The sequence below is a fragment of the Chanos chanos genome, chromosome 14 (assembly GCF_902362185.1).
Source record: "Chanos chanos chromosome 14, fChaCha1.1, whole genome shotgun sequence".
Taxonomy (NCBI): Eukaryota; Metazoa; Chordata; class Actinopteri; order Gonorynchiformes; family Chanidae; genus Chanos; species Chanos chanos.
Genome location: NC_044508.1, coordinates 11,843,624 through 11,914,297, shown reverse-complemented (window position 1 = coordinate 11,914,297; position 70,674 = coordinate 11,843,624). Strand labels below are relative to the sequence as shown.

Sequence of the window (70,674 nt, the reverse complement as noted above, 5' to 3'; positions counted from 1 at the left end):
CGAGGCCTGAGAAGAGAGAAGAGGAAGAAGAAAGGAACTCCTCTTTGTGAGGCCCATTCAGAGTGATTTGTCCCCCTTTGTAGTCCTAATTATGTGCCAAAGTAGGATAACAGAAGTTCTCAACTCGACCATTATGCCAGCACAAAAAAAGCGACGCATACAAGAAGCTGATCACTTTGGAATTAGCAAACATGATACTATACGAGGAGAGAGAGAGAGAAAAAATCATTAATACCGTCAGGGATTAGAGCGTATGATTAAAGGGTAGCTTTTTCCATATGCAAATTAGTGATAGGCATTTATCAGAGTCTGGCCAAGCTGTCTTAGCTCCAAAGCCACATATGTTTTTTAGCTGATTAAAAAACTGCTTGAAGTTGCAGGCTTTTTAATGGGTGAGAGAAAGACAGGAAAAGGGAGAGAGAGAGTTGTATGCATGGTAACCGTGTGTTAGAGCAAGAGGGGGAGAGCAAAACATAGAGAGAGAGAGAGAGAGAGAGAGAGAGAACTGGTGTTAAGGCAGCAAGCAACTCATTTCCTCTTGGCCAAATTCCCACAATTGCTCAGAGTGTTTGCCTTAATTCCCTCTTTTATTAAGCATTTTCTTTTGTACATAATTAAAACATTTCTCAAGTGAGCTTGTGTGTGCATGTGTTGTTTCTACACACACTACTTTTTTTCCCTCCTTCTCTCTCTCTTTATCCATTAACATATACACGTATCTATTTCTCCTCCAACAGCCTCCATGCCTGGGCCTATTATTTTGCTCCTTTGGTGAATAGAAAAACAACTTTAAAATAATGAATAGAAGAAGCAGAGGCAAGGATGGAGTTTATCGCCTGTCCGCCATTGTCTGAGGGTTTGGGTCTTATTATGCTCACCTTCTTATGGAGGTGACCCATTTTGTGTGAACAAAGAAAGTCGCGGATGAGACTCGCCTTCCTGTGTCTCACTCGGGAGCTGATAATGCTCTCCCCCTGCACCCCCCCCCCCCCCACCCCCACACCCCCAAACACTCCATGTTAACCAGCACCTCCCTCTTCCCCTTAAGGGATGGCTTTAATTTATGCCTCTCCAATTCCCATAGGCACAAGACTGTGTGCTAACCCAATCGCCTCCACAGCTGATTCAAGGGAACAGAAGGCCTCTTACAGAGACAAAACTGCTGTGTCAAAACTACACACCCTAACACACACGCGCACACACACGCGCGCACACACACATGCACACACACACACACGCACACACACACACACACACACACTCACACACACACATATACACACACACACACAAACACGCATACATGCATTTACATAGATGCATATATGTATATGCCAGCACACACACAAAGACACAGGCGCGCGTGTGCACACCCACACACCCACACACTCTCACACACGCACAATGGCTCTGTACCAACAGGACAGAGAAACCAATAAAGCTATCTTTCAGAACACAGCACACAAATTCAATTAATATATAATTACAAACAGAAGCTGTTGACTCACACCATAAATCAACTTGAGACTCAGTTAGCCACTTTTCATCACCAATATCAGCGATATCCAAGCTGTGAACTGTATATTAATGTTAATTAAGTCACTATTTCTGTTTCAAAACCAGATGCAGTGCCTCCTCAAAGCGCCCACCTGTCCCCAATGCCTCCAACTTCAATATGATGAATGTATTTAAGATTCATAATAAACACACAATGACCCTTTGCCATTCAATAAAGTCAGTATAACTATCGATGTAAAATTCATTGTGGATTGTCTTTGTATACTCTGTGTCTAGTATGCTTTAAAAACTGGGAATTGTACAATTAAGGTTTTATCATTTTTATATATTCATTTATTTACACAAAACTTTACAGCGCAAAGATATCTGATCCTAAAGGCAGAGGTATTTTCTTTTCACATTCACCTGAACCTGATCAAAGTAACATCTAAACAAAGCACAAGCCCACATAAACTGATTTCCCTCCTTCAGGAGGAAAATAAACAGCCCTGGAAAGGCATACACACATTTAGCATCCTGAAATTGAAATAGTGCTTTTTTTTTCTTTGGTTTTTTTTTTTTTTTACACTTGGCCTGTTCAGTTCTTTGACTTCAGAGCAGGTGTGAGGCTAGATTAAGAAACAGAAGATATTTAGTACAGATGAAATGACAAGTGGAAAATACAGCTTGCATCTGACACAAACCAAGTAAGTGGTTATTTAAAATACCCAGAGCAGTGTCAAAAAAAGTACGATAAGATTTTAAGCAAACAGAGAAATAAAGAAATTATTTGCTTGTGCGAGATAAACATTTGGCTTTTTTTTTTTTTCCTCTCATCACTACTGCATAGAAATTCATAAAGGAGAGGAGGCAAGGAGAAAATATATTGCATTCAAGACTTTTGAAATTCCAGTGTACGCTTATGCTGCAGTTTCTGTGGATAAATGAGTTTGTCCAAACTGCAGAGACGTGTCCTCAACACGAGGAATCATGGGATGTCATGGTGTCGAGACAGCTGTCCTTTTAAGGACGCCCTGTTAAGACCGACAATTACAGGACAACTGTGCCCTGGTATGGTGTCATTTGGAAAATTACAATATTGATAAACTGGCCCACTAATAGGCCCACTGATGGGCCTAATTCACTAAATACTCCACTGTGTGTGAAATGGAGCTTGAAACCAGTGTTCTGGTCAACGATTGGTCAAATTATTCATTATTTTTATATAAATTATTCGTTGCTCTGTTTAAATGAAACGATTCTCAGTTTTAAATAGCAAAGGAATTTTTTTAGAAAGAAAAGAAAACCAAATAAAACCTTTTTTTTTTTTCTTATAACATGGCGTGTTTTATCCCCTTGTGAGTCAGTTTTCTGCATATTTCAAAAGAGTCACATGGGGGCATTATCAGAGTGCTCACCAAAAACATATTCCGTGTCAGACAGGGTTCCTGTGACCAACTTTCAAAACTTCAGATCTCACATTCAGAAGTGAAAATCTTAATTAACCGTAGCCAAATAACACGAACCTTCCTACAGTTAGCGCTTCAATTTACGGACATGCAGATTCCACTAGTTTAAAAAAGACTTTACCTATTTGAGGATGAATCTTTTGTGAGCAAATCCTTCGTATGATTAAAATATTAAGACACTCTCTGATAATTAAACACACACTGACAGGTGGGGGGTTAAGCTTTAAAACCAGGGCCCTTCGCCACAGAGAACGCAGGATTAATGGGGTGAAGGCCAAGATGACAGAAAGAGAAATGGAAGATGAGGACAAAAGGAAGAAAAAGGCAGTTAGATGACTCTGATCCCCCTATTTCTAAGACCTGATTACAGAGGCAAGTGGAGCTTCGCTGATTGAGTAAAGGAAGGGAAAAAGCTCTCATATCCCCTACGCGAAACCAAGAAGGGCTAGTATTCCATGAGATTTGAACAATGACTCAGAGTGTCATAACCTAATGGGTAACAGTCATCTTCAGCAATAGATGATGTGGATGTATATTTGCTGTATTGTTAGTGTCAAAACAGCTTGGAAAGTGTCATACCGTGTAACTTTTTGGTCCGTGTATTCAGTGCTCTGCATTGTACGCGAACGCACTGGTGAATGCCATAGAATGCAAGCACCTTTTTCAAGGTTCTCTGAAGACACAATGAAGGTATAGGCACTATATAATATCCAGTTAGCTGAATAAATACTTCACGTCAAAAAACTTTCGACATGAAGTATTTATCGATAACATCTTTGACTCATACACTATGAAATATTTTCCTGTGTGGACAGTGCTCTATTAGCTGAAAGAAGAAAAAGTAGAAGAAGTACTTATTGGTCACACACACACACCAAGCAGTAAGCAGTGAAATGCAGCCTCTGCATTTAACCCATCTTAACACTGGTGAGCATACACACACCCTATGAGCTAGGAGCAGTGGGCAGCCGCAGGCACCTGGGGACCAACTCCAGGGTGCATTCGAATAGTCTATTTTGCTCAGGAAGGTTCCTAACTGAGTGAAATGACCCGGAAGTATCTAAGTGGCAGCCATGATAAGAGCTGTTCAAATTCTCTAAATGCTAAGGAAAGGTGCTTCAGTGCTTCTTTTTCCTCTCTCCTTTAGCACAGGGTACACCAACCATCCTCTACAAAAGGAAAGGAGATACTGCCGTCCCACAACTCCTTGTGGCAGCAACATTCAGCCGTTCACGAAAACAAACGATCAACATGACCGACAGGAGATATGAGACGGATGATGTTTTTAATTCAACGTGTTTGAAATTTAAGAATGATGACATGTACAGTAGTAGATTTATAGTCCTCCCATGCTATGCGTATCCTCTATGAATTTAACAATTATTTCCATACAATCATACTAATTGGAATTCATTTCGATAAATATGAGTGGACGGGAGGGTGAGCGAGAGCAACCGATGTGACAACCATTTCGTTTCACTTTTGTGCCTGGCCTATATTCCTTTTTTATTTCAATTTCAACCTTGGTAATGAAGTAACATTTTTCACCGGGCTGTCCATGTTTATATAGCCATGAAACAACACGGTAAGAACACACGGGGCGAAGTATCTAAGACGCGCTTTTACTTGTCCATCTTCAGAACATTGTGCTTTCACCACGGCAGACCCACATCAATAACATCTGCCGTCACATAATTCTGTAGCCTAGTGTAAGTGCAGTTGGATTCTCTTAGGACCGTGGTTGTCTTTTCCTAAGTCCTGATTGATTCTCCTTCCCAGCTTTCATTGGTCTCATTACGTTTTCCGTCGAGGTCAAGGAAAAGTGGTTAGGAAAGGACACGGGACAGAATTTTTTTTTTACTGTTTGGATGCACCTCAGGTCTTTTTGCCGGTGCCTTGGTCCAGGTCACTGACAGGAGTACTAATGCTAGCATACACGTCTTGGTGGTGGGAAAAAACCGGACCCCTGTAGCAAATCCATGCAAACGTGGGGAGAACATGAAAACTCCACACAGAAAGGACTCGATCCCAGGGCCTTCTTGCTGACTTTGGGGGTCATTTTGCTATTCGTAGCTATATTTTCATATAAAGGAGTACTGTGGCCATGTCTGCTCGTTCACTGGCTGCTGCATGATATTCAGATTTGGGCAACTCTCAAAAGCTAGATTGTATAGATTTCTCATAAACTACAATGAGTATCACATAACACATTTCACAAACAGTTGCATGTGACAAATCACAAATGGCATGGGCAACACACCACTACATCCAAATGTGTAATATCCACACGAATTACGTGAGTACAACTTTGTACTTGCAAATAAGCTTCTGGGTCTGCTCAAACACAGAATTACAAAGAGTAATAATCTATTGCTTGGACACTGCACCACAGCTCATCCATCATACCACTTATTTTGTGTTTAAATGGACCTTATGGAAAGTAACTATCAACTAAGCAGGCAAAGTGCTATCTGTTTCTCCCATACAACACATAACACAAGCCCATACAACGCACAGCACACAGCCCCCTGTGTCCATCAAAGTAAAAAAAAAAACACAAGTAGCACCGGGGGAGAGAAAATTATCAGTTTTGAAAAAGATCAGGTAAGATGTCCTTAACACTGCCACCCACACACAAATCACACAAAATCAACATCCCTAAGTCAACATGTAATCAGCTCCCTGGAGTACAAACCCATTAACGTTCTTTGTATACATGGGCTTTCAAATGGAAACAGAGCATGGCATTGACCGTTAGCCACAAAGCACATAGCGCTGACTTGTATGAAGCTATAATAAAGGTAAATGTGTGTAAAGCTTACTGTCTGACTGTTGGCAAACCGCACAAGGGCATTGTGGAACACTTCCTTTAGGACCGTCCTCCCTTAATTAACGTTTAGGGGGCCTACGTGTACAAGGATTAGTTGGCGCTATTGATTACGTAGCGTTGACTGCGGCTCTTGCTCTCAATAATCAAAACATCAATAGTAGTGAAATTGCTTTGGCCTGCTGGGAATAAGCTTCTCATTAACCTCTTCTCTACCCCAAAATTCGCATAACTGAAATATATATATATATATATATATATATATATATATATATATATATATATATATATATATTCAAGAAAGAGAAAAACCAATAAAATCATAAATTGTATCTATTCCTCTTTTTTTCAGTTGAACTATCTGCAAAATGTGAAAGAACTTCAAGACAAGTTTTCAAAAGAAATTAATTTGGTTCTCTTTGAAATGGTTAAGCAAAAGGACAAAAGCTAGTCCTTTACTAGACTTCTATCTCAACCAATGATGATTTAAAAGCTTAGTGATAAGTGTGGGGGGAAAAAATACTTTCAAGGTAGTTGTTTAAGAAATGAGAGATTTGTGCTCTGCCTTCACAAGACAAGTTCATGGCAATGACAGAAAGCGCCTTCTCACGTTGACTAACATTTGGTCAGAGTTAGGGTCAGTTTGATTTCACTCCTGGATGATTCACTTCTGTTTTAATTCACTCAGTTCAATCTTCTTTCATTTCTTTGTTAGAAAGAACTAAAAGTTAGAAAGAACCAAAAAAAAAAAAAAACTCAAATCAAACATATTTCTAATTCACCAGACCTAACTCCTATCTTAGACATGGCCATCATGATACGTCCATGGGTCTGTTGCCTGGAAAATGAAAATAAGTATTGATTGAGCAGCATTTTTTCTTTTGAGATCATCATGTTTTTGTTTAGGACACATGCTCTAGGCAGGCATACAGATATATGGTGGAAGATGATTAAATCGATTAGAAAAAAAAAAAAAAGAATGCATATGCGTATACACACACTTTCCAACATCATTTCAACAGACATAGAACACATACAGACGTATATTAGTACTGCCACAATTTGTAACAATGAGCTAAAAATTAATTAATTAATTAATTAAACAAAGGAAATATTCCTTCCCCGTGTCCCATAATCATTTCTTCTTCCAAACAAATTTAGATACAGAGCTGTGTTTTTTTCCCCCCTATACCCAGTAGATGGAGTAAGACGGAGCACACCACCAGTGAAATTAATAGGAAGCAGTATATTAATTCTGGCAAGTGAAATCCTACCCAGTAAAGAATGAGAGATGTTCATCATCCTCTGAGATCTTCAGCAATTAATCTACACATTGATTTGAAATTCTGATATGCGGTTTTCTTGACAGCTGTAAAAATATGTACCCCAAGATACTTGTGAAACAATGCAATATGGAATTTAATAGCGTTAGTGCAGTTTTTGCAACTGAAAACTTCTAAACTCACTTAGCGTATTTCTTAAATGATTAATACATGCTTTTTTTTTTGAGAAGGACAACATCTACAAGCATTGTGGTGTCTTTTTCTACTGCAGTCAAGGATATATAAAAAAAAAATTAATATTGATGAAAACTATACTAACGTGAAAGACAGAACTCAACAAAACACCAGACGGCCTATGAGATTCATAATGTCAAAGAAACTATGCATTCCAATGGCACAAAAAAAAAAAAAAAAAAAAAAAAAACATTTTATGTAATATCACAAAGAGTTACCATCAGAGTGACTCAGGCAAAATGAGATGGCATCCTATAGTCTAAAAAGAGAGCATTGGTGGCCTTGAACAGTCTGGGGAAAAAGGAAGCGGGCACAGGGGGCTAGAGGCCTAAATAGCAAGGCCGCAGAAGTACATTGAAAGAGGCCATTGTTGCAAATGAAAAAACATACCCTCTTTCTCCCAAGGACATCTAATTAGCAGACAACAGCTGAGTCCATTTCAAATAGTAATATATTTTTTTTCTCTCGCTCTCTCTCACTTTAATGCTTCATAGTCATGTTCTATACCTCCTCAAATAATTGTGGCTTTCTTTGAGACGCTTTTGTTCACTGAGTTTCTTTTTATTCGCATGCATGTGGGCATTTGCGTGAGTCAAAGCACTAGATGGAAATCTCCTCATCTCACAATAATTAAGTGGAGCAAAAAAACATTCAATAGTAACCTACTGGCTGCCTGAGAGCATAACAGCTTTACTTTCAATGGCTCAATTTAGCAAATTAATGTTTAAAAACACACTTATTACTTCTCTAACTCTCTTTTTTTTTTAATCTTTGAATATTTTAGATCAACCACCATGTCGAATTCTTAGCTATACTGTTCAGACATGCCCTCTCTTTTGAATCTCCTATTCAGGGGAACTCAATTAAGAATATTTCATCTGAAACCAAGCAATCAATAGCGCAGACCCTCTGTAAATTATAGCTAAAACTCAGTTACAAAAATTAAAAGTGCAAACCAGAGACAAAACTCATTGGTTACAGATGCAATCTTTCAGATTCACTTATAAAAAAAATAAAACCTATTTTATCCCGCCATTCAAAACCCTGCAAAACATCAGTGAGAACAGGAGTCAAAAGAAAGGTGACCCCACCGTAACTTTTTGGTCAGTGTAAAATGGTCACAGAATGCCAGAATGTGAGGTGGATAGATTTGAAAGAGCCAAGTGCTCCAGTATTCTTCTAAGTACAGCTTTAAAGCTTGTGCTTAAGCTTCTGTTTGATTCCTCAGGGCTTCACAGTGCCAAGAAGCACCTCAATCACCGCTGGTCAAATGGCACACAATGTGACTACACAGACAATGAACAGTATATCTCAAAGGAACAGTATATTGACCAAAAAAAAAAAACCAACTCCCCAGTGGTACTCTTGGTAGAATAGAGTTGTCAGACATGTTAGATTTTGTGTGCATTTCAAGCTAAAACATCCAAGTAATAATCTGCAACTGGAGCAAGTAATTTGATTTTTTTTTTTTTTTTTGTCAATATAAAGGCAAGGTTTTTCCACATTGTGTCTTTCTTTTCTCTTTCATCTTGAAGACTTAGAAGCCATTGTTCCAAACTCCAATGGTCAACCTTGGGTTTTAACATTTTCTCTGTGCTACAATCACTAAGCCTTTCATGTCAATTCAGATCTCACAGAATGTGTAGATAATCAGGGTTTGTCAAATTTCTTTCAAATGTCTATATGATTCATTATTCATCTAATGAATAAAAAAAAGAAACGAGACCATAAATAATCCACCCCCAGATATCAGCTTTTGATGTACTGATTGAAAAACATTTAATGAGTGAGCTCTGACTGAAACAGAAATCTGAAATGAAAGGAAGTGTACATGTCGTGTGAACTTACTAAAGACACAAAAAAATGTTGAAAAAGAAAAAAAAGAAAGCTGAACACACAAATATGAACATGAATCCAAATTTTGATTGCATATACACAGGTCACCATTTTGTATCTTTTGTCTGGACTGCAAAATGAATGAAAAGTGTCGTTCTGGGACCCAAAAAAGACAGGCATTTCAGAAATATCAATGAAAACCAATGAAAGCCACATTGATGGCTTGACAGTAAAAATTTGAGGGTGGGTCAGATCCTGTCCCTGTGGGTCCATTAACACAGGTGCAAGGTTGCTATTTTCTCTCAGATGTAATTAAGGCCAGAATGACCCTGTCAGGCATGTTTTCTCACAGACTTCCTGAAATATGTCCTTCATGTGTAGACAGACAGACACACACACACACGCGCGCGCGCCCGTGCACACACACACACACACACACACACACACACACAGAGTTGTCTGTTTCCCATTGGGGAATGACAAAAAAAAAATCAATAATAGTATCATTTAAGACGAACAAAGTCATATGACCTGTCCTCCCCTTATAGTCATTGCTACGATAATGGCTTAAGACTTACCAGTGTGCTTTACTCACATGGTTAACACATGTTTACGCCCTTTTGAAATGACGCAAATTACTATGGACGTGGTCCTGCTCACACGCCACCAGACTCCTACACACGAGGTGACAGAGGTCAGGTTGAAGTTAAAACAACCGAGACATTACGAGACCTCATAATCTGCCGTCACCGGGAGAAAAGACAAGTGTGTAAATTGGTGTCTAAAAGGACCTTGATTTTTGGAGGGGTAGTGTGTATAATCAGAAGGGGTTGAGAAGGAAACCCCTTAGCCAGAAAATGGCATTACAGTTAATGACCTCCAGTGTCCCAGAGGGGCTGTTCATATTAAGGCCATTAGGATGCTGACAGCTCCAGTTGCAGAGCCTTAATGATTAATAAAAGACATCTTTAGACATGACGGGGAAAAAAAATGCTGCTTACAAGTGGAAGAATCCATCCAAAACAATGTCATCTGTAGTATGAAAATATGTTTGTAATTAAAGCAAGGGAGGGAAGGAAAACATGTATGCATTTAACTTCCTCTAACGTCTTACCCGATGCGAGATTCATGTCGCAACTTTCCAATCCCTGTCAGTAAACAGAAAGTCTGTCCCTCAGTCAGCGGTGCATTCTGTTAAGTAAACAAAAGAACTGGCCCTTAATGCAGAGTCAATGATTCAGTCAATCCTCTTTTTAGTGTCTAAAGCCCATTAAAGAGTCATTTGTATGCTACGGCTGTGAAGGAGAATCCTCTAGGCTGGAGGAGTCTGAGACGCTGCCTGATATTTACCGCTGGGACTCTCCCGGAGGTGACCAGAGGGCAAGGCCATGTTCCCCGCGTCCATTCGCAGAACAGATTAAACTGGGCAGAAAACGTACAGACCGGTACACCGGGGGGGGGGGGGGGGGGGGGGGGTAGAGGAACGAAACATAGACGTGGCCTTCTTTTTATGACAGCAAAAAAAAAAAGAAGAGAAAAGCATTCCCTGTAGGCACATGTTTTTATCATTAGAGAGAGAATGACAAGCAAACAAACAAAAAAAAGCACTTCCAAAGAACGGAATTCAGCACATCTACACATGTATACATGTCCTTGACAAAAGTGTGTTGTGATCAAGGGAGTTATGGGATCACTGTCAAGTACAACAGCATTGTGAAAATGCATGGTGGGTAGGGGGTGGGGCAGGGTGGGTGGGGGTCATTTGCTTATGTTTCAGTGTCCCCCAACACAATAAGAGAGGGGGGTTGGGGTCATCCTGCAAGATCCTCTGTCATATAAAATAGTGTATAAAATGGAGACTCTCCTTCACACGACATTATGTGTTGTTACCATTCAACTTAGAAGGTCGTGGGCTTCCATCCTGGTGATATTCTGAGATTTTCTATTGACGTGCTCCTGGGAATAAACAAATATAAATTATTTCTTCACATAAAGATCAATTTTCCATTGATGAGACTTCATCCTTTAAATAGGAAAAAGTCATTTTGATGTGTGTGCGCATCCTATTGAATCTTTAAAAATATCAATAGTTTCAAAACAGTCAAAATATTAAGGAAATAGTCTCTTTTTTTATCTTGGGAACCTCTTAAACAACATTTCAGTGCATTGATTTACTATGAATCAGATACCAGTCTGTAGAAGGACTATTCACAAACCCATAGATTTAAGAGCCTCTAATCAAACTATGAGTGGAAGGAATTTGGAGGTTTGTGGCAGATATCAAAATAGAGATTTGCTGTTCAGTGTTTCTCTTTTGTCAGTGGTACAGCACTGAAAGAATGCTTCTCACCAGCATCAATAACACAAAAACCCTGCCAGACAGAGCAAGTGAAGTGCCTGAGCCAGAGAAAAGAATGAATATTCATTGGTTTATTGTTGTTGCTACATGTCAAGGACAATATCTTCTCTGATATAAACCTCTCTGATTTCTTTTGAACAAATGTGAGCATTTGTTGGCTTGGTCTTTTGTTTTGGCATTCATTTTTGTTTCAATCTGAGCAAAGGAGCAGATGAAAAAAAAACATGGATCTCAGCTCGAAATGCAAAGAAAGCAACTCACATGCTTAAAGATTACACCGGACACCGTAATGAAGCAGAGGATGTTAATTGTGAGAAGGATTCGCCCCCCCTCCCTTTCCCTCTCTCTCTCTCTCTCTCTCTCTCTCTCTCTCTTTTCTGACAAATATCTGACAGTAGCTTTGCATGACAAACCTGTTTAATGAAGGACTAATCCTGCAAAGACGTATTATGGCAAAACTGTCACACGCCGTATTGTGGCAAACATTAAGTTGATTTTACATTATCATCCTCTGGTAATGCTGGAATATGTGGATTTCCTTTAATGCAAAGGGGGCTTGAATGGTGAAAGGCAAACAGTGGCAAACTAAATCGGGTTTCTCAACTCCTCTTTTGAATCGGCGTTGGCGTAGAGGCCAAGCAGAGGAGCTCGCTTTATTGGGTTGTCAGCTTCCAGTCTTTCCCTCAAGTCTTCCTCCATCAAGGCCTCAGACAAAAGGCTTCTTGCTTAAGAGTGTTTGCAGCATTTTCGTGATACATCCAGAACCTGTGTAAACCCACAGTGTAATATCATGGTTTTGCTGTATATCACACGGAACAATGAAGGGAAAGTGACACCGTCAACACGGAGCAGCACGATCATCCATATCAAACCAGAGCCGCAAAGAACAATGCCTCACATTTTCTCTATGAAAGAGAGAGACAGAGACACAGAGAGACAGAGAGAGAGAGACAGAGAGAGAGAGAGACAGAGAGAGAGAGAGAGAGAGAGAGAGCGAGAGAGACAGACAGAAAGAATGGTTGTGATTTTGTCTCATTTATTGTGTTTATCAGCAATGTTTGATTTACAGTTTATATTTTCATGGTTATCTGCTCGTTTTTCACACAGTCTTATCTGAACAGGTTGAATTTATGACTGTGAAGGGCAATTTAAGCAGAAGTACCAATACAGACTACGTCTAGCGCTCGAACAGACGGCCTCTTCTTTTGCAGAGTCAGAGTGTATACATGTATTTTTTGCTGAAAGATTGATCCAACACAACTGATCCTACTACTGAGATTGACATCAGGGCCTTGACTAGCTCATTCAGGTGTGTCGGAGTAGGATTAAGGTAAAAGCAAAAGAAGAAGAGAACTGTCTCCTTCACAAGTGCTACTTCACTAAAACTGGATAGATGGACGTATATAGGGATGTATGGAGGCTGGAGAGGAGAAGGGAGGTGTGGAGAGGTTTTTTATTATTGTTGTTACGTAATGGCCACACTACAAACTGGTGACCACAAGATCCATAACTCATATAACACGCAACACACGCCCTTGTCAAAAGAATAAGAGTTCTCGGTCTTGCGGATGTATCCTATCACTGTGAATCTTTGTCTTGTGAGAACAGATTTGTATCTTACTGAGTTTGTATACAATAAGAATGAGATGTTTAAATTGCGACCCTATTTTTATGATGGGAGTGTAATCTTTAATTTGATTTGTGGCAAAGATTTAATATTTTGGAGGAATCCTTTTTTATAACTCAAATTGTTACATGGGTTTTTTTTTGGGGGGGGGGGGGTTGTTTTGTTTTTGTTTTTTTGTTTTTGTTTTTGTCAATGCATTATAATGCATTGGGAGTTATGGGATACCTTCCACCCTCCACCTTTCCACTTCAAATCAGGACTGCCAACTTTCTAACTGATTTCTGTAAAGATCAAAAGACTCACCTGTTCTGCAAGCACCTGCACTAATGTGGAAGCTCGAGTGTTTTTAGCAATTTATTAGTTTCCAAGGGTGAATAGTGTTGGTAAACTGGGATTAAATTAGGCCTGCTTTCTTCCTTCGTATGGTCAGCCATGTTTTAACAGTTTGTAATAAGACATAATTATGTCATAATTAGATGACTGGTATAGTACGATGCTGTCATCCGCCTTTTAAAAATGGTCTGCCGTGACGATAACCTGAATGTCTTTTTCTGTGAAATATGTAGCTCAGTGTAAGAGATTAAATTAAGGCAGGGAGATTGACTGCCATTATATTCAGACCCAAATAATTTCACAAAATCAAGAACAAAGTTGGCTAGACCCTGTACTCTAAAACCTGAATTTCAGTAACAACCTTCCCCTCCTCTCTCTCTATCTCTCTCTATCTCTCTCTCTCTCTCTCTCTCTCTCTCTCTCTCTCTCTCCCTCTGTTAGCTTCACCACAGATTTGTCCATTCCTGATCGTACACAACTGGGATTGTGGCAAAAAACACTTTTGCCAAAAAGGACCCACAGTTAGTACTGGCCTGTACATTAGTCTAGGCGAGAACCTGGATGGTGGACTGATTACGTAACATAGTGTCGTAGCCCCACCCCCCCGCATTCCCTCATCCAAACTCACATTATAAAACACCTCTGTGATAGCATTTTGGCTAACTCTATCAGACCATAATAAGCCTTTAGATTTAAATAAATCAATAAATAAATATAGTCAGTTAGTTAGTTAGTTAATTAGTTAGTTAGACTTTAGTTAGATGTTAGTTAGAAACAGAAATAATGGTTGTGCTGCGTATCTAGATTTTTCCCTCTCAGACACAAACTGTGTCTAGACACTACAGCTCCATTTGGTAAATAATACAAGCATTAGAAAGTTTTAAAGAAGCTTTTATCCAAAGCTTAGTGGGAGAGCTGGAGAAAAGAAGACCACTGTAAGCCAACCATGGAGGAGAGAGGAGAGGAGAGCAGAGGAGAGCAGAGGAGAGGAGAGGAGAGGAGAGGAGAGGAGAGGAGAGGAGAGGAGAGAGGAAAGGAAGACAGCGATTTTTAAATATTACTGACCCAGCATTTGGAAATGAAAAAGCACAACAAGGCTGAAAAAAATAAATGCATTTTCAGCCTAGAAATCCTTTCACCCTCTCACATTCAGCCAATCAGATTAAGAGAGAGGTTTAAGAAGATTTGACCAAAAAAAAGAAAAAAAACTTTATAAGGGGAGAGTTGGAGAGGATGGTGGGGGTTCAGGGGGACAGTTTGTGATTCAGTAGCTTCAGGCAATTCATCACAGAAATTGAGTTTCTAATGCAGCATCTTGTGAATTCCTTTTGCCCTGTCAACGTTTTAATACATTACATTCAGAATGTAAATCATATAAAAAAAAAAACTGCCACTTACTGCACGGGCCCCCAACCAACCTTCTTTTCTTTCCTTCTTTTCCTGTACCCCCACCCCCCACCCCCCCAACTCTTTTTTTCTCTTTCACTCACTCACACCCATGCCCTTCATTTTAGGGATAGATTTATGAAAAAGACCGCCTCAGGCTCTGTAATTCTTTGCAACAGAAAAAAAAAGAAATCTAAATCTCATTATGCCACTTAACTTGTGATTTCTGAAGTGTTGTGTGCCTTGACACAAATTCTGTGGGATAAATGACTTTGTTTCTTTTCTTCTCTATCTCTCACCCCTCACTCTCTCTTACAAAGAAACAAGAGACAAGCCGCCAAACGAAGGTGGATCTCGGACTGTAGTCGCCACACAGGAAGTGAGAATAAAGAGTAATTAGGAGCTCCATTAGTAAAGTGTTACGCGCGACCAAATAAATCTTTCATCTGTGACAATTAAAATAATGTCCGTTACACCACTGCTACTGAAGCTCAGGTGTTGCACCATGATTGAAACGGTGCCATATTAACAAAGAAAAATAAGGAAAAAAGACAAGGGGGGAAAAAAAACTGCAGCAGTTACTGCTGCAGATGAACCCTTACTATCAACACAAGAATGTTATGAAATTAATCCACTTGTGTGGAGCTCTGAACAGACGTATTAAAAGACACTTAAAAAAAGGGTTTTGAAGAGTTAGAGCCTGGAACATTCACCATAGCAACCGCAGGTGTAGAAATACATTACATTTTTACCTTCTTTTGATTTGGAAATAGTGATATGACAATATGGTGTCTAAAACAATGGAGCTTAACATTTTTCACCTTCCCTGAACACTCTGGACAGTGTGCAGGAACAGGTGCTGACCTGCACAAGTCAAAATCAGAAAGTAATCACCTGTCCTGCTGTAGCGCTAACCTTAAGTTCAGTGGAAACTTGTGTGAGCAGAGTGTCAATGTCTGCGAATAAGTCTGATATTACTAAGTATTAATGTCATAGTCTCCACCTGAATGAGTTCTGTATTTGGGGGGCGCGGGGGGGGGGGGGGGGGGGGGGGGGGGGGTTGGTTGAATCAGCATGAGTTTTTATACAAGAAAATGGTCACCTTTTAATCCCATCTGAAATTATACATTCACATCAATCATGAGACCATGGGCATGTAAGTGGGTCTAAATATATAATACATCACTACATTATCAAAACCACTCACACTCTCAGACTCTTTGGTAATTATTGCATATCATCTCTTTTAGAAATGTAGAATTTGCCATGTACATTTGTGTGTGTGTCTTTGTGTGTCTGTATGTGTGTCTGTGTGTGTCTGTCTGTGCATGTACATCTGTGTGCATGTGTGTGTGTCTGTGAGCAGATGTGTGTACGTGTATATGCGTGTGTGGGTGCATGCATGCATGTGCATGTGCGTATGTGTGTGTGTATGTGCATGTGTGTGTGTGTGTGTGTGTGCGTGTGTGCGCGCACGTGCGTACGTGCATGTGTGCGTGTGTGTGTGCGCGTGTGTGCGTGTGTGCATGTGTGTGCGCGTGTGTGCATGTGTGTGTGTGTGTGTGTGTGTGTGTGTAATCCCGCCTTGACCTGATGAGGCCTGAATACGAGTCATTAGCCGGCTGACTGTTGAGGTGAGGCGTGCATCGCTGCTGAGCTGAACTTTATTTAATGCTCCAGGAGACTGTTTCACCACAAGCCTCGTGCGTAACGGAAAAGTAATCTCAAGGTGACAAGGAGAAGAGCTGCCGCAGCAAACACTCTCTCTCTCTCTCTTTCTCTCTCTCTCTCACTCCATCATCTCCTGACTGCCTGCTCCCTTTGACTTTCTTTTCTGAAGATGATACTTCTGAAAGACACACCGGGTAACTTGTTTTTGTTGGCCAAACAACTGAATGACACAGCCATGACAAGCTCTTGTAATGGTTATGTGTTAGTTCTATTGCTTATTCAGTGCATAATGTGAAGTTGTAGGTGTACTGACATTATAGATGCGTATGAAAAAGCCTAGCTAAGTGACTTGAATAGCTTTGACAACATAAATATCATTCGCTGGTGGAATGATGTGTCGGCACAGAATATCGAAACAGAAATCAAGTTTCACATCAAGTTTTTAGAAACATGAGAATCACGCATCCAATTTAATCTCCCTCTGGTTGATTTTAAGCCTGTTTCAGTGTAAAACAGCTCATTGTCCTAAAAAGGGTTCCTGTTCTTTACTGTGTCCATCCCTACATGAGCAATACTGCAATTACTCTGCTGCATACAGAGATTACCTGAGATCTCAGAGAAATCCACCCTAACCTCTTTTCACAAAGACCTGGGGTATTACATACACCTATCAAGCCATTAATTCACTTCCAGGGTTTTCAGTACCTTAATAACAAGATGGTGACTCAGTATCACTGCTGTTCATCTCCTTGGCTTTGGAACAACAGATTAATCGAATAACCCAAGTGCTTTAGGTTGCTTAGCAGTGCTGTGAATCAACAGCACAGCGGAATCAAATCATGCCAGGTATATATGCTAGCGTCCATACGACCCAAGTCCATATCACTTAATCATCATAACAATGTCTGCTCACAGATCTCAGTGACCAGTCGCTCCTAATCTTGCACCAGCGAACACATGGCGTTCTCAGCTTGTTTTTCTTTACTGTCCATTTTAGATATTAAGTCCCACTCAACCAGCAAATCCTGGGTTTATTCCACTATTAGCTATTCTAAGAAATCTATCCTGTATGCAGCTGAGTCTCACAAAGATAAAAGACTGCTAGTTTAGCTGAATGATTATCCCTACCTGACTCCATCTGTTTCCACAACTCCCGCGGTCTTACGTATCTGTCACTGGGTTTCCATATTTGAGCAGCTGAGTAAAAGCATGAGAAAGCCAGATAACCTATAAACGTCTCTAAATGCGGCCTAGTGTTTAACAATAAATCACGAGTGCTATCAAGTTTCACAACATTAAGGATTCAAAAAAGAAAAAAGAAAAAGATGCGTTAAATGGCTAAACAAGGTCTCGTCCACTTTTCTGCGACGCTTCTGTTGTGCAATTACTATCCCAAAAGCAGAGCAAAAGCAAAACTAAATCCACATTTTCTTCAACTACCCATTATTTCCCGGCAACAGAAGTAGGGAGATCATAATATTTAAATCCGTCTTTAACCTTTCAAGGCAGGAGGATTATGGAGTAAAGTCTCCCTATTCCTAACTCTTGCTTGGCCCCCCTACTCTCCTGCCATAATAACGATCATTATCGCCATTGTGTGAAAAACGGATTATCATATCAGAGCACAAACCCAGGAACACCCCTAGTATTATGAAACCATTTCATTGTCATCGGGATAGCAGTTTCAGAGCAGTAGGGGGTGTAAGGCAGGCACTGAGACTGTCTCAGGTTGAGCGTGCCAACTCCACACCATTGTCCCACTTGGAATTCAGCATATATAAACTGCAAAGTTTTCTCACTCCTGATAAGAGATATTTGATCTGGGAAGAAGAAATTTCAAAAGCGCGCTGACGTGTTTACCCAAATGAGACTACAAAAGCCTCTACACTGGATGCAGACTGTAAGACGCTGAAATTCAGAATGTCCTCCCAAAACAGGTTGGATTTTTTTTTTTTTTTTGATAGGTGTGGCGCCAATTAAAGGGTCTTAACGTACACATGCATTGTGTATATTCAGGATATACAAGTTTTTTGAGATGCTTTTCTAATTGATCAAAGGATCCAAAACACCCCCTACCTCAAGGTCTTCGAATTGTTCATATTATTAAAAAATAATTTAAACAAGCATGTTCTCAGTGATAGAAGTAGATATACAGTCTTTAACATAACGTCCCTGTCACAGGACTTGTAATGCATTTCTGATTAAGAAAAAAACACTGTTAATTTATTTGCTTATAACCTATCCTGTGAGCCATGTTATGAAGTGTTAATGTCCTTTCAGAAAGTTGCACTTTTGCTTTAATTTGTCCAAATAATATTGACCAACAATAATTAAGTTCCTCACACTTCATGAGACTTAAACCTGTGTTAGTGTACAAGACGACTTCACCAGATTGGTATATACATTCACTTCAGAGACAGATCCAATATCGGTCAAGCAGAGGACTCATTGACATGGATATGGTCGGGAAAAAAGCATAATAAACTTGGTACACTGTTTGTGGATTGTCCAGCTGATAAGGTTCTAATAGGCTGAACAGGTCGAATCACGTGACATTCGTGAAAGTAATCAGTCTTATCATTTGTGAGACTGAATGTTCTTCATCATCAAGTGAGTATTTGTTTTAGTGCAATAGACAACCAGAATTGAGATAAACTTCAAGTGAAAGTGAAACCTTAAGATAATAGTTGAGAACTGTCCGCGTTCTCTCAAAGGGACACTAGCACCGTTTTGTGGATGAAACAAGCATAACGTGTCCTCTCGCGATACAGAAATGGAAGAAAACGCACAGCAATAACACGACTCAAACATAAACCACCTTTAATCTTGTCGCATTTATTTACTCTTGCCTTCACTCTTTCATATTTAATATTTAATATTTAATAGTGGGGTCATACATTTCTGCTCCCCAAAACCATTCCGTTTTTATGCAGTAGTGTGGTTGCATTTCTTAAACATATGCACTTCTTTAATTAAATCATACCTCAATTCAGCCCGTCTCAGACTTATTGACGGTAAGGTCGTTAAACTATTAAAACGAGTCGCTAGGGAAAAAATTGTCGCGAACAGGAGGTGAGGAGAGAGGTTAATTAAGTGCCAATTGCAGTTTCTTACTCGGAGGTAGCGCAGCATTCATCCGCGCGCAGACAACCTAGAGGGAGTGTGGCATTTTCACACACCACCGAGCACGTTTCATTCTGGAAAGTTGAGCAACAATCATGAGGGCAATGCCAGTGGCTCACCTGGTTCAAATCCTCTTTTTTCTGTTCTTGTCTGTATGAATGTTTTTAAACAGACAGGTGTGAAATGTTGCTTTTTCTATGTCAGGAATTCTTCGCTTAATTTGTCACACCGAAAACATCACTTTTTTTTATTTTATCCTGTATGTGATTACCTTTGTTTGTTAGCCTGTAGTAACGAGGGAAACGGCAAACAGTAATGAAGTTGCGTTTTATACGTGTTTTTAAAACCCCCTTTTCCTGTGGATAATGCACTGTGCAATATTTTCTTATAAGACACACATAAAGAGTTCGAGAATGTAGAGTGATGGCGTGTAAAATTTTTAATTAACTCCTTTTGAAAACAGAGAGCCACTCGACACAAGCGATCGTCTACTACCCAGGTTCCCAGAATACGCGCATGCACAGGCCAGTGTGGTATCCTACACCAAACATTTAGTCATCTCTCTCTCTCTCTGTCTCTCTCTCTCTCTTTTTCTCTATATCTCTCTCTCTTTCTCATTCACACTCAGTCTCTTTCTTTCTGTCTCACTGAATTCTTTTTCATATGGGAAAATATTGTCTGTTGATAAAAAATATCTCAAATGGTCTGATATAGTGAATTTGTGTCTTCTAGAGACAGCATCAGAGTACATATCTTTAAAAGGAAAAACAGTAAACAACAATGAGAAAGTAAAAAGATAATGGAAGAATTTCTATTCTTGAGGTTAGTGGTTTTCAAAAAGCATAGAATCTAACAGTTTCTAAGCTAAATCATAAGACCTTGTGTTCCAGTGTCAATCCAACAGACGTTTATCCAACTGCAGACAAACAAGTTTTGATGAAGATTCCAGATGTTTGTGCAATACAGTCACATTTTTCTTTTGTGAAAATTATAACACATTTTTTTCCTGTTCAAACAACTTGTTTTGATCTTCCCTCTCTGTCCCACATCAGCCTTGCCACTTCAAGTCGAGGCATCTGTGCTGTGGTAGATTAGACAGCAGATGGGAATGTATATTGTGACTACATTTAGAGCTGCTGAAAGCACACCTTCTATCACCAGACAATATAGAGATTTAGTTCCAGACAGTGCTTGGGCATTTAAAAACAACATAAGATATATTAAGCTTCTTTTTTTTTTTAATTTCTGGTATCAACACAGTGTGTATGTGTGACAGGGGAAAAATCAGATCAAACTTTAGATCTCTGCTAAAAATGTTGTATTATTTTAATTATACTGTCAAACAAAAGCATGCATACAAACACACCAGATCAGATATCAGAATATCAGAACACAGACCACCTACCAACTGTTACTACCCATTTATAACAATGTCAGACCATCATTCAATATGTTATGAACTGAAAGAAATATAAGCATATGTGTGAAGCTAATGAACATTTGCATAGAAGGTTCTTTGTGGAAGAATATGAAACAGAATCATGCTAAATAGAGATGGACAAAATCAATTTGTTCTGAAAACGACACTCAAATGTTTACACCACTATTAAAAAAAAAACACAACTCTACTCTAATAAGACTGTGAGGTCAGCTCACAACATCAGACTGCCTGTTCTAACAAAATGACAGCGCTTTTCTGTCTGAGAGGACCAAGACTTCATCTGAGGAGAGTCACACATTCAGGACACAATGCGCATCACCATCTGCGTCTAGGTTGCTGACACTTTTTCTCCCCTCAGGCTTTGAGAACCAAAGTTATAGCATGAGGCAATACTAACAATACAGCTGAAGGTGGGCTTCTCAGGTCCCTTGAATAGGCCTTCCAGTAGGAGGAGCCGGGAAAGTTGAAGAGAGCAAACAAAGCCTTTGGCCCACACCAGCCCCCCGATAAACAGTAAAGAAAAAAAAATGTCCTGGGTAATGCATTATTCGTACTGGGAAATTAATCAATTTCCGCCATGCCCTGGCCCTCGCAATTATAAGCCACAAAAATGCGATCCATCACTTTCAAAGCCAAAGGGGACAAACGGGCGGCCCATAGCCTGAGAGTGAGACCCATGCAGAATGCGGGGAGAGGCAAAAAAATGCATTTATTGCTGCTCTGGCATTACCTATGCAGATCTTTATCACAGGGCCACTGAGTCTATTGTGGCCATTTTGCTGGCCCTACAATGGCTTTCTGTGCACTCAAGCTAACAGGAGATTGGCTAAAATTATGCTGCCTTCATGCTTGGCTAGAAACAAGCTGCCTGTGCAGGCCAGGAGAAGATTGCTGATAATGGAACCTTCACATCCTGTTGACCTTTCTTCTGCCTTCTCTCTCTCTCTTTCTGTCTCTTTCTCTCTCTCTCTCTCTCTCTCTCTCTCTCTCTCTCCCTCTCTCTCTTTTCTCTCTCTCTTTTCTCTCTCTCTCTTCTGCAATCATTCTTCAGTTGGTGTGGCAGTAGAGGAGGGAGACAATCTGTTTAGAAGAGGACACGTAACCTGTGTTTCCAAAACCGAGGTCTTGGCACTGGCAGTGCATTGATGTGCAGTATATTGTAATTTCTCTGCATTTAACAGGAAAGGTATGTATTTTTGGAAACACTCTCATATCACACTCTCCAAATATAAAAAAAAATAAGAAATACGATACCCATGTCCCGTCTGAAATGCAAGCCTTAGGGTCTTCTTTAACTGAGAGGTGCAGTTCATCCAAAGTGACAGGGTAACCACAAAGGCCCATTTGCTGTACACAGTCCACAAAAAGGGATTGGATTGCGGCTAAACCATAGAATCTGTGTACTCTGAGCCGAACCACTGAACTATTTGAAACAGTGAGATGATTCAACTTGGCAGCCAAGGCCTAAAAAAAAAAAAAAAAAGAATTTTAAAAAGAAAAAAAAAATCTCCATTCTAGAACTAAGCCAGTTTCCGTGGCAACCCGCCAGAGGATGACATATTTCTTCCACAATGGTTACAGATGTCGTTTCCCTTCACATATGTGTCATTTTCCAAGCGACTACCTAACACGGGCTGAAAAGCTATGCTAACAGTACTGGGAGAAAGCTGGGCAGAGTGAAGGTCACTCCCTTTCTAGATCCCTATCTCACAGGGGCCTTGACACTGTCACATTCCCCTGTTCGTGAAGCAGGCATTAAGCGGGGTCGCTAGTCCTGAAAGCCCGGTTAATAAACAGAGAGACAGGCCCCACTGCTCTGATCCTGTGTTCCCGGCATACATCACAACAAATACTGCAAAAACAAACAGAGAGGCACTTTATCATGTAATAAGCCCCTCGACGGACACTTTGTTCTTGGCAAGGGTATGTGGACCTCACGCCACTGACAATTACACTCTGGGAAAAGTTCTTGTGAATGAAAAACGCACACTACAAACTACATTAAACTGCACATCCAGCTATGCATCCGTACAACATTTTGACAATAGCAACAGAATTAAAATGCATCAGAAAACCTAGGCAAAATTGAAAAGTAAACGTGAAAAGTATGTGTAGAAATTTCTGAAATACTCTATGTTTAGAGAAATATTATATGTTGTAATCCATTTGGTCAAAGCAATTCAGAACAATAAACAGAGCACAGTACAGAATGAATGAATGAATGAATGAATGAATGAATGAAAGAATAAAACAACTTCATGTTTTCTAACCATCTATTACTATCTTTCAGTGCTGGTATCCTGTAGGATAACCCTGTTCTTCTTTGCATGTATGAATAAACTGAGATTCATGCAATGTGAAAAAAAGAAAGTTTTGCAAAAACTACCTTCAAGAGCCTGAGGGTCACACCTTGACTTAAAGCATCAAAGTATCAGAGGGAGGTGCAGACATATTTCTCTTCTCCTAGAGAATATAAAAAAAGAAAAAGAAGAAGAGAACTAAAAACGATGGAGAAGATAGGCTGTAGCCCTCATGTGGGGCCACAGGTTGCGGGGGATATGTATATCTGCTGATAAGACTCTGTGTTCCGAAACAGTATTTACACCGCTTTTTAGATACTCATCGGCCAAGCAGAAATGGCCTTCATTATGGCGTGTGAATCTTCCCTCATTTACCCAAGATTCCATCTGCTTTATTTCGCCTCCAAATACCCCTATCGGCAGGCCACGCGCCTCTGTTCACCCCACAGACAAGACAAAGTTGCTATTGATGGTGAAAACGGGTGACAACAAAGGCCTGGTTTTGTTGGGCTATCAGAGAAAAGACCTCACAGACAGGAATCAAAAGACCAGATTGGGGAGAGGCGAGGCCGGGACACATGTAGGAGAGCCAAGGCTATGGCACAGTCAGACTTTAAACCGTAACGTTTTGTGGCGTAAACACGACATTTTGAATTTAGCTAATGAATGTTTCTGTGGGTTGACGTTGTATCACAGAATGATGCAAAAGGAAATAAGAAATTGCACAGGGTAAACTGACTTCAGTGCAGCTCTTCTTCAGAAGTATGTCCATTTTAGGAGTCTAAAATGCAATTACACGAAAAACTGTATGAGATGAAATTACGAGGAACGTAATACGAGACGCAATTACAAGAAAATACTCAGAACCCTTAGAGGAAAGGAGGATGACTAAAATATCTCTGAACGTCAGTGTTTGCCAAGCCATATACACAATAATTCTTCTCCTTTTCAAAGACATGCAACAGCATAAAAGGCATGCAGTTTTGGGCATATAGTTTCAGAGCTGAAATTACTGACTTGATTAAAACTCATAAGCGCAGGTAAACCCCACATTCGTAGACTCAGGCTAAATTCAATACATTGTGGTTCATTTTGTTTCAGCACATTATTCCAGACATGATCACTTCAGTGTTTCGGGCAACAAGAATAGAAGCACCTCACTTCAAAAGGTAATTACCACATCAGGAACAAATGTGTAGCCTTGAACCAGTATGCATTTGACATATCCAAATGTGGCTTTTCAATCAGGCCATGTATTGCATGGGTACACAATGCTTCCAGCGCACACAGCAACTGCATAAAACATTAGCTGACATGCTCATTGAATGAAAAATGTCATATCAATTTAGTTTTACTTGCTTATTATTATTATCATTATTATTATTATTATTATTATTATTATTGTTGTTGTTGTTGTTGTTGTTTTACAAGGACTGAGTACAACATAATGTCATATTCATATATATATATATATATATATATATATATATATATATATATATATATATATATATATATTGTACATCAGTGTTAAGCCAGAATTTATGCTACACTTCAGCCAAAAATGGGTTACAAACCACCCACAAATGGTTCAGAACACAAATGTGAAGATGCTACTAAAATTTGTACAGAAAAAAATGTAAATTAACTTTAAATAAAACAGACATTTTAGTCCTATTAAGAAAACATTGTTATGCAGTATTTTTACTTCTGATTTTTAACATTTCTCTCATGTAACACTTCACATTAAGGTGCTGTTTGACATCCACAGTCACAGGGAGGGAGAGGCTATGCAAGTGTTCACACCTCATACCTATGAATGAATGAATGAATGAATGAATAGCACACTCTAAATTGTTGTGAGCTTGAGGTTGTACTGGAGTGAAGGTGAAAGACAGAATGAAGACATGAGGTAAAGCTCAAATTGAGACTTCGTTGGCGTAGCCTAAGGATAAAGAAGAGTGTGAAAACCACTTGAGAATTCAAACCTAAACTGAATACAACCAAAGACACGTTGTGCCCCACTCCGTGGCTTGAGTCAAGTAAACCAAAATCTCTCCATTGCATGTACATATTTCCACAAATTAAACTCGTTCTGACAGAATGGGTCCATTCAAAATCTTGAGTTGGTATGTAAGGCCGGGGTCTGCTGGCCATCTATCAGCAAAACAGCTTCTTCACCTGCTAAACCACTGCTAACTTCACACCTGAATATGGGGCATAGTGATTTATTTTTGGAATAAAAAGCGGATGTTGATCTGTTGGGCGTTCTGTGTGGTGTGTTTATATTTGTTTGACCCTTGTTGCTGGCTGCTTTGTGTGGTCAGATAGGGGGAGTGAAAGTGCAGAGGCAGGGAGAGACTGCGGGGCAATGTCATTCTCTGTGTGTGGGTGACCTGGGATAGTCTGTCTCCCCCACAGGGGTAATTACAGAGCAACTGCAGTCCTACCGCGAGGACACAACCTGTATCAACCTCACACACCGCACCAGTCCTGTAATCACACTGTCCTTATCGCACGTACGCACACACACATACACACGCGCACGCACACACACACACACACGCACACACACACATTCACACACACACCCAGATACACACACATGCATGCACACAGACACACACGCACACACAAAGACACACTCACACACACACACACACACATACACAAATATATACACACTCAAATATGCTCATACAGACACACAGCAAGAAAAGGATACCCACACACCAAACAAGCAATTGAAAATTTAAACACTAAAAACAAACAAACAAACACACATGACATTTAAAAGTACACATGCACACTTGCACTATACAATCACAGAACAATGAAGTTCCAAAACATCCACGGGAGAACGCCTATTTTTTTTTTCTTCCCTGCCACAGATAAAGGCATCCTGAAGGCAACCAGTGCTTTACAAAAGAACACACAAAAAACGATGCTCTCCACCCATCACCGGCCAGACATAAACTTTTAAAGCCACATCAACCGAGATGATTAGGCATGTTTGCATTGCAGCACCAAGCATCTGACATTCCAGGATGTTTCATTAGTTGTCTTTTCAGCTCTGTCATCTCAAAAACAAGAGGTCAGGAAGGCGGGGGTGGGTGGGGGGTGAGGAGGGGGGTAGGTTGTGACCCGGAAGCCTGCAGGACGCGGCCTGAAAGCTGGCTATTGACATATTTCCCTCCAGAACAGAGAAGAGGGCCAGAGTAAACATCAGCGCGCTAGGCATGCGCTTGCACTGATGCTGAGATGGAAGGCCTCGATTTCTCTCTATCAGATATTCCAACATATTTCTGTGCCTGACTAGACTAAGCATAAGCCAGAGCTATGGGCAGATAAGGCTAGTCTTTCACACAGCACCAACACGTACCTTGTTTCTTATCTCCTCACCTCCTCTCATGACAGCGCAGAGAGGACGGGGGAAGACTGTTACATTTGGTGATTTGTTTTTGTTTCCCAGGAATGATTAAAAAAAAAAAAAAAAACATGCACAGGAGCTCATCGCCAAAAGAATGAGAGACAGAGAGAGGAGTCGAGGTCTGACCAATGACACAATACGAAGGCATGTAAACAAAAACTCTTTTTCGTAGTACATTTTATTTATGATACCCTCATAATGTTTACAAAATATTTTGATTTATTATTTTGGTTTCCACAAGACTCGAAAGATTAAAGCGAAATTCGTATTCGTTTTTTTTTTTTGTTTTTTTTTTTCCAAAACATATTGTCATTGTAAAAAAGGAAAATCCTTCTCTGACTCTATTCTCCATTTCAGATTAGAAAATTAACATTTAACCTGGGCCTATTTTAAATTTCCAAAATATGCCTGTCCTTCTTGTGTTTTATAAAAAAGCAAACTGAACACAAATATTTCTTGGAGTATACAGAGGAACGCAGTTCCTTTGCACTTTTGTTAAATCCACAAAGCAGGAAGAAATGGCAAATAATAATGAGTACACAGGTTGACATCCATTACCAATGGTGTACATGTAGTCTGTGGTTAAGCCCAGTTGAAGGGTTTTGATCTCTTGAGTCGCTTCTTTGCCCCAGTAGACCTTATATCCATTCACACGGTACAACTCAAGCTCTCCTTTCTTCCCACATTCATAACAGCAGCAATTAAACTATAAGGTAAACGTCTCAACGGCGCTTTCATGCCCATGAAAAGCATTGTTTTGCAAATCTGTAATAATGTATTCATCCCTAGGTAAACATGCCTGCCATGCCCTTTCCTCAGAACAGAGCTGAACAAAATGAAAGTGATAATTTCTCCCCCTCTGAGAATTCGCCTCTTTAATTCTGACAGTAAACTCATGGCTGTTACGGGGCGTTAAGTAGGATTTAAAACTTGTCAGACAAGACATGTTTGAAATTGCTTTAAATAGGAGCACTGTGTTGCTGTCAAACCAAGGCTTAGGGAAACATATCCTTACAATTGAAGCACTCATCCGGGCTCACAGAACCGTGGTGCCCCTGCTCCAACTCAAGCCGCTCCTGTCTGCTCATTGGTTCCTTGCACTGTGAACCAGCATCCCCTGCTGGTGGGAGGAGGTATTGTCACTCTCCCAGAGCAAACGCACCAGCCAGACCTTGTGCACTCAATCAAGTTGTCCATTACATGGGAAGAAAATTGAGCAAATCAGTGATATTCAGCTATTCATATTAAAATCATTATGCATGGACAAAATATGTCACTAATACCCAATGATGCCAGTTGTCTGTTTTTACAACTGGCCATCCAGTGACCAGAAAGACCACATGTTCAGTGATGACTAATTTGCTTAAAATAATCACCAATGCAGTCATTTGTTGCCAGCAAGGTACTGTTTAATTAAGGGCTCGTGTTGAGTTGTCAGACTAGTTGCTTGAACAAGGATTTAGAGTGTGATAAACTCATAACATCCAAATCTTTGCTTGATATTTCATGTCTTCCTACAAGGAGTGAATGAGACCTTAGCCACAGAAAACTGCATCGGCATGAAAGGTAGGACTTTGATGACAACGCTGTCATGAAAGGCACAGGAAACCAAGCACATAAGAAGCCTTCATAATGTTAACAAGTACCAGTGATAGACAAGATTCTGTAAACTCCTAATGAAACTAGAACAAAAGCCAATAAGCTTCCAATTAGAAATGAGGCTCTAACCCCAGATCTTTAATTAGAGAGAATGCCATGCCATAGTAATTAGGCCATCATCAGTAACGAGATGTACACAGTCAACGTTCCTCTTTCCATCTCTCTCTCTTTTTGTGTTGTGGACGGGTAAGCGATATCTGCCATTTTGGGATAATTGAGCAGAGTAAATAATCTCTTTGAGGGGGGTCAATAAACCAATGGTGGCATAATCCCTCCCTAATGGTCACAGCCTAGATGACTCCTCTCTTTTAGAAGTCTCCTCACACCATTTTACACCATCTTATACCATGAGTGGATGGTATTGACTGACATAAAGAGTCACCAATGACACGCAAGCATTGCTAATAAATCTCATGCTAATCGGTTTGTTAGATGCTTTAAAGCCTGACTGTCTTTTTGTAACCGACAGACGACGGCCTTGAACACGCGGCACACGAAGTTGGGAGAGAAGCACACGCTTGCTTGTACGTGTCCAATCCAGCTGGTCCACCTCGGCCTGCGGATTTACGCGTTTTGAACGCGCACTGAAAACGGAAAAAATAAAGAGCTAGGAAAACTATGCTTGAAGCTGCCTTCACCATGGAATCCAAAAGCATAAACCAGAGAGAGGGGGGCCTCCGTTTGATGATCAAACTTGTGGTCAGCCTATCCATGGTGGTCCAATCGCATCAATTGTTGGCTCTTCAGCGGGTTGCCAGATACTGTATCTTGAAGGAGAGAAAAACATAGAGGGAGGGAGGAGAACCGCAGCTGGCTGGTGATGTCGAGGTCTAAAACCTCTCAAGCACCTTGCTCTGTGATGTGGCATCCACCGGTGTCTGAGCGGGCCTTTATCGTACAAAAGGATTAGATCGTCCAGTCTGAGAGCCTCTGAGTTATTAGCACCTTCTTATACACAGTATAACAGCAATCCCAAAGACATTGATTGCAGAGAACAGTTCAAATATGATTTCCTTATAGCTATTAATATGTATGCCTTAAATAGAAGCGCACCGCTAAGCAGCTTATGATATTATGAAAAGAATGTTCCCTCAGGGACATAATATGCCAACAGTGACAGTAAGGAGAGATTGGTATTTGCCCAGATTGGCTGTACTTACGTCAAGCGTTCTCCAAGCTTGTGGGAGGGAACACGGGGCAGTGGCAACAGCTTGGTTTTTGATAAGCACTTACCGTGAATAAAAGACAAGCATGAAAGTGAGCTTTAGCCTCTTTAAAGATTCCGCACCAAATGTAGAGGCAGATAGGGCAGGTGCCTTTGGTTCCGGACCCGATTACTCGTCTGTGGCGTACTGTTCCCACAGAAACAAGACATTGCTGAGACATTGTCCAAGCTTGTCCAGGTGGGGGACCTGTCAGCCCAAACCAGGGCTTAGCAGCACACTGCTCAGAGCAAGAGATTAGGACCCAGGAATTTAGATTCTTCCTCTTTTTTTTTCCCTTCCAATGCATGCTTAATCCAAAAAAAAAAAATCCCTCACTTCTCTCTCTCTCTCTCTCTCTCCCCTTTCTGTCTCTCAGAGACACTCTCTCTCTCTCTCTCTTTCAAACCTCACTTCATATTTCATTCTGTCTTCATTTCATTTTTTTATTCAGTTTTATCTTCATATGCTATTCACAATTCCCTCTTTTTTCTGCACTCATACTTGGTTTGATTTGCCAGTCTGTTATGCAGAGAGTTTCTTTTTTTTTTTTCCGGGGATAAAAAGGAAAGGGTTTTCATCTGGGTTTCCCGGGACCATCGTGTTCCTGACAGATAAATAAACAACGCTCGATCCTCCATTGTTGGAACGAGAGAGATAATATTGCTGAGCCAGGCAAAATTTTCACATTCAGACTTCGACAAGAAAAAAAACTACTCTCATCCTTAAACTATATAGCGTTTAAACCTGTGTAGATGCATCCACTGAGGATGCCGTACTGGGGCCTTGGTGGATTTGGTTCACAAAGCCAAAAGTGAGAATGCTTCAACTGAAGACAAAATATTAAATACCAATAGATTGTGCTTTTTTTTTTTTATCGTCATTGCAGCAAACTTGGTTTGCAAAAATCAAAGCAAAGAAGGGTGTTTTGAGAGCGACGTTTCATTCCATGACGACTGGCCGGCTTTTCTTGGCATAGGTGGAATGAAATGGCTGCAGCATTTTAATGCTGCACCATTTAATGCACCGTAGCTCACCACCTTAAGAGAAATCACCATAAATCAAACCATTTCACAAAGCGCCGAAGAAACGTATGTACAAAATGGCGCTTTGTTATTGGAGGCTGCCACCATCATAGCTTGTGTGATGTTTTACCAAATAGCAGTGGAGAAAAAAAAAAGGGAGTGAACTCTAAATATGCGTATGTGAATCATGTTGGTCAGGCTACGAGCGCTTCTCTTGAGTGTTTAGGCCATGAGTTCGGTGGAATAGCAGCCATTGTGGATTTATCAAGCCATACCAGCTGCCTACCCGCTTGGTCATACAGACACCGGTGCAAGAGGGGAAAAAAAGAGAAAAAGGCACGTTTCATCAAGATATTTGAAATGCGCTTACGCTCTTTCTATATTTTCCTCCATTTCAGTTCTCCTTTCTCGTCTTTGTGGACAGGTGTGCACAAACTGCCTCTGTTCTTTCCTCCCAGCCTTCAGTCTGTCTCAAAAGTACAAGAGGAATGGATAAAATGCTCAGGGAGAGTTTTCTGCCTCACAACCATCAACAACAGCACTGAGCAAAAGGGAAACAGGATTAAGGGAGAGAGAGTATGAGTCAGAAGACAGCAGAGAAAAAAACCTTGATACAGGAGGTGAAGCCTTAAGTGTAGTTGTTTCATTTATTGCTGTGACAAGAGGCTCGTATGAATCCTTTCTATGCCTTTTTTTTTTTTTTGTACATAAGGGTTGTGCAGAAATGTACGTTGTCTTCCTAAGACCTTTAGCATTGGTCAGCATTATTTGTTATAACCGTATTTTTAGAAATATACTGTGTGACCACGGTTGTTGTACTTACGTTACAAAGAGGGTGAATTCTGCGCATGACCATTGCGTTGGTCATTATGTCATATGTTTTTGACAGATATCAATTGTATAATAAAAAATCACAAGATGCATTGTGCGTCGTATAGCCTCTACAAAACAATAAAGATCAAGCAAACTCTTATGTCAAAAAAAAAAAACCAGATTCATTGTTGTACCAAAACACAAGGTCATGTCAAAGACATTCCTTTGATCATGCTGCCTTACAGGTCTGCGTCAGTCTTTTGTCTGAGTCGCTATGGCACACAAGCATATGGAAAAGACCGGCGAGAGCACCTGTACTAATGTGCCAACACACATTCTAATGTGAGACAAAGGTGCCCTTTTCACCCCTCTCACTTGTCTCCCTGAGACCTGTCTGTTATCAGCTCTATTATCCTTTTATCTGCAAAGTGAAAGACACACAGCTCACACACTTACTCAGCCATCCACGTGTAAAAGATGAAAGCCTAAGGGTGAAAGGTGTAGTGTCCGAGCGGGGCGGGGGGGAAGAAAAAGAGTCATACTGTTTCATTTATAACCGGTGAGAGCTCCTTGCAAGAGCATTTATCAATAATGGAGGAATAATGAAGAAAGATTAAAGCCCTCTGGAACATTTTGGGCTTCTTTAAATGATTGTAACGTCTCCCCTGTTCACAACAATAGACTCGGAGAGTGCTCCAGGCGTCATTATGTGCCCGAAATAAATGAGTCAGGCAAAAGCTAAGAGCTTCTATGCCAGTTAAATGTAGGATATGGGAAGAGTAGTGGAAAGGCTTACCTGCCAATGAGGAGCAATGTCTTTTATGTGCCTTGTGCTGTAGCAGAAAACAAGAGAATGAACCCTTTTTCCTGTGCAATTGGAGGTGAGTCAGAAGATTCAACTGAACTCTTGAACCATTTTCTCAATTATTCGGTTAATGTTCAGTGTCTGCTCGGTGATGACTCTCTAGAACTTTCCAAAGCTATCAAAAGCTTAACCTCATGCAGGGCAATTTGGAACACAACCTGAAATATTGAGTTAAAATAAAATACAGGGTGCTCCTAACACAAGGCCTGGGGCATACAGAATTGCGGGTATTAGTTATCATGCTAACTCAGGGACAAAGAAAAAGAGAATGATGCATACATCATTTCCTTCTATACCAGCTGGATGATGCTAAGATGTGCACCGTGAGATCTCTCTTAATCAAATGTACATTTCACATATAGCTAACAAATCAAGCCAGTCTTTGTAAACAGGTACAAGCCATCATACTCATCTAGAAAAAAAAAAACTGGAACCTGCACCACAGCTAGAGAAAAAGGAGAGGGAGAGAGACAGAATTTACTTGCAGAATTTATCTGCACAAGTCGAGTTATTGGGTACCTAAGAGTGTGGGAAATCCAACTAGGATATATTATTGCTGGTAAATCTCAAACTGTGAATAACACAAGCCAAGCAACATGTGCTGGAAGGTCATAGCAAAGCAGAGCTGTGGAAACAGGCAGGAGAAAAATTGTCTTTCTGGGTGAGTGATATAGATGAGAGATGAGGGGTGATGAACAGTTGACGGCCTACCCAGGCGGGTCTACAAAAAGTAATGAATATCCCTTGGTGTGCAGAGATTTTGAGGAACTGTCATTCTAAATGAAGTGAGATAAAAATTATATTTCACCCCGCAAGAAAAACCACCATCACAAGAGCAAAAAGGACACGTCTGCCAGATGCAGACTTTAATCCAAGATGAGCCGTGACAGTTTTCCACTAACAAATACAGTAAGAAAATAACAATTTCTTAGCGCTATCTTGCTAACACGCCATTTAAAAATTGTGAGGAGAACACAGCTACGCTAAACGCCATTATAACATTTTTGTTAGGGAGAATTTGGGGCTAGCCTCATATGACTTGTTGCTGGAAATCTCCGGGGGCCAAACTTTTCTCTTTCCCCCCTTGCTATGTGTTATCAGTTCATTTGTACACACAGAGAGAGAGAAAAAAAAGGAGGAATGGAAAGAAAAATACAGAATAGATTGAAACTGCCACAGAATCTGCACTCATTGTGGGTGGAAACGAACGTGTGTCCTTCAAAAGAGAATGGTGCTGTGCTTCTCATACTAAATTCTTGGTGCTTTTCCTTGAATAAATCATTCACATCTATTGAATCCCTTTCGCTTCACAACACAGGCTCTCCATTCAAAACGGAGAGAAAGGGTTCTGAATTACTTCGTGCTGTAGAGTTACCTAGCATAGAGAGGAATTAAGGACCAGTAGCCAATATTGTGGATCAACTATGCCCAGAAGAAAGAGGGCATTCTTGTGTTACCTGACTGGGGAATAAAGCCACAATAGACTTCAAACAAAGAGTCATGCACAATTCGTGGATTGATTTTTACTTCAGGGACCCAGGACGGTATCAAAATGGACAATATCCACAGAAGATGGACACAAAGCCGGGAATGGTCTGAATGGTCGATGTATTACCCTTGTGCCCTGTGCCGAGGGAATATAGGTGCCGCTTTGCAGACCTCAGCGGATGACCTCAATCTCTTACGTACCTCATTGTAATAGCTGAGAGCAGAGGCTCCCTTTGTGAGTGTTGTCTTGCATTGTTCACGGCCTATTTTGAACACCACACAACTTGGAAAGTTTTCCATTGATTTCGTTTTGTTACCACTTTCACCTTCCTTTTCACATTTTGCTCAAAGAGGACTTGATGTACCTATGCCGAATAATAATTATAAGACAAATACACAAGCACACACATACACACACACACACACATACATGCACACACACACACACACACATAAGCGTATGCACACACACAAACACTCACGCACACGACAATGGCTAATTTCTGCACATAGAATCCCTATCAAATGGGTGAGAACTGCTGCTTCAGTCGCATTGACCTTACTGACCCTCGTGAGAAAGAATGAACCAGAACTTTATTCATAACATGACAATCAAATCAAAACAAATGCCTGGGACAGTGTGCAAATCCGCAGAATGCAAAATGAAGATCACACAAGGTCAAAACCAAACATCAGCATTTGTTTTTTTTAACTCGTTTTTCACTAAACAAAGAGATCGTATATTTGAGCGTGTGACCTGAGCAGTCATCATCCATAGAGATGCTCTTTTGTTTAGAACAATTAATGTAAAAGGTCCTTCAGCGGAGTGACAAACATTTTACACCATTTTATGATGACCACAGACATGCTGGATTAAAAGCAATACTAAACCAATATTTCCTTATTTGCCATGTGTTGTATTTAGGCTTCTGACCCAAAACTCTTGAATGAGGTTGGGTTTTTTTTTTTTTCCCTTTCAATGTGTTTGTGCTGATCCCTGGTCGTAGCCGTCCTCAATACGGAGGGAGACCCCTCCCTCACCGTGTATCCCACCTGAGTGGCACTCGTCTGAGTTCCGTTCTTCCCTCTGACGCCCAGATAAGAAAGCCTCTCTTATCACCTTTGAGAGGGGGAAGATTTGGCCTGTGTCCAGGAGAACCAGTGAAGCAAGAAAACCACTGTCTAGACACTTAAGGTGAAGTAAGGGAGAAAAAATGCTCCGTTTCACAGGAAATACTGAAGGGGTCTTTGACTGTAACCAGGCCAGCTGAAGGGTTGGAGTTCAGACAATGTCATTGTGCTGGACTGGCTCACCAAATCCCCTTTTTCAGTCGTCATTTCACAAGTGTTTACCATGGATCTTCGAGCAGGAATGTGGAGGATCTGGGTTTATGCTCGCCACCTCAGAGCGAGAGAAAGAGTACAAGCACCAGGGCATGTTTGCCCCATGCCCCTCCTAACCTCACACACAGAAATAAAAGGTCATGACTTTGTCACGTGCGTTCCGAAGCTATTGGATGTTACATTACTGCTCAACTTCTCGGAATTTCGTTTCATATCAGTTCCAGAAAAATAACGTCAGGCAATCTTAAGGTGATTTTAGCTTTCGAAGCACATGTTTTTTTTGTAAGAATTGTCTACAGATTTATAAACTTTTCGGTTGATCGAGGTCTTGTCTCTGCTTTGGGTAGGACTGTGTTGTAATGTTGATGTTTGAGCCTCTCTCACCCAGAAACATCAGGAGAAAAGGCAAACAATGAGAGACAACAGGGTGTTTACTGTCTAATCTCACACTTTGGCTCGCAAATGCTATCCTGTGTAGATGTTCAGTCAAGCACAGCATCCAAGCCCAAATACAGACAGCAAAACACCAGCACACAGCTAAACCTCCTGCTATGGAAGAACAAATAACATTTCAAATATTGAAATTATGAAAATAATTATATTCAGCACACCCAAAAAAAAGAACTTTTTATCTCTCATGAAACTCATCTGTCTTGTTAGGTGCCTTTGTAGATAAGTGCTTATAAAACACTCGGCACAATATACCTATGCAAGATCTTAACCTAACAAAGGGCGAGAGAATTTTATTATTCCAACAACAACAATAACAACAGCATAATAATCATAATAATAATAATAATAATAATAATAATAAAAATAAATTTACTGTTTATTTACTGTTTGTAGTAAGTTCATAGGAGCTCGCTTGCAATGGGCCATTCAGAGGAAACAGTCTGGTTACCATGGCCACCTGGAACCCAGTCAGGCCTACCTGGTGAGTGACTCCATCCTGGGTCCTGCCATCTGACCAGAGCCACGTCTCGGACAATAACCTTAAGAGCCCTGTTAGAACAGCACATCAAAGGCACATCAGACAAATAAGTGATGTCCTCTGGACCCCTTCAAATCATGCGTTCCCTCCCTTCACTTCTCTACGTGTACTTGTTATTCCTGGTTATCGTGTCCATTTTAACCATCTCCTGGTTAACACAGGTACCTCAACTAAGTGTCTATTACAATAGATAGAATGGCTGGTGGATTTATAGCCAATATGGTTGCCGCTGTTCACATTGGTTCACATTATCATATATTTCAGCATTTTATTGCACTGACAGTTAATACACTGTGTGTGTATACTTTTATACATTCACAGAACCATACGTGATCGCAGTGGACGTAATGCTGAATGAAATATGAGTTCCATAAATGGACTTTACAGAATTGGACATTTTGTCCCCTCTTTTCCTCCATTACAAGACACCCACTTTGTCACTTCAGGAAAACACTTATGGATCTTTTATGGATCTCACCGCCTCATGCTTTCATTTACACTCGTCAGTCACACAGAAAACTGATGAGACAATCATCACACATGAACTTACCATAAATAACATGACAAAAACAATCATCCCCCGACTAATTCCTGACCATGAATATTTTCCATCTCAATTTCCTTAGAGCAGGATTTAAGATAAAAAAAAATAAAAGAAGGAGAATAAAAGGGTTGAAGCCATCTTTACACAGATTGACATATCACTGTCAAACTCTGCTGTCTGAAAGGTTAGACTCAGGGGGCTACACAGCAAAAGAATCAGAATATCAATTAGAGAAGGAGACAGAGAAGTGAAAATGAGTTTGGGCTTTTCTGATTGGTTCTACTCACTCATCTGGCTTGTGACACCGAAGGTTAAGTTATGGAGCAAGCGAGAAGGCTATGGAAAACCAGAATAATTACCGTTCGGGGCCTTTTAATTTCGGTGGCATTTAAAATAATTAAGTTCTTTTCTGTGGCTTCAGTATGCTGCCTCTCACTCACTGATGATTGAGTTCTGTCCATTCAGTCACACATGATTCTATAGTTGTCTGTCTCTGACAGCGCTAGCCCTGAACCAGTGACCTGGAAACTTCTGTTAATGGCAGTTTTGACATTGTGACTCTCAGAACACGAAAGTCAACACAAGCAAATAACCTGGACATCCCATTCCACAAAACAACATTACTGAAAAAAGGTGAAAGCATGACAGGCTCTTGTAAATGTATTTTGCATTAGAACTGTGTGATTACGTAATGAGAGGGATGTTTATCATATGATTTTTTTACAGAGTGTGCTATATATGCAAAACATTTATTTATAATGTTAGTGCAATACACTCAGTAATTCAAAATAGAGGGTACACTGAGACAACTCACAATGATTACTCATCTGATATATATATATATGTTTAAACCCAATTTCTGTTTCCTTCGCTCAGTATGTCAGAGAAATGATCACAGAGACATTATTATTATGTGTAAACTGTTTACATTATTTTCTTATTCTAAATCCATTTGTACCATAAATACAGCCGAACTGCAAACACTTATTTTTAAGGATCTGCATATTTTCTCCATAATTTGTGATATATATATTTATATTTATATAAAGTGCACTCGTACACCAAATATTCATAATATGTGCAGAAGGTGTGTAAATGCACTTCATGTTGATGACAATACTGCCATCTTGTGGCAATAATGTGGTACTGTTATTAGTGCAGTTCAAAAACCATGATACTATCTGACTTGGTCTAGACCCTTTGTGTAAAATAAAAGCTCCAGACTTTACATCAAAAGTTACTCCTCTGACTGCAGAATACAGCTGCCATCATTATAAAGTCCTTCAACAGTTTCAGAAGTAAAGGCAACAAGATTAAAACAAAAGCAACTTGAAAGACATTTAAACACACTGACACTTATGCTCAATACAAGGATAAACATTATTGAATTGATGATAATAAATGTCCCTGTTATAGTTTAAGTGTTACAGCACTGACATATTTTGTGGAACATACGTTAACGGAACCTTAACTTATTCAAAACTGATCAAAATGGACTCTCTGAACTCATACTCTTTTTGTATTATTTCAAGACGCAAAACAGTACTTGAAAGTGTGATAAATATATGATAAACATTATTTGCAATAGGGATACAGTGAGTATTAGAAATCATTAAAATGGGAATTACTAGAACATTTGAGTCAAACCAGCAGGTTTTTTCCTTAATACGAAGCTGATTGAGTTTCTGCTTCGCTAAATACGCCAGAGGAATTAGATATGCAGGATTAGATAGGCCCGTGTCATAATCTGATGGAATATGCATGGTTTAGGAGGAGAAGTGGAAAAATTGAGTATAAAAATGAGAAACAGACAAAATTTAAGGGTAGAAAACATTTTTTCTGGATGGAGAGCGAGAGAGAGAGAGAGAGAGAGAGAGAGAGAGAGAGAGAGAAAGGGAAATATATGGATAGACTGTGCAGCAGTAGTTGAGGTTAGTAATAAGTTGACAAATCCACAGAGACGTGCAGTACGAGGAGCGTTCCTGCACTCCAGTGATCTCACAAGTGTGGCAAATTAAACCCAAATTTCCTCCTGGGCAGAAGCAGCAGACCAGCAGATACCTGAGGCCACCTGGGCCTCACTCCAAAGGGCTGGCCGAGACAATTTCCCTCAAATCACCTCTCTATCTTAATCTGACAGCCCCCACTCGATTAGGAGGCATGGAAATTACTTCTCTCCCCACCAGCTGTCGTCCTGAAATTATCTTAATTGTGCCATGATTATGCCTCTAAGCTCCTGTGAGAGGCAAGAACTGCTGCTCCTTTAAAAAGGAACGAGAGCAAAAACATTGGGAAGAGTGGAAGACTTTCAAAGTCTATGTGAACACCTTAGACCCACACAAATGTGTTGACAAGTGAGCACTCATGTGCACACACACACACACCCACACACACTCACAGCTTCAAGGAAGGCACTCTACCTGAATTCAGTCCAGTGGAACACAAAATGTAATTGATCGGTCACACTGACAGAGGTCTCTGAAATAAGGTATCAGCCCAGCATGTAAAAGTACATCAGGTGCAAGCTTACTGCCCAACCACACCTTCTCTTAGAAGTGGAGGAGAGAAACAAGGTGAGAGATAAATTCGCTGGCAGAAAGGGGTTCATTTGTCTGTCCACTCTTCCCATCAAATTTCTAGAAGCCCTTTCTAAACTCCGTTTTCTCCCATTCGAAATGTGAAATCCTCGTTTTAATATTTGAATTAATTTCTGGACACACTGCAAAAAGAACATGCGTTGGCCGGGAATCGAACCCGGGTCAACTGCTTGGAAGGCAGCTATGCTAACCACTATACCACCAACGCACGAACAAATATGGCTTACCCTTGCAAAATGTAGAATGACGTTACCGAATCTATTCTGCAGCTGGTATCGACGTTCCTAAGGACTCCGCCGCTTTTTGAAGATGGTCATTTAACTCTGCCAACACATGAGCATCAAACTAAACTTTAAAATAATGATCGGCGCATGATCAATGATTACTTTGCCACGTTCATGTACAAGTGTCAAATATCTATCTGTTTCCAGCAGTGGTATACTCACGGTGACCTCTACACCTGATTGACCTTTCAAGTGCACTGCACGTCAAAGACGAAAAAAGGGAGGGCTCGTCCGGGATTTGAACCCGGGACCTCTCGCACCCAAAGCGAGAATCATACCCCTAGACCAACGAGCCACGGTAACAACTTGAAATATACTTCTTAGTCAATATACGCCCAAACATTACCACGATGCTACTGTGACCACGATGAATGTGTAGATATATGTATACTTTGAATGTAATATTAATAATGCAAAAGTTGAACTTGGTTAAATCAGACTGAGTCTCTGAGTCGTCTTTACGGCGCTTTATCGCAATACTCCCTCTAGCTGACACAACTTCTTAGACCTCTTAACCTCCGCAATAAATGTCTGGCCGGTTAGCTCAGTTGGTTAGAGCGTGGTGCTAATAACGCCAAGGTCGCGGGTTCGATCCCCGTACGGGCCAAATATGTTTTAGCAATTTGTCATGCAATTTCAGTTTTCGGACGGTCAGTCATTATGGTTACTGTGTTTGCTGGAGGAATCTCCATAACTTTCAACGTTGAGTGACAATTAGTGAATGTCTGGCAGGAGCCAAACACTATCCACTGTACAAGCTATCTCAGCCCATATTTCTCGAAGAACAGATTGTTAGCTAAGGAATCTGTACTCATGAGTGCACTAGTTAGCTAGTGAGTTTAGCATACTTGATTGTTTATACCTTACCAAAGAGACCATGTTAAACAGAACGTCTTATCGATGTGCGCTATCCAGTGATGCCCACACCAGGGTAAGTCGTTCTACCAAGTGTTATCTGCTGTCTTGAACATGGTGACCTTGCTTCGACAATCCTGAACGGTGGCAACTTGGTTGACCAGACGGCCATCTCAGGTCTGCTGTAAAGTGGTACTAGCATGTAAATTTGAGGGAAAGACGTCATCAGCTAGAGTCATCAATGCATCAATTAAGTTCATTAGCTGAGCAAGATAAAACAGACTAGCAACTCTGAATCGCAAATATACAAGTTAGGGTTAGGGTTCCGGCAAATACGAGTAGGTTGTGTTGCATCCTTTCACGACAGTGGCCTATCTATCTGTAAACTGGTTCTTTCAGGGCTCCATGCCATCGAGCCAGGATTTCCAACAAATAGTTCAAGGAACAGGACAGTCAATTCAGCTCTTTACAGAGGCCTTACCAGTCACCAGATTTCAATGAGCCAGTTGAGCAACCACGGCATCCAGCAGCATGGATCCTTTGCAAAAGCTATGAGGGCCTTGTTATGTACATGCTCTGAGGCTCCAAGGCAAAGCACCTCTACCTGTTTAAGTAGACAGCGAATACCTGAGAAAGTTGTCTGTGTATGGCAACATTTTTCCCGTCATTCAGTCAAGCTTTCATAACATACGTCTACATGTAGCTGGCTGCTTTAAACGGCTCGTTTAACGTGGATTTTTTTTTTTTATTATTTAAAAGCAAAAGAAAAGTGTTGACAGTTCCACAAAAAGCAGTGGTGCTAATGGATACGTAATAATGATTTGAAATAACGTTACCATATTTTGGTAATCAAGCAACAGAATAATCCACATAGCTTAGTACATCTACAATTTAAAATAACAACAATGCACAACAAATACATTTTCCATTTTTATTTACTTTTTTGGACAATTTAATTTCCAGTGTCATTTGTAACTGTTTCACTTTTCTTTTATGTTTTTGCATAATTTTCATAATAAGGCTATTCAGAGGGCCGTTGCTATGGTTCCAGAACAATCTGCATAGCAACTGGAAGACAAAAGGGACTGGACACTGACCCAGTAGCAAAGATGAGCAACACATGACTTTACTTGACAGTTCATTGGCACAAAATGGTCTGCTCTTTTTGTCATACATTATCAGGTTTTTCTTTTATAAACATGACTTTTGAATATCAAAAACAAGTAAGGAGACTGGACTGAAGCAGTTTAGTGTGGGTTTAAGACACTTTGGGGCCCGGGTTGGTCTAGTGTTGCGAGGGGGACTACATTTTCCATGGGACCTCCAAAGAATCTGGCAGTTTGAACAGAATTCTGTTGCTAGTAAGAGACCACTCTTTAAATAGAAAAAAAAGGTTTGACAGTTCCTAAGGCTGCATGAAACACTAATTCCCTGCCTAGTTCAACAATCACAGATTCAGGGAAAACTAGTCAACAAGGGAAGACCACAGAAATGTTTGCAACATCAAGATGAGATCACATAAGACTACATAAAAGGAGGCATCTGACTTGAACCATAGGTTACCTCTTTTCCTTTGGGATTTTTTTTTTTCTCAGTCAGAAGTTTCATCTCTCAGAGGTAATACAGTATACTCCCCCCAACCCCACTGCAAAGGCAACTAAGAGTAGAGCAGCTTGGTGAACCAAACCACCCAAATGACTTGAGTGTTAGGTTAGTTTTGAATCAAGTAGCCCATTTCAAAATACCTTCAGCTTAGATCAACCTCAAACCTGAAGCATTCTAAGAGGATTGGTTTGTACTAATTACTCATTTCCTCTCAGTTTGCAAGCAGGCAGGATTCAAATAACTAGTCAAACCCAAAGAGGCAGACAAAGTTTAGACCACACAAAGCACAAGAAACATTTAACCAGCTAGAGATGGGCAATTTTCGTGCGCATAAACCCCATATACAGTTTTATTGGTTTTGGAGAAACAACTGGAGAATATTTTGAAAACAGAATCCTCCAGAATATTTATTTGTTTGCAGCAAAAATTCAGGATAAGGGGGTGTGGGTTGGTGGAGGTCAGTGTCAGAGGTCAATCCACATCCAGAAAGGGCAAATTTGGGAGGGAGGGGATAGTTTCAGGGGTGGTGGATTAAAAGCCTGTTGGTATTAGCCCCTTTCAGAAACGCTTGGGTCCCCATGGGGAAGCTTTGGTGGCTACAGGTGCTCCAAAACTTGGGAAGTCCTCAGAGCTGCTCATATCAGGAGCCTGGGTAAAAACAAACCATGCACAGAGGGGAAAAAAAGCAAGTTAGCAATCCCTTGAGAATCTAACCATGCCACTTATCAAGAACCGAAAGGTTTCATTCTTCATTAGGTGGAGAACAAAGTAAAGCACATGTCAAATAAGTCGATGAAGCTAAAGTAGATACATTCTCAGCCAAATGACCATCCTTGCAGAAAGAACATTGTGAAAGCAGCTTGCCTTCTCATTGGTGGTCCAAGGTGCTTCCCTCACTACAAAACCCTTGGATGGGCCTCGAGGTTCCTCTGCAGTTGCACCACCTCCAAAAGGCTTCATGTGGGCCATCTTTGCCTCATTTTCCACCACATCTGCCATCTGCAAGGGAGAATGGCAATGATTTCCAAAATTTTATTAACCAGCCATCCAGTACTGTGAATACAGTAAAATACTCCCAACTTGGTAGAGAACATGAATACTTCAACTACTTGCAAAGGCTTTTTTCTATGAGACTTAAGTTGTGGGTCCCAAGTTTGCTTTGATTGAGCCATCACAAGATACTGAACAAGTAGTTTGATTTGTGAACATCAAAGTCTAAACAAGCTGCATGACCAATCTGTACATACATATTCTTCTTCCAGATTCAGAAGGTGATCGATAGCTTCATCCACTTGCTCTGGACGGCCAGTCACAGTCACCAAGTTGGGATCCGCCGCTCCGCTCTGAGGGAATCTCAGGTCAATCTGGAGAACCAGGAGGAAGTCAGTGGTGAGTAAAACTTTTGTAATTGTCCTAATTACTTACCCCACGGACTGCCTTGTGGGAGATCAACATTACAAGTCTGTAGCTCTAAATGAAAACTGACATTATGTCTGACAAGTCAGGCATGGTGAGTTCAGACACGTCCAAATATGAACTAAGGTAGCAGTGTAGCATGAAAATCATGTCACATGGTTAACATGGGCTAACGTGGTTCAGCATCAGGTAATATGCAGTTCTTTAGAACCTGCACTTTCAAACCTTACAGAGAGGAACTTCCATGCAACCACTCACATTGGCTTTAGCCTCACCTTAAACTCATCCATGATCTTACGAATACCCTTGCCACGAGCTCCAATAATTCTGGCATGGACTCTGCTGTCCAAGGTGATATCCTCTGAAATCATTTCCTCCAGCTCATCCACAATAGCCTGGATGGCATCACGAGCCGCAGTGGCATTCTGCTCATATCCTGTAATGGTGATCTGATCCTAAAAACAAAACAAGGTGATGGAGCTGACCTTTGGTTCAGGTGAAGTAAAAACAAAGATGCACCTGAAAATGCATTTTACCTGGTTCTCATCATTTTTCTCTGGGAACTGGATGTTGACATCGTGCTCAGTGCGGATCTGGGTAATTATGGCACCTTTGCGGCCGATGATCTTGGGATGATACTTGGGATCCACAGTTATGGTAAGTTTGAAGCTCCTGAGAGCCTGTGTAGAAACCATGCAAAAGCAGATCCAATAAGAGTGTGGCTATCGGCAAATTTGTTTGCTAATAGCATCTGGAAAATGGGTGTTTTTGATACCAGATTTTAGACTAAAAAGACTCACCCGGTCTTCCTGTTCAGCTTGCAGTTCTTTGACACGCTCAAGGAGACCCTCTTTAGCCCGGTCCAGGTGAGTAGAAAGGCCAGTGATGGAGATGATGTCGGACTGAAGATCAGGTGCAGGCACTTGAATATTAACCTAGGGGAGACAGATTTGTAAAAGACAGAAGAAAAGATGAGAGGAAAGCTACCAACACACAAATCCAAATCATCAGCTAGAGAGTTGATTTAGTATGAAACAAGCAAAACCACTTGTGAAACCCCTCTACAACAAATCCACATTCTTAACAGGTCTCACAATCCTAACGCAAACAAAACTGTCAATATGTGGAGAATAACGGAGAAAAATGTGACTCACTTCAAATTCATCCATCATCTTGCGAATGCCACTTCCTTTCTGTCCAATGATATAACGATGCAGCTCAAAAGGCACTTCCACCTCAATGGTCACAGGAACCAAAGCCTAAAATAATGAAGTATGTCAATGCTTTCTCAGGACATGAAATTCAAAAAGAAATAAGTTTTATGAAATCTTATGACTCTCACCTTCAGTGCCTCGATGGCAGCCTCACACTTCTCCTTACGACCGGAGAGCACAATCACATCACACTTCTTCGGGACTGTAGGATCCACTGGCTCCTTGATCTCTCCATTAGCTTCTCCATTCTCCTGAACAGGAGCTTCAGCTGGAGGAGCTAGAGGATTTCATGGATCAGGGTCAAAACACAAAATAAGCTCAGTTCCTCTTTAACTATATGTCTCTGGACCGAGAGCAAGGAACACTCTTTGTGAGCAATTGTGTGTGACTGTTAGGGATAACTGTTTAATTAGCCCTTAAAGGCTGTCAAAGTAAGCTTAGTCAATTCCTTTAATTCGAATAAGACAATTAAAGGACTAAGATGTATTGAAAACTTGCCCTCACAAGGAGCTTAAACAAGTCAGGCTGCTCTAGAACTACTCTAAAAGAATCGACTGACTGCCACAACTGGCAGAGGATTACTCTTAGTTACTGAGGCATTTACCCTGGAGATCTTCTCTCTCGGGGAACTTGATCTGGACATTGTGGTCTTTGGTGATTTGCTGGATCCTAGAACCTTTAGGTCCCATTATGGAGCGATGGAACTTCTGAGGGATCACACACTCCATGGTCACCTGGGCATCCTGCAGAAAAACAGGTCAAAGGTCATCACGTTTCCAAAACCAATACACATGCCAATACTTGTTTTGGACCAGTTTTTCTAATCTCATTCGAAGTTCAAGCCATTAGCTGACTGTGGTCAAATTATAATTATTATTTGTATAAATACACCAAATCAACACTGTAAAAAAAAAAAAAAAAAAAACAACTCACCAGATCCTCTATGATCTCCTGCATGCGCTTCTTAGCAGCTTCCACACAGTCTTTGGCCCCTTTCAGAGTAACCCTGTCACTTTGGGAGCCAGTGCGGGGGAAGCTGACCATCACGCCACCATATTCGTCTGCAATATCCCTCAGTACTTGCCCACGGCGCGCCACAAAGTAACGGTGGTGCTTGGGATCAACAGTCATCACATCCTCCACCACATTATCCTGAATTAAGACAGAACAACATTAATAATAACAGCGCTGTCCTCCAGGCAAAACTCAGGAGTTTCATTGAATATCCCATCAGGTAATCATGACACAAGTTCAAATAAAACAGACTTCATGGTATGGCTGCATGACTCATGTTCTTGCATCCAGAAGTTACATGCCAGTTTTTGTATCTGCAAAGCTCAATGAGCATTTGTGAAAATGTGCAAAGTGAGAAAGACCATCAGTGCTGGGATCAGATCTAAAATACCCCTTTTTGTTTGGACTCAGACGAGAAACCAAAACTACTAAAAGTTGGCAAATGATCTTGCTGCAGAGGCAACTATGAATGGTGAGCATATGGCATAAAGTATGACTCATATCCCCTGATTTTTGTTCCACTGCCTTACCAGGCTTTTGATGAGAGCTTCCAGTTCTTTTTGTGCTTCTGCCACAGCCTCCTCTGTGCCAATTACTGTGATCAGCTCCTGGTCCTTATCCTCTGGAGTGGGGAAGATGATCCTGGCACCAGTGCTATCACGGACCTTCCGGATGTTTCCACCTCCTTTGCCAATGAGGAACTTATGATACTCAGGTTTGGCACGGAGCTCAGCTGTGTGGCTTTTTGTTTGCTGAAAATAAGACACATGTGAAATTCTTCAATAAAATGACTAAAATAAAGTTCGTGAAAAGTACGAATGTTCATGTCAGTGTGACGTCCCATAGAGTTGTCAAAAAAAAAAAGAAAAAAAAAAGTTGCTTCATAGATGGGGATGCAATGATGGAGTTGTATTTGGTCATCAGGTTTCCCATTTTAAATGCAAGTTATCGTCAATATGGGTACAGATACTATGTAACAATTTAGTTCTGAAGTACAGACCTTCTCCTCAGCCAGAGAGAGCAGCTGTTTCTTTGCTTTCTCCACCTCCTCTGCTGGTCCTCTGATTGTCACTGCATCGATTCCGGAACCCTCAGTTGGGAAATGAATGTGGACTCCACCACACTCCTCCATGATGGATCGCACAAAGCGCCCCTTGGAGCCAATCAGTGAGTTGTGCAGCTTTGAAGGAATGGACACCTCCAGTTCTGTAATATTTGCCTGAATATATAAAAAATGGCATTAGATAATGAAAAGTACAATTGCAGCCTAAAACAGGAGATTCGAAACCTTAGAGGTACTTTGTTCAGCTTAGTGCCAGGTTATAAGTGCAGAATGGTCTGAATCCAAAAATCTCACCAGCTCTTTCTGAATGGCCAGAATTCTGTTTCGTGCAGCCTCACAGTTAGCTTTCTTCCCTGTGATGATTATCATCTCAGAGTTGCTGTTTTCTGCAGGCAGGTCGATCTTCGTATTGGTCTCTTCACGAATCTGAGGACAAGAGCACAGAACCTCAGACGAAACGCTTATGAAAAATGATCTGGTACTGAACTCTAAAAACTGCTCTGCTCACCTTTTTTATGTTTGCACCTCCTTTACCAATAATGTTTTTGTGGAATTGTTTGAAGATGGGGACAGAGACCGAATAGCTGTTCTCCACCTGAAATTAGTCCATGATCAACATTTACTCAGAAACAAGCATGTGAGCAGGATCTGTAACATTCAGTTTTATGTTCGGAACAGGACGTGAAGCTGGCTTATAGGTAGTGTTTGTTAGTTCTGTCCATTAACTGACTCTTGAAAATCCCATTTGATACACATGGTCTCGCCCTCTGATACCGAGTATTTGATACGGCTGCCACAGCCTTTATTTACATTAGATTACCATAATTAACATACCATTTCGGCTACCATTTTCTGCATGAATTTGGTGCATTTCTCAACTTCGGTACGGGGCCCACGCAGCTGGACAATGTCGCTCTTCTGCGATGGGTCAGGGAAGTTAATAACAACCTGCAACAACAGAACATCTCAGATCAATCATGTTAACCTCCAGCTCCAACATGAGGATCTAAATTGCTTATTAAACCATTAAAGCCAACATTTTCCCCCAATCTTAAATAAGCCAACTGAATAAATATATAAAGAAAAACACTGGGGCAAACAAGTGAAAAATTAAAATCCTCACCTCTGGGAATTTGTCCCTCACTTCCTTGATCTTCTCCCCCTTCTGCCCAATAATTGCTCGGTGAAAACGCTGTTCAATGATCATGTCCTTTGTACGCTCATTCTCCTGTGAAGAAACCATAGAGATATTCAGCCAACCCGCTGCCAGGCTTTGCATCGTCACTAAGACTTCACCAGTGATTGGCCTTGAAACACATACAGTCTAACCATTTAAACTCAGACGCCGTCTAAAATTCTCAAAATAGTGAAGGAATTATCGTACTTCTTTTACTCTCAGGTCAAACTCCTGTACCACTGTCATAACATGGAGTTATAGCATTAATGTTACACGTATGGAAAGTAGGAGCATGTGGCTAGGAAAGAGACCAGTAGGAAATGGAGAGTTGATGCCTCTCACCATGCGCGACGCTAGCTCCAACAGCTCCTTCTTGGCCTCCTGCACACCCTGAGGATCACCCTCAATGCGGATCAGGTTACTCTTCTCATTGTCAGGTGGAATGCGGACAGACACCTTGTGCTGGTCTTTAATACGGTTAACTGGAAAAGCAAGATGTTTGAGCTATCAAATCTGCCACTGAATTTTTCAAAAATATGCAAGTGTGTGCTTTTTAACCAAAAAGCATTCACAATCTGGGACACATCTGGAATAGATTCTAACCTTTAATTGTTGGTAACAATTGTTGGACAACACTGACCATTTTAAAATCAAGTTAAAAGGGGAAAAGAAAAAAAGCAATACTAACTGTTGGCACCGCCTTTTCCAATTAGGTGTCTATGAAACTTGGGGTCCACACTTATCTCAGCATAATCCATGCGGCTAACCTGTAATGATAGGGGGTGGGGTAGGTAAACAAACAATTAAGCAAGTAGCTTCAAATCATCTGTAGATGTACTCAGTCCCATTCTGTGATGACAGAAAGGGATAAGAAATGTATAAGGCTTTCAGTAAAACCAATCTGGTGTTCTAAACTACAACCGACACAGTTCACCCCTATTCAAGGCACAGACCAACCATTTTTGGTAATCACAGACACAAATACTTGTAGGCTTTGCCTTTTACATATGGGTTCCTAGAAAAGATTTGAGGGTTTTGTTTGTTTTTTTTACCAAGTCTGAGACAATAGCTTCGATCTGAGTCTGAACCATTTGGATGTCTTTGGTGGGTCCTTCCAGAGTGATTTTATCCTCCCCTTCTGTGAACTCAATATGCACCTGCAACAGAAGCATAGTCACATTCCTCAGGAGCCAGTTCTACTAACCCCCAAAAATGTACAGAGCAAGAAAGGAATGCTTGAATTGGCAAACAGCTTTGCTAAGGCCAGGAGAAAGAGCACACCTTAGGCATTTGCTGGGTTATCTTAGCCAAGTTCTGTCCCTTCTTGCCAATAATGAAACGATGTAGCCAAGAAGGAGCTGAGACTGAGGACACAGTGTAGCTGTTAGCCTGAAAGGACAAAGGTAGGAAGAGTAGAAAAAATATATACATTACATGGATGATTGAAATCAGTGTGAAATCACAAAAAACAACAAAGCAGACAAAAATGTGAGGTATTTTTTTATTAGAGGAGGCAAATATATATATATATATATATATATATATATATATATATATATATATATATATATATATATATATATATATATATATATATATATATATGGGGCGTTGAATTACCTTGGCGTAAACTTCAGTAAGCGCCTGGCCCAGCCGGTCTGGTTCTCCACGCAGGATGACAGTTTCTGAGCTGCTGTCGGTGGGTGGGATCTCGACCGAAACGCCAGTCCGCTCCAGAATTTCCTGCAGGGTGTTGCCCTTTGGCCCGATCACATACTTGTGCTGAGATTTCTTCACCTCCACTGCAATGGTGGTTGTATTCTTCTTCTAAAATGAGGAAAAGGGAGAGGGAGAGGCCTTAGACACGAGTGCCCTCTTTACATAGTGCTTTAAGTATCATCCTAATTTTCTGCCAAGTCAGAAAATTACAAGGGTTGCTTAAATATAAAAACAGAAGTAAAATCTCTTAACCCTTCACAGCATCGGTGACTGTCTCAAATACAAACACTGATGGCCTTCATTACAAAACTGTAGCAATGGATGACGAACTCCACTTCTGTATAAATTATCATGAAACACAAAACTACCCACCTTCTCTTCATAGATCTTCTTGATCATTGCCACAGCAAGGGCCACCTGCTCCTTCTCCCCAGTAATTACAATCTCTGTTTTGTTGACACTTGGAGGTGGCACATTGATGCGGGCTCCCGTCTCCTGCATCATCTCAGTCACCAACTTGTTGTAGGCTCCAGTGATGAAGGGATGGTACACCTTGTCAATGTTAACCCTCTCAACAGCACGCTTGTCCTGTGATAAGGAACAGTTTCAGCGAGTGTGAAACTCACTCCTCTACTTTTAGAGGAACTGGTAGTTTGACAATGCAAATGACTTCGAAACTACATCTCTGCAAACATTATAACTTAGACAAAACGAACAAAAAAAAGTATCAACTTTAGAAAAATACAGGAATGAATAATCTCAGTGACATGAGTGTTACAGTGTAAATCAAGTGAAAGCCAGGTTGAGTACCTGCTCCGCAGAGATGAGCAGAATTTCATGTTTGGCCTTCTCCAGGCCCTCCTTGGTGCCAGAGATCTTGATCAGGTTACTGGGGTCATCAGGTCTTGGGATCTGGATCTTAGTGGCAGTCTTCAGCTCCAGCTCCTGTAGCTTCTCTCCGTTCTTGCCAATGACAAAGCGATGGTGTTCCTTTGGGATGGCTACAGTTGCTGAGGCCTATGGGATAAAGACGATTGGCATTACCCCGTGTTTTACAAAAGTAAATGTTCTATCCGCAAGTCTGAATATTTAGCAGTGGTGCCAGTCAGTAAACTGATGGAACAATGATGTATGGCAAATGCTGAGTTTGCACTAAAGCCTGTACTAAATTAAGATAAACGTTCAAATAGGCCAGACCCAACAATCAATTTCCTACTACTAGGTTAACAGACATTCTGCCAACATTCCTTTGTAAAATCTGCAACAGTGGTTATAAACTCAAAAGCTGTGCTGACCTGAGTCTGCAGTCGCGACACAATCTCCTTTCTAGCCTTCATAACAGCGTCCAGTTTTCCAGACACCATGATAGAAAGGCCCTGGTCCTTAGCCATGGAGAGTTCCAGATGGGCTCCGGTCTTATGCATGATGTCAACGCAGACCTTAGCCTGATCTCCCTCTCCAAACTGGTTGATGTCCTTGTACTTCCGCTCTTCCAGAGGCACATGGAAAACCTGGAGGGAATATTTTAAACATTAATTTAATCTGAAAACACTGAACTGGTCTTAACAGGAGAGACTACTATTTTAACATGGGTATCTGACCACTTGCACACAGTTCACCTGGGTGATGATGGAGGATTTAAGAGGTCTGATCTTAGTCGTCCAGGCATTGTTTGCCTCCTGGGAGCCCTCAGGAGAGGAGGCCTTCTCTGGCAATGGAGGGAAGGCCTCCTTGTAAGTTGGGAGGGCATCCTCATCTTCTGCACTGCTAGGTCCTGCTACTGGAGCTAAATCCCAAAGAGATTGCAACATCTGAAAGACTAGTTCGAGATGAAACTCAAAAATCAGTAGTATTTAATAACCAAGTATAGGGCAAGTAAAACTGCAAACTTCTCACTTTGATGGCTAACAGCTTGTTTTGCTAGAAGCTATTCAGATTCTTGGTCAAAGTAAAAAGCAAACTCCGAGCATACTTTTAGAAACACCAACTTAAGCCTTTAGCCACCGGAGTCCTGCTCTGCAGGCCCTCTCATGTTTCCTCAGGACAAGGCTGTTATGAAGTGTCCAGAGTACAGGAAAGAGGGGCCCCAAGTGTTTAAACTAGATTTCAAAATTTTCAAGAAACCCCACATTTACGACTCCTTGTCAAGACATGGATTACTTTTGTTTTATCATTACCTCAGTGCCACTGAATAAGGCTATTATTTTGCCTTCAACCCATGTCTGGGGGTGGGCAGGCAGTGTTTTGGCCTAGGTTTGAGTAACCTTTTGTTAACATATTCAAGAAAAAGAGATCTTGTGAAATACCAGCTCCTTGCAAGGGGTTTCGTTGAAGACCAGAATCGGCACTGTATGGGTACCCACCTCCAGCCTGCTCAGGAAGCAGACCACTGCGGTGCTCATTAAAGCTCTCCTGCGTAAGTACAGCGACTGAGCTCATGGTCGAAATCCCACGTTTACACGGAGTCCGAGTGTGCCACTGTTAAAAGGAAAAACTTCAGCTGATTAGTGGGGTCAAGGTCATTAAATGTGTTTGAAAGTCAGGAAAAAAAAAAAACAAACACATACAATTATCTGTCAAACATGGCACGTGTTTCATCTATCTACTTGGACTTTGATCACTTAGGATAACAACCTAATCTAGATTTATTGAGACAGGTAATATCCTTCAGGGATACTTATCCAATTACAGCTTCCTTGTTCACAACATATGTTTGTTTTGCCTTTGTAAAAACACTGAAAAACACTGAATGCATGAAGACCAGTAATGACAATGCGCTTTATGTAGGGGAAACCATTTAACGTGAGGGGCAATGTTGACCGTCTGTTGCTAGAGTTGAGAGCTAATTCTGAGCCAAGCAGCTAGATGAATGAGCTCTGACAATAAGAGGATTTCCCTACTAACCCCCTTTTGCTGCAGAATCTACAGGCAGAAAAGCAGAGTGTGCATCCCCCCCCCCTCTCTCTACAACACCCAATTTAAATGTATACCTTAAAATCCCATGATTTACTCAAAAAGTAGGGGAAAAAAAGGATGCCCTCCACAGAAGGGCCACACTCTTGTAAAATATCTTGTTGGCATACTGACAGCTAAAATATTTCAGACTCTAGCTTCAGAGTAAGGGGCTCAAGTAACACAAACACAAAAATAAAAATACAGGCAACCATTTCAGACTCGATGGCCTTGTGCCTAATAGTTAGCCCAAAATATTCCCATACATGTATAGAAAATTTCAGTGCAAGCCCGCTTTGAGGCAAGATTGTTCCCAAATGCTTGGGAATGAACGGCAAGGCAGGAGACAGCGACAGTGCTAAAGTTACTCAAAAAGGAATCAGATACACGTCTTCCGCACAGTAAAACATAAACTAAGGGAAGAGAATCACCTCCTCTAGTCATAAAAGTCAGAGTGGTCACCATGTGGCAGCAACTGTGGATTAGCACAGGTCACAATGTGTGCAGAGTTTGGGATCTTTTACGTGGAACAGGGCTGTTTTAACATGCTTTTCAGAACACCCTCACGGGGGCCTCTTCCTCCACGGCCCTCCAGAAGTCAAAAAAGCAGAACACTGTGCACTCACACAGTCCTTCTAAAAGCCAGATGGAGCCCATAGCTCCTCACATTCAACATGGAGGTTTGTTTTCTCCCTCACAAGATGGCAAATTGTTTGCGCTTTTAAATAAATACAAGCTGTCGTGGTTGTTTGTCTTTTAGTGAAATACTGACAAAACTAAAGGCTGTATTTGATCATATGACAGCTCATAAGATTAATTCTGCTCTTACTAAACCGGCATTCACAGCCCCAAGCTTAAAACAATCTTGAACAAAAGGAAAAGTGCACAAAAAAAAGAAGAAAAAAAAAAATCTAGCTTCAGTTCAAATAGATAAATTACAAGTTAAGCAGGCAGAGTGGACAGACCGAAATGATGACTGTGACAAGGGCTGAATAAGATCTTACCAGCTAAATGGTCAGTTACCAGATAATCCGTCCTGTAAAGCTGCCCGTACACGTCAGCCTGCCAGCTTTTGCCTGGAAAGTAAAAACAAAGGCTATTAGAGCAAATGTTCCATGTTGAAACATTCTCCAGACTCCCCTCCCTCATTAAGAATCGCACTTTAGTAAAATGGAATTAAATGTTGTGGGTGGAGAAACCAGTAGTGTGCAAAAAGGACATTGTTTATCCAGGTACAACCACACACAGCTTGGCAGGAGATAACTCTTGTTAATAATCACCATTACTATAATCATGTTTATCTACAGATATTGTCATGTAGTAACATTTGTCAGAGACTGAGAAAGCACATAGCTCTGTACTAAAGATAAGGCTAAGGCATATGTTAAGGTCCAAGTTTACACTATGCTCATAACACTTAAATAAATGGATCATTTTATTTCCCTTGGTATAATCAGTGTCATAGTCTTTCAATTAAAGTGTTTTATCACAGTAATCAGCAAATGAGTTATTTGACTAATTCTGCAGGTAAACTAAAACGCCCATATAACTAAAATGCAAGCGTCTTTCAGACAAATTTACTGTTAATGAAATGCATTGCATAACTTCAAAATTATTCAGATGGTCTGGATTACAGTTATGCCTAAAACAGACATCATCAAAGTGTCGACAGCTTTATCAAGGTGTCACAACAACACTTCATTAGACAGAAGTAGTTAAGACATGATTTTTCTCGGAGTTAAGTAGCAAATAGTGATTGATCACAATGCGCTGGCCTAACACCTCCGGCTTTACAACGTGGCCGTACACTGCGTAAAATTGAAGAACTTAACAGGTATCATATATGAAAACAGTACAAGCCTTTACATGCTATGATCAAAATAATTGTCGAATAACACAGAACTGGACAGAGGGAAAACATTCTGTTAAGAAGGGGTGAGCTAGCTGGTAGAGGAACTTGTGTCGCGGATTGCGTGGCTAAGTGCTACGTCAACTACTTAGCTAGCATGACGGCTAGCTTGCCACGACGATTATTTTCCAAATTGCCATTTCACAACGCATATTTCGACATGTCTTGCGTACATATCGATCACCAACACTTTCTTCAACTATTCAAATCTTAAATGTGGTACATAACAATAAAACCTGTTTAACAGAATAAGCTGTAACTAGTTTTGCTAGCTACCGAAGCTTAAAAAAAAAAAACTCATAAACTTTGACTTGCGCGTGCGCTGTTGTGACACGTAGGTACACTATAGCTTGCTAGCTAGTTAACGACCAACTCACTAAACTCCGTTTGAAAACTTATAACACTGCGATACACCGTATCAAGTTGTTTGTGTCAACGTCTTATAACCGCACAGTCAGAATCACTGAATATATAAACAACGTAATGTGAGTTCTTTCAAGGAATAGCACTCAGTAGTTAACGCAAAGTCCACGTAGACATTAACATTAGCTAGAGCAGAGGGTGAAACAGTGGTGGAATTGACATGGAATCGAGCCAGCTCACATTTTTAACTGTAAAAAATGTATTTAAAAAAGCAGTCTTTAAGTTAATAATCACAACAGTTTTGTAGGAAATAGCCACGTAGATCATCAATCGAGTAACATCGGTGACATGACTGCGAAAAATTGACGACTTACTCGTGTTTGTATTCCCGTCTGCCCTGTGTGGTGCAGAAGCTGGTAGTGAAACTCCACTGGCGAAAAGGGAGAACTGAAGCCTGGTAGCTATATAGCAGGCCCTCCCTCCAATCGTTACTAGTCACGTCAGAGTCTCTGATTGCCAGCTAATCACGTATTCTTCAAAGGGTGGCAAGTATTTTCAGTTGAAACATCGTAAACGTAAACAGAGAAATGGCACTTGAAAGTGCTATCCTCTCAATGTTTAAACGGTAGTCGTTAAATCTGAAAATCGAAGTCGAAATATTTTGTTATTGCGAAGAAAATCAAGTCAAGAATGCAGGAATGTTGCACAAACTTGTTTTGAGAAGGATACAGGTTTCCTCCTCCGTTTTTTTACGTTGTAGCCGCTCATTGAATAAAGGTGCTGTGGCACTCTGTCAGAATATGGTGTTACCACTTCTTTACACTGTACTAAACAAACGTGGAACTGTTACCAGTTTGCACTAACCTTGTAATGTCGTATTGAACTCGAACCTCTATAACAGGAAAATTACACGTGTGTTGGCTTGTATTCGTTCATTACCATTCAGTGTTCCTTTAATTTCACTGATTTATAAGACATATTTGTATATATTTTCACTTTAACGTAAAATGAACGTCCAGTACTTTTATAAGCACTAAAATCCAGGCCCAGGAAAAATGTTCTATCCAAAACACTGGTTTAACACAGTTAAAGGCATCTGAAACCTGTGCTTAGACATTTCGCCTAATGATAGGACCAAGGGGCAAAGTACCTGAAAAATGTAAGACCATCTGTGTCTTTACTCAGAAGATCAAACAAACCATGCAGATATGAACTTACAGTGTGAGGATAGGGGAGGGGGACTAACTGATAGTGTCAGAATTCACTGATAATGTGAGGACTCTTCAATATGTATACAGTGTTTCTGTGGTTCCTATCGCAACTCAGTTGAAAGTGGACCAGAAAAGTAACACACCATAACTATCTGCAAACTATTTCAAATATAAGTTCTGCAAAGTTTAATAATAATAAAAAAAAAAAGTTCTAGAAATGTGTTTGACTGACCGATCAAGTCAAACCGCATCCATTGTTGAATATATTTTGGAAGTACCACCCCCCACCCCCCCACCCCCTTCTGTCAGATTTAGTGAATCAATTACCAACTGGTGCTAGAAGGGTCAGAGTGCCTGAGCATATTTTGTTTGATCCTTTGGACTTTCAATAAAGTGAGAGAACCATTTTGATACAGTGGCTTCTATTCAATCACTGGCTAGAAAGACTCCACAGAGAGGATAAAGGACAGCATTGATTAATAGCAGTCAGAGCTGTTTGTTTAATGCAATGTAGCATCACTTTGATAATGTCAAATCTTCAGGGAAACCCTGACAGTTTGAGAGACTCAGTGATTACATGCATACAGTGCCTCTTGTTGCAAACATTTTGGGGTCTTTTTCAGGACTAGCCTAAAAGAGTAACAATGGGTAACAGTTCAGTTAGTCGAATTTTTACCACCAAGGGTCACCCCGCACATGTACACATTTTTGACAAGAAGTGACCTCAGAGAAAAGTGTTGTTCTCATATGTTTACAGTTGAACTTGGTTTGCAAATGTCGACTTTTCCACCTCAATGAGAACCACTGGTACAGAAGCTAAAGAACGGTCATAATTCATCCGTCACTCAGTTAGATTGAAGTACCCTCATTTCAGTACTCTATTCTCCCCTCTAGGTGGAGCTAGATATCAGATTACCAGCCTTGTGAACCAATTCAAGGAGGTACAAAAGATAAGGTATCTTCTTTGCCTCAATTATCTGCTATCTTTTTGCTTCGAGATGAGAATGCAGTATTAAAATTATAATTGAATACTACACAAACAGTTGGAAAACTCTGGCATATTTATTTTGCATCCACTACAGAGCTATTCCAAAAAGGAAGATTTTACTTATAATTTGTTTGTTTGTTATTGCAAGAAAAAGAACAGTATAGTTCAGGTCAAGGGACATTTAGATGGGTACACATGAATTCAGACTGAAATTACTTTAGTTTCACTGACAGAAGGATTTAAGAAACAGAATTTCTAGTCTTATCAAAATCCAACTCAGTTTCACTTTCATAATTAACCTTCAAATCAAGCACATACCAATGTATTTTTCCTGGTACTGTTGTTATGCGCATTTTCCAATGACTTCATTGCATGGAGAGGAAAAATTAAATTATCACCCTCTAGGTTTTAGGCGGAGAGGTTTTAGGAGGGGAGTGTCTCAATCACAAACACTTTCAGTTGCACATTGATTTGAGTCTGTTTGTTATGAAGAGTCACGGATAATATGTCAACATAATTTCTGAACTGCTGCCATTTTTCCTGCTGGTTGCTTAAAACTGACAGCCAAACACTCTTACCATTATTTGTTATAACAATGCAATAATGAGTTACCTATGCTCTTCAGGTTTATAATTGTATGCAGAGACATAATGAATAATTTTTAACATGAAACTGAGACCTCATTGTTCAAAAAGTCAAAATCTCTCAACAATCCCTTTTTGCATTTCCCCCCAACACCAACTACCACTGCAATAAAGTAGAGTTGTGTTCAAAACAATGATTCCAGACAGACTCATACCATTCTATTACATGGTCCACTGGAATTCTAATATTTGATTTTGTTCCAGGTATCACCTAACAGGTAGAAGCAGCACAGTGCTGATAGTACTTTATCACAGAGATTCATCAACCAGCACTCTACCGTCCTCTTCTCACAAGGCCATTAAAACGCTTAACAAATTTCTCAGCACTGAGCTGCAGCTTAAACTAGAAGCTCCATCTCACAGTTTATAGAATTAATTTCATAATGTAATTAAATGAAAACAAAAATATTTCCAATAGTCTGGTTTGCTTTACTTAATGGTTGAAATGTTAAGGGTAATCATTTTACATGATAACTAACTAAACGTTTTCTTCTGTCGTCCGGGTTTTTTTTTTTTTTTTTTTTTATTTATGAGAAAACTTAATGGGAGTCCTCTTATAGTTGGATTCTTCAGCAGCATTTGGAAAAATTCATTGATATCTAATGTCTGCTTTTGGCGGAAGACTTTTTTCCTCAGCTTTCATTTCACATTACAGTAACTCATCGAGTCTCAATTTCTCGTAAGAAGGTGAGACGCGTAAAACAGAGATACCAGAAACCAGACTGTCAGATTCTTGTTGCCTGTGGGTTGTGCACTTCTCTGTGAGTTGGCATGCTGTCCACCAGCACGACAAGTAGAGACTGGCCTCCACCTCTTCCAGCAACCCCTTCACTCCCCACCCACCCACCCACCACCTCCAGCACCACCTTCGATTTTCCCTCGAGGGAAGTCTCTTGGGAATGTGTTTTGTTTGAGTTGCTGACTACGCGATGCTGCTCTTCTCATTTCCCTTCTCTCTGAGGTAAAATTTCAGTGATGAGTGGTTACTCTGTTTGAGTTTGATTTCATCATTAACGAGCAATACAAAGACAAGTGTCCATCTTGCAACCAGGTGCCAAATCAGGGGTTCCAAGTATCTCAGGACTGAGGTGAGTTTAGAAGTTTCTAAAAGTTCACATGTTTGAGGTGTCTGAGACAAGTTTTTTCATGTAGCGCGAGACAAAGAGGAGATAAACTGTTTTAAGTCTCGGTTTTTTAAAATTATGATGCCACTTATTAAGACATACGATCAGACAACAGTACAGTGACAGATTATTAAATATGTGAGTTAGTTGGTTTAACGACTGTAACATAGACTTCAGCATTTCTCTGCTTTGTATGTTATTTGGAGATTCTAACTCTCTTCATTCAACCTTTCACGATCTCAGTTATGATTCACTGAAATTAACCACAGTCGTATGCATTCACCAAACACAATAACTTTGATTTGAGCATCTCATGCACTGAATAGGTGTGTAACACTTCCTCGTTACATTAACAGTAAAGCTACATGCAAAACTCAACTCTGTTGACTGACCCCCACCTCGTTGTCCAACCAGACACAACTGAAGGTGTTAATTGTTTATCTGAAATGCTCAGTTTTTATTTTCTCTCATGTTTAGATGAATATGAAGATGGAGACTGTAATACAGTATATATAAGTATTGAAAAATATTTGCATTGGTAAATTTCAAAGCCAAAAAAACCAACATGACGAATAACGATAAAAAAAGTTCTTTTATTGATTAAACAAAATAGAACACAAAAAGTGGTGCGACACACATCTGTGACTCACATTCAGCACAAGTCTCACGTTTTGTTGTAACTAATCATTTGTCTTCTAAATGGTTTTTGGAGGTTTTCTTAAGGAGTAACAGTGGCTGTAATGCCTTTCGGGAATACTGTTGTCTCACTAGACAGTGATGCCACTTTGGAATCTTACTGAGCTCAACTGACGTTGTGACCCTCTTTTTCTCAACATGATTTTTATCTAACTCTTTAGTGTCTTTCTGTCTCTCAGTTGGCTGACTTCCCTCCCCAGAGAGGGTGCTGTCTACCCCATAAGCTCTCATCTCAGAAGCCCCTTGTCTCTGTATATTTTGGTTATCTGTTTGTTTTTGGGTTTTTTTTTTCCTGTTGTGTCTTCAGACCGTTACATAAGAGAGAATGTTTGTCTGAAGTCTAGCATTGATAAACACAGTGTCTGATTTTTTTCAAAGTAATTTCACAGTCTCATTGTTCTTAGTGAAGATAATCATTTGATTTTTTTAAAATTCATTTATTTATGTTTTGATCTGATGACGTAATTCTCAGACAGTCCCTTTTTGGATTTCTTTGTGGCTTCTACAGCCTCATAATTTCGCAGAAAACTCTTGTGTAGTGGTTGCTATACTGGTCGTTATGTGTAACACTCTATATTACTGTGTTAAGTAGATTACATTCTGAACCCTATGCTGTGTAACAGCTTATTGTCGGTTGTGGAAAAGGAGCTGTCAACTAATGGGAAAAATGCTACCTTACTGTGAGAGCTTGTAGAACAGAGACAAATTTCAGCAGGAATACTGCCTTAGAGAAGGAGGGAAGAATCACCACTACCAACAACTTCTTACATTTAAAAAAAAAAGTATGCTGATTATAAATCTGCATTATTGTTGAATGAGATGAGAAGTCTAGTCCACACAACACAGTAGTATATGTCAGTGAATATTGTGAAAAAAAAAAAAAAACTAAACACTCAGCATTTTTTGCCTTTTGTCAAAATAGGGATTTGGCCACTGTGGAGGGGAAATGGAGTATGAATTACACAAATTAGTGTGGGGAAATATACATAGTGTCAGTGGCAACTAAAAAATACAATTTTAGAATCTGCCAATACTCTATAATTATCCTCTAAAAAGCATATGAGATGTTCTTTAATTTCCAAAGAAAACCAAAGGAGCCTTTGTTAACTGCCTCTGGAGAGATGCTAACCCATTATCTCATTACAGGGCATCGAGGCACTAACATAGCTTTCCCTTTACCATAAAATTTCTCCATGTTTGGTTTTCAACCGAGGGGATTTTAGATGAAGGCTTAAGGCAAACTTTCAGTCCTGTGATATTCAGTATAGGTGGAATGTGTCTATTATTATGGTTAAATTGCAAGCAAGCAGAGACACGATGAGGCCTTCCTGAACCCACTTAAAATGAAAGAAGTCCCTGTGTTTAGGGGAGGGAAACCCTTAAAACAGCTGCACTGACCTCACAGGCCAACCACGGCTTCCTCTTTCCTCCCTCCCTGTTGGGAAAATCTGTGGGTGGGTGGGGAACTTTCTGGAAAAATGAATGCAGGTGTATGAGTAATGGGTATCTTCATTCACGCACACATACCCCATTGTGTCAACCAAGCAACAAAGGTTCTCCATTTCTTACTCCCCATTGGTCCATTCTTTTATTGTGTCTCAGCATTAGCGTAGCATCTGGTAAGGTCAGTCCACTCCTTCACTACATCCCTCACTGGCTTGCACGTCATAGAGATTCTGAAAACATGTATTACACACAGACATTCTCTGGCTCAAAAAGTGTCAGTGAAGATCCTTTACAGACCTGCCACTACAGCAATGTCAGGTCATCACTTTCTTAAATAAAGTGTAATCTGACCAGGGAAGCAGGAATAGACAGCCATACTGAGGTGAACAACAGTGATTATGAGTCTTATCAAAACTTTGTATGTTTAATTTAGTTTAGCCAGACAGAATAGGTAGGAGCATAGCGCTCCCCTTTAACAGTGCAGACCTGGAATAAAGTGACTGAGACATGGCCCCTGTAGACACATACACAAATGCAGTATAAGAGTATACATGCTATATATTTATATACTGTTACTCTGTAATAAGAAATACTTGTTGAAGTAAGAAATATTGTTAATGGTGTATACCACTCACAGTTGTTTGTTATATTGTGACACCGGTCTTTACTGTCCACTTCTGATATATATCACATACTGTACCTCTACAGTGAGTCTAATGTTTACTCTTTCCTGTGTCCTCAGTAACATTACTGAAACACTGAATGGGGACAAAAGGCACTCAAGCCATCAGATCTGCTCGACCAGCCCTTCCTCCCAAACCGCAAATCCCACCCGTACCACGCCCACGGACAAAGAAATGGCGGAGGGTCACGGATGTTATCCTGAGGCCAATTCCGCCAGAGATCAGGGACGTTGACCGGGTCAAACATCGATCCTTCCCGATGGTCAGGCCCAGCACCCAAGGTATTACGTATAACAGCATCGTCCCTCTGGAGCTGGACTCTTCTCTGGAGCTCAGACCAATCCCTAAACCCCGTCTGCGTTGGTCACCAAGCTGCCAAGACAACCAGTCCCAGCCTGCTGATGGCAAAGAGACAGATACCTCCAGTCAAAGCTCCATAACTGCCAATGAAAACACATTCTCAGGTACAACTCACTTACTCCTTGTCTAGGAAAACAGAAAGAAGGAGGTGGTAGCAATGTCATAAAGGAAACTATGCAATCTTTTGTGCCAGCCAAATGTTCAGTTTCATGTTCGGCAAAATGAAAGTTCCATAGAATGTTGTGGTTAAACACACTTAGAACCTTCTCTCATTTGAATAATATGCATGTTAATTGTCAGTCTCCTGCATGTAGAGCTGGGTGCCGTTCAAAAATTTTCGATACCGGTACCGGTACCTTCGCTTTGATACTGGTTCCTGAACAATACTTTTTTTCGATACCAATTTTATAAAATCCATTTTAACAAAAAAGAACCACATTATGGTAAAAATCTTTAGTTTCATTTTCAGCTCCTTGGCATTACACACTCAGAACAGTTTCATAACATAAAAAATATAGACCTATTTATCACAGTGTGGTTTAACTTAAGTTGTCTGTATCAACTCTTTAGTTTTATGTTTTAGCACCTTGGCATTTTTCCACTCAAATCAGTTTTACAGCATAAAAATAAACCTATTTACCACAACTTGAAGTTGTCTGTTAACATAATATCAATAAATAAAAATGTATAAAAATCGAACCGGAAACCGTCAGATTACCAGACAACTGCTGTACCTACTGAACCACTGCTGTGCCAACAAAACTATTAGAGTACAAAGCGCTCTACGTCAAGCGTTTTTTGACAGCTGACCAATCACAAGCAGATTAGTGAGACCCATCGTTTCCCATAACAACCACCAAACATGGAGAAGGTAATTGTGCTAGTTTCTGAGCACAGTGACCGGTACAACATGACAGTTAAGCTATATCATAACATTCATTATAAAGAGACCATTTGAAGTCAAATTGGGTGGATCCTAGGAGTTTCTGGTAAATGTTTGTGTTTACATTAAAGCGCCTGAAATGTCAAATTGGCATTCGTGGCCTGGTGCTTTCTTGGTTTAAATCTTATCTCTCAGAGAGAAAATAGTGTGTCCACTCTGAGTACCGTGAGCTTAACTGTGGCTGTCAAATTTCCTGATGCTTAATGCTGGCAAGACTGAAATGCTGGTTACTGGTCCCCCTACGCATAAGCATCTTTTTAGTGATCTTATCCTAAATTTTGACAACTGCATCATCTCTCCAAACTCTACCACTAAAAACCCTGGTGTGATTTTTGACTGTAGTCTCTCACCAGTCACTCATATCAAAAACACAACCAAAACTGCCTTTTATCACCTCTGTAATATCACTAAAATTAGGCCCTATCTAAGTATGGCTGATGCAGTAACCATTGCCGTACTGTATTCTGGTTTGCCTGTCTCTATTACCAAAAGTCTTCAGCTGGTCCACAATGCTGCCAGAATCCTGACCAGAACAAGGAAGTTTGACCACATTTCACCTGTCCTGGCTTCCCTTCATTCGCTCCCAATTTATGCAAGGGTAGGTTTTAAGGTCCTCTTATTAACATATAAAATTCTACATGGACTTGTGCTGGCCTACCAACCCGACTTAAGTACACCCTATAATCCCCCTTGTACCCTGCGCTCTCAAGTTTCTGGACTATTAGTCATTCCAAGAGTTAAAAAGAAGTCAGATTCTGGATACCGAGCCTTTTCCTACCGTTCTCCCTTCCTCTGGAACAGTCTACGTCCAGAAATTCATAACTTTAAAACTAAACTAAAGACTAAAGACTATTTTCCCTAACTTATGGATAATATATTTTTGATTTGACTTTGTTATGGACATGTAAAGCCCTTTGAGACTATAAACAGTGATACTGGGCTCGAAATAAACTTGTATTATTACTATTATTATTATTATTATTATTGTTATTATTATTACTGCTTGTCATTAGCAAAACTAGCCTGTTTCCTCTTTTTGATAGCTCTCTCAACAGCTCTGGGCATAACGTAATGTTTTTCCTGCATGCCTCTACGATGTGTTTGTATAACGTTATAACAGTCAATCACCAGCATTATTAGATCTTGGTAGAAGCGTGCTGCGTGCTTATTGGCTCACTGATGCTGATGAGACTTACTCCTTAGGTATTGAAATTTGGTACCAAATGACAAGGCATTTTTTGATACTCAATGGTACCATAAAAGTATCGTAGTTCGGTACCCAGCCCTACCTGCATGTCTATGATGAGCGATGCACAGAAATATATGTAAAAAGCAAGTTACACTTTGCTCGGCCATTTTCTATATTTAAATTAATATGATGATTCAAACTATTATGTTTCAACATCTATGTAATCCACCAACAGATGGTACCAGTGGGAGTGGCCTGGTTTTGCCAGCCTGTGAACCTCGGTGCCCCTGTTCATGCCACCATACCAGCCACTCTGTAGATGGGTACCATCCACCAGAGGGGAACAATCACCTTTCTCCTCCAAACTCATCCAGTCTAACACGGACAGAAGACTGTGAGTCAGGCCTAGACTACTGGCATGTAGTTCCTAAAAGCAAGAGCCAACTACATTCAAAATGCCTGCCTCCTCAAATATCTGTTCCTCCACAACTGCTTCCCAAAGAGCCCCAAAAGATGCATGTATTTATAGGTGAGATTACAGACACAAAGACACCCAAGGAGTGGAAAACATCAACCAAAAGAAAACCAGTTCAATCATGTGGTAAATCAAGCTTGAGTTGGCAAAATAAAGAGTGGGAAAAACAGATTAGGGCCTGTCAGTTATGGTGTATTGAACCTGAGCAATCACAACTTGTCATGTAAATACACAGCTATCAACTCTGGAATGTATTTTAGTCTACTTTATAGCAGATCCCAAGAAATAAAACTGAATAATCTTCATTATCATTATGGCTAGGTTCTGAATACCTTGACTGATAAATGTCATTTTGGTGACATGATTTATGATCATTTGTTTCTCTTGTAGGAGAACCAGGAGAAAGGTTTGATAACAGTGAAAAGGCATACATGGAAGTGAACAAATCAGCGTACAACGAGGTTGAATGCTTTACAACAGTGGTACTGGTCCATGGACTACAAACAGGTACTCCATTATTAGCCACTGATTTCTTTGGTGACATTTCTTTGGTAACATTCAAGATTTCAGAACACCGGCAAATATTTTGAACACTATAATAAAACACGTCTGAAATCCTCACAACCCACCGGAACTCTTGATTTTAGTCTTGAAAGTGTCCATTGTTCCATAGTTTCGTTTGTTTTTTCTTTCTTTTTTTCAGTGGGTGTTACATGTTTATGTCTCTTTTCTTGTTTCCACCTACATATTATTAGATTCTAAGATGTCTCCAGTTAGCGGTGCTGGACGTAACCACTCTCTAACAAAGCATCTTCCATCTTCGAGGATACATTCAAGTGACAAAGTGAGCCAAGCACACTCTCAGCACTTAGCAACTATGCCTGTTTCTAATGCCCCCCTTCAGAGCTTGGTGGCTGAATTGCAAAAGAAGATTCACAGTGACAATCAGGAAAAGGAAGACTCTGATGTGAAGAAGCCCAAAGTTAAAAGGTCCACTAGCAAAAACATCCTAAGGAAACTGTCACCCACGATGAGCTCTCCTCAGAAAAAGAGCCCTTCCCTGGCAGAACTGATTCTCTCCCCCTTTCAGAGCAAACCACAGACCAGGACAGAAAAGGCTCAACACACACCAGGTGTCTCTAACCAGGAGAGTCCGAGACAAGATGATTTAGAGGCAGAATCTTTAGCAAAAGAGCCTGAGGATTTCACAGAGGACATCCCCGAACATTTGTCTCATGCTTCATCAACACAGAGCACGCAGGAATCTGAATATGAGCAGGACTCAATACTGCCCCCATCTGGCCCTAAGGACAATACACAGAGAAATTCAGAATTCAGCAGAACCCAGCGACAACCACTGGAGGGTCTGTGGCAAGAACGCAGCATTGTGCAAGAGAGTGGAATACTAGATCAGCTCAGCAAAGAGCAGCTGCTGCTACAAGAGGTATTTAAGTGGATTTCATTGAGATTTTTAACCGCTGGCTACAGTTAACTTTCTTACTATACATGTATAATTTTTGTTGTATATTTGTGTCATTCACTGTCAAATAACTTATGGAATAAGAGTGAGCAATCAATTCGTCATTAACTGTCAGCTAATTGCAGAGGTGTCACATATGTCTCATCCTGTGAATCGGTCTCTGTCTTTCTCTCCCCCTCTCTCACTCTGTACATGTTCAAGAGTATGTATGAGGTGGTGACATCAGAGGAGACATATCTGTTAGGACTGGGAGTAGCTGTGGACCATTTTCTGGAGTCTCCGGAGCTAAAGCAGGCTTTAGCACCCAGAGACCGAAAATCGCTATTCTCTGGCATCACCAAAATCCGAGAGCTGAGTCAAAAGTGAGCAAGCACCAGCTGAAGCCTATTCAATCATACAGTACAGTCGACCTAAAGAAATTCATTGCATGTGCTAATTAACATCATAACTGTTACAGTGTATGGAGGTTTAACATTGAGATTGGTCCTCAGCCTTGTTTAATAGTGACTCTGTTAGTTAATTTACCAAAGCCTTACTACACCAGTCACCATAATTCCTAAATGACATAAATAGCCCATAGCATCGAGACAAGTCTATGTACTGACAGATGTTTTTCATAATGTTTTTGTTGCCAGTTTCATGAATGATATGAGGGAAGAATTGGATTCCAGTCTGTTCTGTGACATTTGTAATGTCGTTCACTGTTATGCCAGTGGACCATTCAGTGCATATGTGGATTACATTCGTAACATGCCATACCAGGAGCAGACTTTACACAACTTGGGGTAAGGTTGCCATGGATACCACTGATCACCATGACTGTTTACACATTACTTTTTTATGTATGGAATGTAATTATATTAGTACAAACTTGCTATTCTTAGAGCGTGACAACATGTTTGGGTATTATATATTTGTGAATGTGTTTCTGGGCCTGTATTGCCATTTGTACCAGGAAGGAAAGCCCGCAGATTGTGGAGATCTTGAATAAACTGCAGGAGGACCCTCGGTGCAACCGTCTGAGCCTCAAATCCTTCCTGGTCCTTCCATTCCAGAGGATCACACGTCTCAAGATCCTAGTGGAGGTGAGAGCAGCATTAGGGGAGAAAATGAAGAGTTTTTGCTATGATTGCACCACTACCTTGCGCAGACTAACAGACATACCAGATGTGAATCATGTGAAATGTGACAAGGAGAAAATGATTTGACCCCTGACTCTCCCCCAGGCCATTCTAAAGAGGACAGAGGACGGGTCAGAAAGCCGGGCCTCTGCGGCAAGAGCCCTGAAAGAGATCTCAAAGGTAACAGATAAATGTGACACCATGTGACACCAAATATATAGTCAAATAAAGATACATATATGTTTTACATTAACATTGAAAATTATTCAGCAGCAGCTGAAGTGATTTCAACCATCACTTTAGTGGTGATTTTGTACATTAATATACATCACAAAATAGAATTGAGTTATTTCATGTATCACATGGATTGTGTGTAGAGTGAAGCTTAAACAACATCAGATTATAGGCAATGCCTGTCTAAACTGCTTTAATGAGTATAAATGGTTCCTTAAAGTTATTTGGCAATGTTATGACATCATGATAGCTGTATCTCTGCCTATTAAATCCCATGTTCCTGTATCTGTATCTATAGGTAGTGGAAGCATGTAACAGGGAAGTGGACAGGATGAAAAAGATGGAAGAGATGGTGATCATCGCCAACAAAACTGAGTTTGAGTGCAAGGTGACCTTTTATTTCTGTCATGCATTTATCACAGAATGGATGCTGGTGAAAAAAACATATATTTTTTTTATTTTCTTTCTCTGTACAGATGAAAATTCTTCATTATTTTTGAAAAACATTATTTTTACATTCTTAACCCCCACCCCCCCCCCACCCCACCCCACCCCTCTATCTTTCTCACCCTCTCTCAGGCACTGCCACTGGTATCCTCCTCTCGTTGGCTGGTGAGACAGGGGGAAATGGTTCAGCTCTCCGTTAAAGAGAAAAATTTTGGACAAAGAAAGCTCTGTACTGTCCATCTCCTCCTTTTCAACGACCTGCTGCTAGTTACCACAAAGAAAGGGTGAGTGTGAACAAGACAGTAGTTTAGTTCAGCTGACTTTAGAGAGCTGGCCAAGAGCCACGTTTAAAACAGTAGCTCAGAATAACGCATATAAGAGTTTTATAGCCATTCTAAACATCAGTCCTCACTGTGTTTCACTGCACCTTCATTTTCTAAGTTAAGAATTGAGAATTTGTTTGGAAGTTCGTTTGTTGTTTCTGTGTTTTTAATGAGTAAATTTGGAATTATTCACGAATCTGGTTCTAAATGTCATGATTTCTTTTCTGTGGGTTGCAGGTCAGATAGGTTTGTGGTCCATGACCATGTGCACCGCTCCCTGGTTGTGGTCAGTAAGGGTAATGATATAGAGGAGGATCTGGAAGGGTTTGAGGTTAATAAGATCATTCAGCTGGCACTGCTGAAGAACCACCGTGGCTCCACCTCTCAGTATCTGCTGCAGGTCCCATCGCAGTAAGTATGTGTTGGCTTACATTCGCACACAGGCAAACAGGGCACAATCTCAGTGATAAGCAGGTTGTGAAATAAGGTTTTAGCGTGTGTTGCACATTGTAACTCATTGCAGGGACAAAATATACACAGAATCTTGGAGGGTAAACTAGAAATACAGCCCTGTAAAAAAAAGGATGTACACAGATTTTCTCCATACTTGTTGTGTTTTAGAGCAGAAAGAGACAGCTGGATGGAGCTGCTGAGTCAGCACAATGGAGGCGATGAGAGCATATATGAGGAATGGGGTGAGCACTGTAGAATGCCTCTGACACTCTGCAGAAAGATTCATTTATCAAATTTATCAGGCAATCAATGAACTTTAATTTCTATTAAGCGATATGGAATATTTGCTATGTATAATTGGTGTGAATTCTGGTAGTAATTGTAAAATTTAACCATACCAAAGTTACCATATTAATTGCTTTTTCATTTTTTGATTGCACATAAGTAGCACAACAGTTGTCTTTGCCCAATGGGCTGTATTTTACAACTGCATGACCAGTAGAGAGCACTCTTGTCAGTCATACAGAGAAATTCTTCTTCTTCAAAAAATTTTTACATCTCAGTAGTCTAACTCATTAACAGTTTGGTAATATATTTGAAGTTAGTAGTTTTAATAATTATTTTCTTACTTTTTTTTTAATTGCCTCAGATTGTCCACAGGTACAATGCACTGAAGACTACTATGGGCAGCAACCAGGGGAACTGAGTTTACAGAGAGGAGACACTCTGAATGTTATCCAGAAGACTACTGATGGTAGGCTGTGAAAAATGAATACAGTGTCACATGTTATCCTGAGACATGACCAAGTAAAGTAAAAAGTAAAGTAAAAACTATTTTGGAAATCTTTAAATTCAACCTAAAGCTTAAACACAGTCACCCATTTAGAAGCAGAATAATTAAATAATTATAGAATGCTTATTCAAGCAAACAGTATGAAGATATTCAGAGTTCAAAATATGTAAGGTGAGAACGTTGGCCTGTCGGTAACCCTCTGAAATCAAAACCTCTGTAAAAGTTATTTTTGTGCGAGTCATCATATTTTACTGTACTGTCCTTGCTGGTAGTGGTCCCAGACAACTACAGATTTGGCACTTTGTGAAACGTGTGTTTACGCAATGCTCACACAATGCATTCCCTCCTATGGCAGGCTTTTTAGAGGGGCGTAGGTTAAGTGATGGGGAGAGGGGCTGGTTCCCTACCTCATGTGTGAAGGAACTCACCAATGAGCATGTGCAGAGACGTCATCTTCGCCAGCGCTACCATGTTATGCAAGCGGCCACACGTATGATGAACCGGCGGTATCCAACAACAGCACATCACTCAACATCCTGCTTCAAATAAGACTGTGTCAAAAAAATCTTGTCTTTGGCCGAGATGCTCGGTAACTGAAAGGATGGACATTTTAAGAGTTGTAAGGAGGTGACCATTTGAGGCCAAAGCCTGACTTTATTTTACCAGTTCCCATTCTAAGGTTCTGTGGCTCCTTTTATAGAGTCAGAGTTTTCGCCTTCGTTTTATTTTACAAGATCCTGACTGGTGGGTATGCACAGCGACCTTTTGAGTCAGTTTATGTATAGATTTAGCACTGCTGTCTAGAGTCGTAGCGCTGAGATTACTGTGATTAGAGTTGATATAATCTCACATCAGGTGTGTTTCATTTAAGGAACAATTTAGATAGGGAATTCAACATACAGAATAAAACACGTGTTGCTATTGGCTGTGCTGAGTTAAGATTGTGATTAATTCCCTATTGCTGACCGACCCAGTAACTGACCTATTATACAGGTGGTTAATTCTGGAACATTCCTGTAGATGCACTTGATTTAACGCTTCTGTGATGCAGTTCCAACTTTTCTGATACTAAATTATTCTCACATGAGTAAATTGTTAATGGTTGTGCGATATTTGTTACACCTGAACTACAATTTCTTCATGCTTAAT

The 70,674-nt window shown here is 40.4% G+C and overlaps 2 protein-coding genes and 3 non-coding genes across 6 annotated transcripts; 2 read left to right on the top strand and 3 right to left on the bottom strand.

The window, feature by feature from the left end:
- Window positions 1-39,480: 39,480 nt before the first annotated feature.
- On the bottom strand, window positions 39,481-39,552 carry trnag-ucc (transfer RNA glycine (anticodon UCC)). The gene has a single exon. It is a non-coding gene; the product is annotated as a tRNA-Gly (tRNA).
- Window positions 39,553-39,851: 299 nt separating this feature from the next.
- On the bottom strand, window positions 39,852-39,923 carry trnap-ugg (transfer RNA proline (anticodon UGG)). Its single transcript has one exon. It is a non-coding gene; the product is annotated as a tRNA-Pro (tRNA).
- Window positions 39,924-40,161: 238 nt separating this feature from the next.
- Window positions 40,162-40,235, top strand: trnai-aau (transfer RNA isoleucine (anticodon AAU)). Its single transcript has one exon. It is a non-coding gene; the product is annotated as a tRNA-Ile (tRNA).
- A 1,165-nt stretch (window positions 40,236-41,400) lies between these two features.
- On the bottom strand, window positions 41,401-55,346 carry hdlbpa (high density lipoprotein binding protein a). Of its 2 annotated transcripts, XM_030791323.1 has the most exons (28): window positions 55,290-55,346; window positions 53,648-53,719; window positions 52,055-52,169; window positions 51,311-51,477; window positions 50,987-51,202; window positions 50,502-50,708; window positions 50,064-50,279; window positions 49,593-49,799; window positions 49,254-49,361; window positions 49,025-49,129; window positions 48,661-48,739; window positions 48,315-48,454; window positions 47,919-48,023; window positions 47,630-47,743; window positions 47,304-47,390; window positions 47,090-47,221; window positions 46,733-46,951; window positions 46,263-46,484; window positions 45,652-45,870; window positions 45,323-45,461; window positions 44,847-44,995; window positions 44,659-44,763; window positions 44,305-44,439; window positions 44,041-44,184; window positions 43,780-43,959; window positions 43,336-43,452; window positions 42,953-43,087; window positions 41,401-42,736 (listed from the first exon to the last, which is right to left on the bottom strand). In XM_030791323.1, the coding sequence occupies exons 3-28, from the start codon at window positions 52,128-52,130 to the stop codon at window positions 42,647-42,649; spliced, it is 3,813 nt and encodes a 1,270-aa protein (XP_030647183.1). In that variant the 5' UTR covers window positions 52,131-52,169; window positions 53,648-53,719; window positions 55,290-55,346; the 3' UTR covers window positions 41,401-42,646. The 2 variants fall into 2 exon arrangements, with proteins under 2 accessions (XP_030647183.1, XP_030647184.1); XM_030791324.1 differs by lacking the exons at window positions 49,593-49,799; window positions 53,648-53,719; window positions 55,290-55,346 and having other exon boundaries at window positions 51,311-51,471.
- Window positions 55,347-61,786: 6,440 nt separating this feature from the next.
- Window positions 61,787-70,074, top strand: LOC115827257 (ephexin-1). The gene is made up of 12 exons (XM_030791070.1): window positions 61,787-62,171; window positions 65,065-65,181; window positions 65,430-66,118; window positions 66,356-66,516; window positions 66,868-66,939; window positions 67,110-67,239; window positions 67,381-67,455; window positions 67,808-67,897; window positions 68,089-68,240; window positions 68,517-68,690; window positions 68,901-68,974; window positions 69,881-70,074. The coding sequence occupies exons 1-12, from the start codon at window positions 61,787-61,789 to the stop codon at window positions 70,072-70,074; spliced, it is 2,313 nt and encodes a 770-aa protein (XP_030646930.1).
- The last annotated feature ends 600 nt before the right edge of the window (window positions 70,075-70,674 follow it).

What these genes read in the sequence shown, in the direction of transcription:
- LOC115827257 (XM_030791070.1), top strand. Translation starts at nt 61,787, where the DNA reads ATGGGGACAAAAGGCACTCAAGCCATCAGATCTGCTCGACCAGCCCTT. An exon ending in GTCTCAAGATCCTAGTGGAG is followed by an intron (nt 67,240 to 67,380) that starts GTGAGAGCAGCA and finishes ACTCTCCCCCAG; the next exon opens with GCCATTCTAAAGAGGACAGA. An exon ending in CTGCTGCAGGTCCCATCGCA is followed by an intron (nt 68,691 to 68,900) that starts GTAAGTATGTGT and finishes GTTGTGTTTTAG; the next exon opens with AGCAGAAAGAGACAGCTGGA.
- hdlbpa (XM_030791323.1), bottom strand. Translation starts at nt 52,130, where the DNA reads ATGAGCTCAGTCGCTGTACTTACGCAGGAGAGCTTTAATGAGCACCGC. An exon ending in AGAAAATGGTAGCCGAAATG is followed by an intron (nt 47,391 to 47,629) that starts GTATGTTAATTA and finishes GACTAATTTCAG; the next exon opens with GTGGAGAACAGCTATTCGGT. An exon ending in CGAGAGAGAAGATCTCCAGG is followed by an intron (nt 44,996 to 45,322) that starts GTAAATGCCTCA and finishes GAAATCCTCTAG; the next exon opens with CTCCTCCAGCTGAAGCTCCT.